The following is a 71,023-nucleotide window of genomic DNA, read 5'->3' as shown; positions in this document are numbered from 1 at the left end:
ACCTGGCTCATCCTGCTTTTCCACTGAGATCACGTGGATGTGAGAAAGTGACCGGGAGGTGGAGTAGTTAAGTGTGTAACTTCAGCGCCTGTGCCTGTGGACCATTCATCACCACCTTTCAGGCCTCCTGGTTCTTTGACTTTGACATCTTTGAAGATCTTGTCAGTTCCACTCAGCCTCCTCTTCCAGCAGGCACAGCCTGTATCCTGTCACCTCTGGAAGCTTCCACTTTCTGACCCCTACCTCCTCTCTTTCTAACAGGCTTGTTCATAGACTTTTGAGGAAAGATAGTGACTATCTTTCCAGATCACAGGGAACTTCCCACCTGTTTGCTCCTCTACTTTTCCCCCATCCATTACCTTTTCCTTTGCTTGCTTCTCTCCCTATACAGCTTAGAGACAATGGCCCATCACTTTGACAACTCTCTTGTCAACATCTGAATATCCTTTATTGTACTGTCCCTCAGTCACTTCTACTTGACATGGCATCAAATCTGGACAAATGCCTTCCCCAAGGCAATCATAGTGCTGGCAAGGTCACACAACTATGCCAAATAGTATCGTTATAAGTTTCTGGATCTTTCCCATCTCACATTCACAAGGACAGCCCTCTTTGTAATTATCCCTTATCTCTTTTGTGTCATTTGGAGCATTCCCATCCACACTAAAAAATAAAAGAATCTTCCTTAAACCTACTCCCATCTCCAGTCCGTGTCCCTTTTCTCTGCTTCTTTGCTGAGCAAAACTCGGTGAAAGAGGTGTCTAGGCTCACTATCTCTACTTCTCCCACTGCCTCATAAACCCATTTCCATTTAAGATTTCAACCCTAACACTCTCTTAAAATGTTGTCAAGGCTACAAATGATCTCCATGTTTCCAAACCCAGTGCTCACATCTCTGCCCTTGATTATTAACCTTTTAATCATGGTTGATCGCGCCTTCATTCTGGAAAAAAACATGCTGCCTTTGGCCTCCCTGACACTCTACTTATCTGGAGGTATTGAAGGTTAGGAGCACAGCCTCTGGATCTAGACTATCTAGGAACAAATCCTGGCTGTGCCAATGAATAGCAGTGTGACCTGGGCAAATTATTTGCCCTCTCTGGTTTCTATTTCTAACCTGTACAATACAGGTGAGAAAGCCAGCACCTGCCTCCTGGGGTTGTAAAGGTTACATGGAAAGTACTAAAAATAGAGCTTCTTACATGGGAAGATGCTCAATGAAATCACCATATGGCTGTGGGTGGGGCTTAGGACATGTTACCCCAAAGCATGGCACCCTGGTATATTGAATATTTTAAGATGAAAGAGTTTGAGAAGACGGCATAAGCAGAAAGCTTTCCGACCTTCCCCTTCTCCCTCTTGCCACCCTTACTCCCTGAAGCAGATCGTAAGACCCTCATGTGACAGTGCCCTCCCCATGTGCCCTCCCTATATGCCCTGAGGAAAACAACGTCCAAAGGGTAGGGGATGTCAAGAGGTATCTGAAAAAACAGGTCCTGCTAAATTCCCTTGCAGTTTACTGCACTTAGCTCCAAGTCTTTATCCTATCCTATCTTTTCACAACTTTCCACTCTTCACCAAACCTACTATGAAAACAGGTTTAACCATTTCTTCGGGTTTTTGCTTCCTTAGGAAGGCTCCCATGTCACATAAAACTTTTATTAAATAAATGTGTATGGTTCCCTCTTGTTAATCTGTGTCAGTCTAATATTTAGATCCAACCAAAGACCCTAAGAGGAAACCTTTTTCCTCCCTTTCGATGTCTAAAGGTTGACTCAGACTAAACATGTTCAAAGATTTATTTATTTATTTGACACAGAGAGAGCGCATGTATGCTCACGGGCAGGGGGAGGGGCAGAGGCAGAGGGAGAAGCAGGCTCCCTGCTGAGCAGGGAGCCCAATGTGGGGCTTGATCCCAGGACCCTGGGATCATGACCTGAGCCAAAGGCAGATGCTCAACGGACTGAACCAGCCAGGCATCTCCCAAACGGAACGTGTTCAAACAGATCTCCATGCCCTCCAAATCTCTCTTCTCCAAGTCTTCCTCCTCTTCTTCAGTTGCATCTCCCAGATGTGCAGGTCAAAGGACTAGGTGGTTAACTTGATTGTTCTTCCTTCCCTCATCTCCACGTCCAATCAATCAGTAAGTCTTGATTGCAGCTCTACCTTGAAAATATACCCAGACCCTGCGTCTGTCTGCCCACTTTTACCACCACCACCATGTTAAGCTAAGCCAGCGTTCTCACTCACCTCCTCCATGTCTCTCAGCCTCCACCCTTGCCCTGGGGCATCTCTTCGCCACAAGTCGTCCAGAGCCATGTCCCTGTATGCTCTCAATCTGAGTGATAAGGTAACTCCATTCACCCAGCTGTCCCAGCTGGAAACTGGGGTGCCATTTGAGAATTCTCCTTCCTTCTGCCACTCCAAGACCAGTTAAGTGTCTCTTCCCTGACTGCCCTTCTGCCCCAGCACTCACTAGTCTGTAAAGTCACTGTCTGCTGTCTCTTTCCTTTCTTCTTCCTGGTTGTGGTAGGAAACACGTCTCATGCTTGGGCACATAAGAAGTACTTGCTAACTGAATGTGGGAGGGGTGGATTTCATATCAGTGGATTAAAAGTGTATCATTCGAGAGATGATGTTGGAATAACTGGCCATGTGGAAAAACAAGCTGGATTTCCTATCTTGCACGCCACACTGAAATAAACTCCAGATGGCTCAGAAATTTAATGTAAAAAAATTGAAACCATGAAAGTACTAGAAGGAATCCTGGGGTGTGGATGGCCTTTCTAAGTATGTCATGAAAACCAGAAATCATAAAAGAAGAGAGAGAGAAATTGAAAACCTCTGTATGGCAAGACTCACTAGAACTGTCATTAGGCAGATGACAAATGAGGAAGAGTTATTTGCTATTTGCACCACATATGACAGGGAAAGGCTTAAGCTTCCTAAAATAAAACAAAGCAAGCAATAGGAAAACAGGGGGCAAAGGAGGGAGCAGACAATTCACAAAAGAAGTTCATTAACATATGAAGGAAATGCCTTCCTTCCAATCCCTCCCTCAGATATGGAAAAGTGAAAATGCGGAAAATGGAAAATGGTCCCTCTCAGGCCCCAGAGGCCCTAAGGATGAGAGTATTCATTGTTGGAATCTTTTTGGAATGGCCATCTAGAAATATATAACAAAATGAACAATGAAGACTCCCTTTGACTCAGCAATACTACCTTCCAAAATCCCTTTTATTATCTGGTATATATAATAGCATATATACGTACATACATATGTATAATACTGCTCTGAACATATGTACAAATCTGTACATATGTATATGTAAATTATATAAAATGTTGCTGATAAACATCTACCCACTAGCCAGCATCAAATCTATGCCTTCTGGCCTTCTGCTTTCAGTCCTCGTACTCAGGATGACCTGTCCTGGCTTGGGATGAAAGGCCAACTTCTATGCTTGCGCCCTTAATCCCATCTCCTCCCACCTACTCAGGAACATCCCACTAACATTTCACTCTTTCTCTTGAGTCATCAATTATTTCCTCTTGGCTGGATCATTCTGATCAGCGTACAAATATGCTGCAATTTTTCCCACCATAAAAAAGTTTTTTCTTGATCACACTTTTCTCTTTAGCTACTCTCTCTTGATTGCATGTTGTCGGATTCAATGGTTTTCAGTTCTCATTTTACCAGACATGGCAGCAGCATTTGACATAAGAAACACTCCTTCTGGAAACACTTTCTCTTCGATTCTAGGACACCTTACTCTTCTGGTTTCCCTTCAACTTCACTGGCTCCTTTTAAGTTTCCTTTGACCTCTTCTCATCGTCCCTACCTTGTCAAACTTAACTTTGGAGGGACCCAGAGCTCTCATGTCTTTAAATACCATCCGAAGGCTGATAACTCCCATATTTACATCTCCAACTTGGGCTTCTCCTCTGAATTCCAGGTTCCTATATCACAAGACCTAAGCAATATCCCCTCTTAAATTTATCTATTAGGCATGGTGGCTTGGGCCGAACACCTTGGTGTGGTCTTTGACTCCTCCCTTTGTCTCACTCTTCCCATCCAATCCATTAGGGAATCCCTCAGCCCCACCTCCTCAATAGATCCAGAAATCTGGCCACTTCTTCCCATTCCCACCATTTGGTTTCTAGTTGTTTTGCTGATAAGAACAACACTGCTCTGAACATTCTTATGTACATCTGATCACACAGGCAAAACATTTTCTAGATGAGCTGTTCTTGAACTTTGGGGGACATCAGAATCATTCGGATGGCTTGTTAAAACCCAGAGTGCCTGACCTCACCCCCAGAGTTCCTGATTTGGTTTGGAATTCATCTGCATTTTTAAAAAAGATTTTATTTATTTATTTGACAGAGAGAGAGAGAAAGAGAGAGAGATCACAAGTATGCAGAGAGGCAGGCAGAGAGAGAGGAGGAAGCAGGCTCCCCGCGGAGCAGAGAGCCTGATGCAGGGTTCGATCCCAGGACCCTGGGACCATGACCTGAGCCGAAGGCAGAGGTTTTAACCTGCTGAGCCACCCAGGTGCCCCTCCATCTGCATTTTTTTAAAAAAAAAGATTTTATTTAGGAGCACCTGGGTGGCTCAGTGGGTTAAAGCCTCTGCCTTCAGCTCGGGCCATGGTCTCAGGGTCCTGAGATCCAGCCCCGCATCGGGCTCCCTGCTCAGCAGGGAGACTGCTTCCCCTTCTCTCTCTGCCTGCCTCTCTGCCTACTTGTGATCTCTCTCTCTCTCTCTCTCTCTCTGTCAAATAAATAAATAAAATCTTTAAAAAATAGATTTTATTTATTTATTTATTTGTCAGAGAGAAAGAGAGAGAGAGAGAGCACACAAGCAGGCAGAGACAGAGAGAGAAGCAGGCTCCCTGCCAAGCAAGGACCCTGATGCAGGACCTGATCCCAGGACCCTGGGATCATGACCTGAGCCAAGGCAGCAGCTCAACCCACTGAGCCACCCAGGCGTCCCATCCATCTGCATTTCTAACAAGACCTCAGGTGATGCTGATGCTACTCATTGGGGGAAATTACATTTGGAAATCTATGGCTCTAGGGTATATTATACCCAGGAATGGAAATGCTGGGTCATAGGATACACACACCTTCTACCTGACAACAGAACACTGGTTTTTATTCCTATCAGCAGTGTGTGAGAATGCCTAGTGTTCCACAACCTTGTCAACACTTGATGTTGTCAGAGATATCAGTATCACCAAAGTAGTAGACACAAAGTGTTAGTTTTTGTGGTTTTGCATTGTATTACTAGTATTGCATGGGATATTGGGGGGGGGGGTGGACACAGTAGAAGTATACTTGTTATAACATTGTTTATGATATTAAAAAAACCAGTAACAACCTAGGTTTCCATCAATAGGTACTTTCAAAATTTACAACAGGATATTATGTGACTGATCAAGATGATGATTATAGGTGTCTAGTTATGGACATGGAAAATGCCTATAACATACTGTTAAACAAGAGGGGGAAAGCAGTTTACATAAGGTACATGACAGCATGTATAGTGTGATTTCATTTCTGTAAAATTGTTCAAAGGAATTGAGAAACACTTTGGAGAATGTTAATACTTGCTATCTTTAGGAGATGAATTTGGGGTTACCTTTACTTTCTTTCTTTGTTTTCTAAATTTTCTGTAGTGTTGGTTCTTTTTAAGTGTACATATCTTCTTTTTCTTTAAAAGAGTTATTTTGAAAAAATACATTCTTATATTTCTGTTTGTATATGATAGAAAGTATCTGGAGGTTTCACATGAAACTGATCAAAACGGGTACTTCTAGGCAATGGGTTTGTGTGGGCCGAGTGGGAAGGTACTTTTATTCCATTCAGTACTCTTTGATTTTTATGACAGTGTATTACTTTCATAATAAAAAAAACTAATAAAAACAAAAAAGAAAAGAGACCTATTCTTAACACCCAAGCCAGCCCTGCCAGACCCTGCTGCTGCCAGCCCAGCCCAGCCCAGCCCAGCCCACCTAGCTCTGCTGAGCCTCCAGACACTTCACAAGGAACCCACTTAAGTTGTGCCAGACCTCCTCTGGCCAGGGAGCTTTCAAGCTGTGGAGCCAAGGCCAGTCATTGGACTTCCCAAGAAGGAGTTCCTCCTGCTTCTGGATGCTGCCTTGAGCCAAAAGAAATGTGTCACCCCCATAAAGCCTGTGGCTGTGGGCTCCCCCACCCTCTGTGCTGGAAGGAGAGGCCAACCCCCTAGAGGGCCCAGAGAGAAACCATTAACATAGCCAAGGAACTGACTGTCAGAAGTGGGCAAACTCCAATAATGAAAATCTGTGTCTCTAACAAAGCACTTTTAAGTCTGTAAAGATCAGAGGTAGGAAGAAATAAATTCTATAAAATCAGAAAGATGTAGAGATGGTGAACATGAATTCATCTACAGCACACTTGTGTCGCAGAAACAGAAATCATCCTGAACTGAGAAAGAATTAATTTGACCTAAAACAAACAAGACTTCACAAAGGGACTGGATCTGCAATGGGTTTCCTGAAAGCTCCCAGAAGGGAATGCTTCCTCCTCATGTCATCCCCTCTGAGCTCTGGGTGACTACCATGTCAACCCATGTAGTTCAGTCCCTCCCTGGGATGTATCATGTGGCCCTAATGTGGTTTTCCTCTGTCCTTCCCATAGCCCACAAGCTCCAGAAGGCAAAGACCAGCTCCCATTCCTCTCCTGCCTCTTTGTAACAGGCACGAGGCCTACTATACACTCAGTACCTGCTGGGGCACTGGAACGGGAAAACAAAGGGGTGCCTGGGTGGCTCACTTGGTTAGGCGTCCAACTCTTGATCTTAGCTTATATATTGATTTCAGGGGTTGTGGGTTCAAGTCCCATGTTGGGCTCCATGCTGGGAGTGGAGCCTACATTAAAAGAAGTGTAAGGAGAAGGGGAAAGAAAGAAAAAGAAAGAAAGAAAGAAAGAAAGAAAGAAAGAAAGAAAGAAAGAAAGAAAACAAAGATTCCATTCTGCAAACACCCAAGTTCCGAAACTCTTGGTAGAAAGTCATAGCAGGATACCTCCCAACATCACTGCCCAATCTACTATGGCCCACTATGCCCACAAAGTGGGTAACACAGGGGCTTGGCTCAAACTGCTGGGTTCTAGACTGAGATAGCCTCCTTGGAAAAGTGGGTTCCTCTCCAGGGAGTGGCTTGGAGAAGGTGACACTCTTGAATATATATACTTTCTCTTTAATAAAACAGCCATACAGAACAAAAACGGAAATCCAGTGGTGGGACTTCATGGTGCCCCCTCCCCCGACCTCTACCAGCCTTCAGCTGTTTTTCCATGATTACATTTGGCCACTCTTAACATTTGTATGAGGATAATATTGGTTCATAAGTAGAAGCTCAGTAAGCACTTGGTTTATTTTTAAAACAGGTTCGATTGTGCTTTTTAAAGTTCTTTTAAGGGGTCCTGGGTGGCTCAGTGGGTTAAGCCTCTGCCTTTGGCTCAGGGTCCTGGGGTGGAGCCCCGCATCGGGCTCTCTGCTCAACAGGGAGCCTGCTTCCTCCTCCTCTCTCTCTGCCTGTCTCTCTGCCTACTTGTGATCTCTCTCTCTCTCTGTCAAATAAATAAATAAATAAATAAATAAATAAATAAATAAAAAGTTCTCTTTAAACTCATACATATTTACTATAAAATACCAAAATAGTATAGGGTTGTATAAAGTTATCCCAGAAGGGGCTCCCTGAGCTCCATGCCTTGCCCTTCTGTTTGTGAATGAATGAGAAGAAATGAATTCAGGTTTCACACGGCCACACATATTTTCTGACTGCCGGGTTTGGGCCATGCCCTGGTCCCAGGTGGCTCTGTCCCAGGTGGCTCTGTCAGGAAGGGGATACAAAAGTGCTTAGGAGGCTAAAAAAGCCCCTGAGTCCTGGGGCAAGACTAGAGCAAGGATGTGGTGGGAGCCAGTGGGGAGAGGGCAAGTTTGTGGCAGGACCACACCTATTTAGAGCCTCTGGTCTCAAGGAAGGGGGAACCAGAGGTAGAAGGTAAAATCATATCTTCCTGGGGTGGCTGAGATGTCCTGCAGGTCACAGGTCTTCGTTCCTGGCTGTGCCCACAGGGGACACAGGCTGCTCTGTCAGTTTTATTTTTTTTTTTTTATTTTTTTTTTTTTTTAAAGATTTTATTTATTTTATTTGACAGAGAGAGATCACAAGTAGGCAGAGAGGCAGGCAGAGACAGAGGGGGAAGCAGGCTCCCTGCTGAGCAGAGAGCCCGATGCGGGGCTCGATCCCAGGACTCCGAGATCATGACCTGAGCCGAAGGCAGCGGCTTAATCCACTGAGCCACCCAGGCGCCCCTGCTCTGTCAGTTTTAGCAAAAAGAGAGAAAAGCGAGAGGGAGAGGGGGACGTAAGGCGGGAATCTCCTATCAGGGAAATGCCACCATCAGATCAGGTTCTCCACGAGCTTGAGAAGGAGAGGGATCAGGGTGCCTCCCTGTGTGGTCGGGACTCCGCATAAAGCTAAGCAAATGTGGACTCCCATTCATCTGTCTTCTATCAGCTCATCTGTGGCCACTTTGATGCAGATTCCTTGCACCAGCAGAACATTTCCTGTATGGTTGTGATATACTCCCATTTCCCCTTTCCCTGTCTGCCACTCCCAGGTTTGACAAGGGAGTCCCCCACTAGCCCTCTTCTTTCTTGGTTTAGAGGGGTTAAACTGTTAGGCCTATGCACAAAGAGGATGTTTGTTGGTTGTTAGAATAAGGAATGGGCTGGGACACCTGGGTGGCTCAGTGGGTTAAAGCCTCTGCCTTCAGCTCAGGTCATGATCCCAGGGTCCTGGAATCGAGCCCCGCATAGGGCTCTCTGCTCAGTGGGGAGCCTCTGCCTTCAGCCCGGGTCATGATCCCAGGATCCTGGGATCCAGCCCTGAGTTGGGCTCTCTGTTCAGCAGGAAGCCTGCCTCCCCATCTCTCTCTGCCTGCCTGCTTGTGATCTCTGTCTGTCAAATAAATGAATAAAATCACGAACAAAAAAAAAAAGAATAAGGAATAGGCTTAACCTGGAGGAAGTTTGGGCTACAAAGGAGAAAGAGAGAGGGTGTCGACTTGCTTCAGTTATTTGGACTAATCTTTTACCTGGGAATTAGATATGTTCATGTGAAATAATTGAGGAAGGGAATGGGGTAGGAATTTAGTCTTCAGGACTGTTGTTCTGAAGGGCACATACATAATGAAAATGGCTTGGGAGATAGTGAGATTGAAGGGCCCATGTGACAGCCAAGGGGAGAAGGTGGGCTGTTACTAGAGGTCCTGGGAAAATCCTCTCGAGGGCCTTTTTTTCAGCCATTTTGTAAGGAGACTTTCTTCCTTTGGTCAAAAGTAAATCATTGGAATTGTGCAGGCCTTAACTAGAAGAGAGGCCAATGCAACTTAAGCTTATGCTGGAGTGTGGAAAGCCACAATGGAAAGAAACCATGTAATTGGCTTTTAGCAGGATATTTCTAGAAAGATCAGATAACTTGCATTTGGGCATCCCAGCCTTGACCACGTGGCTGCTTGCAAGGAGAGAGAGAACTATACATGGTCCAGATGATGACACTGACGCTCAGAGCGATGAGGTCATTTGTCCAAGGCCTCTCCGCTCAGGAGTGAGTGAGCCTGGAGAGCAATCCAAGGTAGCCAGAGCCCTTCAGAAAAACACCTCTGCTGGGTCTCACTAACTTTCTCCAGGAGACTCAACTGTCCGGCTCTGAAAGCCATACAAGGGCCGAGCCTTCACCCACTAAGCCACCCAGGCGCACCTAAGAGACTTTATATTCGACAGATTCTACTTCCTCCGTCAGACTGAAGGTCAAAGGTTATCTTGAGAGGCACCTTTCTGAAGGTGCAGGGCAGGAGTGGCAGGGAAAACCTTTGGAACCTGCTCATGTCCAGGCTCTGTTCCCAGAGTCCCAAATTCTTTGAGATGAGGTTTGACTATTCACATTTTTAGCAAATGTCCCCAGAGGTTCACGTGTACTCCAGAGATTAAGGACTGTGGCTCCTGAGTAAGGCACCAGGGTGGGGTAGGTAGTTTCAGGAGAGTAATGCAGGGGTGGGGCTGGAGCAGTTGTAGGGCTGGGAAACTTCCTCAACCAGGTTTGTCAGCCTTGGGTCCTGGGGCATGAAGGTGTCAAGAATACCAAAGATCGGAAGGTAATTGAGGTATGCTATTTGAAATACATTTCATTAGAAAGTTTGACTGTTGGTGTGGTATTACTCTCGAACCGAGTATCATCATTTACATTAATATGAGTTGACCCTGCAAGACTTGATTTGCAAAATTGCAGGATAATCTAGAAGTCTGAAACAAAATACAAATTCATAGAAAAAAATGCAACTTAGAAAGGTCCAAGTAGTCTTATAAACTTTAAAAAATTGAATCAGCAATTGAAAGTCCTCTGTCCCAGAATTGGTTGATTTTACACGCCATCTTGACTAGGCTACTTTCCCAAGTTACTCAATCACTCTTCTAGGTGTTGTGGAGGCATTTTATTGATGTGATTAAAGCCATAATCAATTGACTTTAAGGGAGATTACACTGGATAATCTTGGTGGGCCTGATTTAATAACACTGAAAGGCCTTAAAAGCAGACCTGGAACTATCTAGCAGGAGCTGAAGCTGCCATTCCTAGTAAACCCCCACCATGATGTAAACCAATCCTGGTACTAAATCTCTTTATATAGCTATTACTGATTCTGTTTCTTTGGTTGAACCCTGACTAATACACCTCCCCACAAAACAATTTTTATATGTAGTATTTTCTGTATTAAAATATTTAAAATATTCCAACTTTCCATTATGATTTTTCAACCTATACTTATTTAGAAGTATTTTGTTTAATTTCCAAACATGCCAAGGTTTTCCAGCTATGTTTTTATTTTCACTGTGTACCTCATTCACATTGTTGTCAGAGGGTCACAGGTAAGCCTGTAGATATCTTTTGAGTTTTTCATTCATTTTCTGAAACATAGTAAATGTAGTTCTTTTATAGTATGTGTCTGATGAGGAGCAGTGTCACAGATTAGCCTGGGAAAGTGACTGACAGCTGAACTGTGGAGCTAATGTCTCTCTGTGGAACTAGGGCATGTTCCTAGGGGGTAAGTGTTCCCCACCCATTAATTACTTGCATGCTCTCTTCACCAATTTTTGCCATATCTGAGTACCATATATATAATTATTTACTTAAAATGTGTTATTTAAATTTACTCTCTTTAAAACTCATATTTTACATAAAAGGCAAAGCTTATGTTGCTATTGCAAATAGAAAATTAATCATTTGTCATAAATTGAAGGTAGCCATACAAAGAGACATTACACTAAAAAGAGAATAACACAACACATTATCTAAAATATTGTAGTTTTATGACTGCTTTAAGGCTGAGACCTGCTCTTTTATTGTGAAAATAGAAGACTTACCAAGTGTTGGAGGACCTAATGAAATGCTAGCACCACAGGGAAAGGATGGGCTTTCCAATAAACATTATGTATAACATGATATTAAAAACACTTTTCTTGTCATTTTGTAATCATCACTGCAAAAATCACCAATGAAAGGGGCAAGGTCTGTGAAAATTATTTGCATGGGGGGAATGTAACTATGCAGGGGAGAACTTGGCTATCCTTTTGACTGGGTAATCAAAATTAACATCATCTAGATGACACCCTTACAAGGACACGACATCACTTCACTGGGTACTCATATGGAAAAAAATGTCCATGGATCCTGCCATATATCACACAAAAACTTCGTTACAGGCAGATTGCAGATCTAAATGTGAAAGGTGAAACCACAAAGCTTTTATTTTATTTGAATTTTTAAAGTAGGCTCCATGCCCAGTGTGGCGCCCAGTGTGGGACTTGAACCTGAGCTGAGATCAAGAGTCAGATGCTCAACCTCAATCAACTGAGGCACCCAGGCATCCAAAACAACAAAGCTTTTAAAAGAAAAACAGGAGGTTGGTAGGGAGATGCGGTAATTGGGTGATGGGCATTAAGGAGGGCACGTGATGTGATGAGCACTGGGTGTTGTATGCAACTGATGAATCACTAAATTCTACCCTGCAACTAATAATACGCTATACGGTAACCAAATTGAAATTAGAAAATGAGACATTCAGCAGAGCAGACTGAGGAAACAGTATGATAGGATGAATATTTCAAAAAATATTATATATGTTAGTAGAAAGATGCTTCTAAAGAAAGAAAGAAAAACAGGAAACTATCTCTGTGAACTTAGAGTGGTCAAAGCTTTCTTTGACATGACACAGAAAGTGATAAGTATAAAATAAAAATTTGATAAACTGAACTACAGGAAAACAAAGAACTTCTGTTCTTGAAAACATACTGTTGAAATGCAAGGCCACCCCAAATATTAAAGGAAATCTTCACAATACAGAAATCCAACACAATACTCATCCGGCATACAACAAACAAACAGATAAACAACTACTATAAATCAACACTAAGGGTAGGCAAGCTGAAAGGAAAGCAGGCACAAGATCTGAATGGGTGCTCGGTTTTAGTAGTTCTTAGGAAAATGCGCATTAAAGGCACAAGAGCTAACATTTAAAAGACAGAGAATACCAAGTATTTGTGTAGTGAAGTCTTCTCCCTTGCTCTGTGTCTCTCAGTGTGACTATAGTTGGAGCTAGGGTCTTTACAAAGGAGAGGAGATTAGGACACAGACATGCATGGAGGGAAGACCATGTGAGTCCACAGAAGAAATTGGAAGTGCTGACATCTTCATCTTGGCCTTGTAGTCTCCAGAACCGTGAGAAACTAAATTTCCGTTGTTTAAGCCACACAGTCGACGGTAGCACTTTGTCATGGTAGCCTGAGCAAAGTACTTCACACAATTTCATAAACACGTCCGACAAAAGGCACACACAAGGAATATCCATAGCAGCACTACTTATAATAGCAAGTCATGGGGTCTCCAGTGTGGAGGGACAGAAGCCAGACACGGAAGTTTCTTGACCCGGGTGCTTTTCCATGGACATGCTCTCTGTGTGAGCTGTGTTCAAGCGGGCACTTATGTATGGCACGCATATTCTTTGTAGTGTCTATTTTGCTTTACTACGAAGTTTAAAAACATAAAAGCACCAGACTTGGGGGGTTCCCCCCACCCGCCCTAATCTGAAGGAATCGAAGAGAATTAGCCAGGAATGGCCCGTCTTTATTTGTTATAAGTACCACTGATAGCAAGTCCCTGGTGGGACACCAACACGGGGAGGGCAATGAGCAGCCTTTGCCTGGCGTTCAGTGAGAGATGGCGAGAGCAGACTGCCTGGCTCATGGAGCCCCTGGCTGCTGGGCAGAGGACAAAGGGGAGCCCAAATAGAGGCAGGGAGACCTGGGATGAAGCTGTTGATATCATCCAGGTTAATCAGTGGCGTAGCTGAAGGCAGGACTCCAACCTGTGTCCCCGGTACTGTACACCACAGCGCACCCACTATTCATGGCGGACCCTGGTGTGGTGTGGACAGCCCAGCCCTGCCCCTTCCCACCATGCCTTGCAGGCCTTGGTCTGAAACTCTCCCCACTCTGACCTGGAATGGGTTCTTGTCTCCAGGCCTTGCAAGCAGCTACTTGCCCAGCTCAAGTACCGCTCATCTGCTGGGGTCCTGAATATAAAGGGTAAGGGGATTATTCTCCTTGGTTCTAGAAGGAAGGGGATACAGAGGCCCCGGGGGTCAAAGAAAGAGCCCCACAGGGTTATTTTGTGGAAAATCTGAAGATATATCCAAATTTTTGCAGGCTTTTGTTTAGAACTCCCATTAAGAGCATTTCAGTTCTGTGGGACAGTACCGGGGTGTGCAGTTCAGATATAGACACGGACACACACACACACACGCACACACACACACACACACAAAGCTGCAGAGCCCCTTTGTGTCACACAGTCCTTTTCTGAAGCCCATGGAGCTGAGGAGGGTAGAGGGCCCTCCCTAATCAGTGTTCTGTGGGACAGGCATAACATGTTAACACAAGACGAGGCTCACAGCCCAGCAGTCACCAGACTGCCTGTGGCCAGATCTGGGCACAGAATGGAAATGATGTCACTAGAGCTTCACCTTATTTCATCCAATTAACTGAGAGTTAATTAGCATGTCCAAAGTGCTTTGAAGCTGAGGAGCTCTGTTTATCCACGATTGGGGTGAGCGCGGCAAGCTCAGAGAAGCAGCTCAAGGAGCGCCGCCACTAGAACGGGAAGACGGACAAGGCTTCTGCTCCTGCTTCTGTCTTGCTCTGAGGAGCTCGAGGACGTTTGTGCCTTTAGCACAAATGTGTCTGTCGGAGTGTTCTGGGGCTGCCACAATCAAATGCCACACACTGGTGCTGGTTGAGGGACTAAGACAAGAAACATTTATCCTCTCACAGCTCTGGAGGCCAGAAGTCTGAAATCAAGGCGCCGGCAGGGCTGTGCTTCGTCCAGGGGGAGATCCTTCCTACCTCTTCCAGATTTCAGCCTTCAGTGTTGCCCCGGCTCGTGGTCACATCACTGCAGTCTCTCTCTCTCTCTCTCTCTCTCTCTCTCTCTCTCTCTCTCTCTCTTCCCTGTGTCTGCGTGCCTATTTCCTCTTCTCAGAAGGGCGCCATCATATCGCCTTAGGGCCCACCTGAACGACTCCATATTAATGTAAATGATAAAATTCAATTGGAAAACAATAGTAGCACCACTAGAGTCTTCTGTCCAGCTCTTTACAGAAGACTTTGATTCACTCCGTCACTGAAAAAGATCAGAGGGAAACTCAAAGGCACGAAGCACTCCTTGGCCACTAGAGATCAGATGGGCACTGTTATGGGTTGCATTATGTCCCCCCAAAAGATGTGTCGATGTCCTAATTCCCAGGGCCTGTGAATGTGACCCAATTTGAAAATGGGTCATTACTGTTTTCTCATTGTTGCTGGGTTCCCTCTGGCTCTGTGGAGACTCCTGCTGGGGTGGGGACAGGTAGGGTCCAGGATGCCAGGCCTGTGCTGGCACTGCAGGGGTCCCAGGCAGGTCCCAAGCAGGCACTGCCTTGGAGGACTCCTTAGTGTGGAGGGAGTCAGGTATAAGAGCCAGGAATCTTGCACGAGTACCATCGGTGGAAGAAGCCCTAGGCAAGCAAGCCCCAGTGGGAGCCTGGGAGAGAGCAGAGCAGGAGCGTCACCTGGTCTGGCCGCCCACCCAGTAGAGTGTTGTAGGACTCAGCCAGGAAAAGACGGCAGGAGGCATTCCAAGGAGAGACCCTCACACGCTGCCATTAGCAATGGCCGTCTTAGTCCATGGGAGTCCCTTTAAAGCTCCTGAACAGACTACCCGTGAAGCCCCCGGCCCAGAGGGGCTGTGAATGTTAAAGGTTATCTTGGGCCCCTCCACACTGAAAGCGGCTTCCTAGCATTCAGTGGTCTGGCCAGAACTGACTTCAGAGAAGACAGCAATCAATCAACTGTTAACAGGATAAGGACCTCAGGACACTCGGTTCTGCAGTAGCATGGTGTGCCCCCTCCTGCACAGCCTACAGGGACTTGAGGCCTTGCATCTAGTCTCTGCCTCTCTCCCAGAGTCTAATCTCCCAGGCTTGGTCTCCGCACCACCTGGGCCCACATTGGGAGCCCGTTTGATTGACCGACTATGGTTAGACGATCTTTGGGTGGCCTTACCTTAGTTTCTGAGCTCCACTTCCCTAAACACTAATCCCAGCCCCAAATACAGCATAAAGAGGCATGTCTAAATCCTACTTCCTCTCCTACCAGGAAATGAGACCTAACATTTGCTCGCCTGGGCCACTGGATTCTCAGACCTTTCTAAATCCGCCCTACACATCCACCCACATTTCTCAGCCCCTTCTAAGCCGGCACCTCCTATTAGTGACCTCTGTACAGGTTTTGTAATCATCAGCTGGTGCCAAACTAGCCCAGTGAATTATCTGAATAGTATTTGGCAGGCAGGGCTGTAGGGATGCAGCAGTTTGCTTGAAGCCCTGGGCCTGTCAGAGATAGGCTGGAGCATTGGCACTTTACCCGGGGGCCTGCCTCTCCCTGCCGGCTTGGTGAGGGGATGCTCCTCCCTAGATTCATGATTGTTGAGCCTGTTGGGACTTGCCTGTCCTCTGGCCCCTTTCCAGCTGGAGGCCTGCCTTGTAACCAGGCCCCAATACCTTCCACAAAGACTTCAGACAGAATTCTATCTGGCCAATGCCTTAGCTAGTCATCTCACTATCTTGCCCTTGGGTTTGCATAGAGCCTCATACTTGACAGGTTCTGCTAGGCAGGAAAGAGGACCAGGAAACTCCTGCTCTGCTGAAAAGCCCAGAGCCGTGCTTTTCTACATCTCGTGTACCTTATTAGCCACTGTGGCAGACTAAATAATTGCTTCCCAAAATGTCCACCTCTTGAGGAGGAGATGTCCTGATGGAAGTGGGGATTGGGGTGATGCGCTCTGAAGATGGAGGAAGGGGCCACGAGCCTTGAACTCTTTCCACCACCCAAACACAAATGCCACCATGTCACTCTTCAGAGGGCAATGAAATCCAAGCTCCTTGACCCCTGCAACCTCATCTCCCACCATTTCCTGTCACAGACCATGGTGGTTCCCTTGGCCTGGAAGCCGGAATGCCATTCCTTATCTTCTCAAGCTGGCCAAATTGGATTCACCCTGTTTTATTTATTCATTTATTTTTTGAAAGTAGCCATCCTCATGGGGGTGGGGTGGTATATTATTATGGTTTTGATGTCCATTTCTCTGATGATGAGTGATGTTGAGCGTCTTTTCATGTACCTGTTGGCCTATCAGTCACTCTTAAGCAGAGTTGGCAAGCTTTTTCTGTAAGGGGGAAGGTAGTAACTATTTTCGGCTTTGTGGGTTACACGATCTCCATTTGCAACTGGTCATCTCTGCCGTTGCACCATGGATGTGGCCATAGACAGGATGTAAACCAGTGGGTGGGCTTGTGCCAGTAACATTTTATTGACCAAAGCACAGGCAAATAGGATTTGACCCCAAGTTCAGTTTGTGGACATTTGCTCCCAAGGCAAAGAACACTTGGGTTATTACTTTTCTCTGTGGGTCACTTCTGGATCGCTTTGGACTTAGCAGGTGCTCAGTTAATATTTTCTGAATTGATGGTCTCCACAGAGAATTAAAGGCAGTGGCGTGTGTGTGTGTGTGTCTCCCAGCACTTCCAGAGAAGACATCTCATAAGCGTTGCAGGACAGGGAAAGCCTTTTCTCTCCTACCCAGCTCACTCAAGAAAGTTTTCTGGGCTGAAGGATCTAATGTGAACACACGTCCTGGGGGCTGAGTGGGTGAAAGACCTGACCGAGGGAAGGCTCTAATTTGGGCCCACTACCATTCGGGGTCTTCCGTAATTGGCAACTAGGCGGTGCTGGGGAAAGAGGGGCGCGCTGCTGATGGAAGGCTTCTGGTGTCTCTGAACGCGCCTCGGTTTTGTCCATTCCCAACTCTTCTTTGTGCCCGTTCAGCCCTTCGTGTTGCAAAGTGTCTATTTAGAGCCTGTGGCCCTTCCTCCCCAGATGAGCCCCTTTGCTCTGTCAGCTTCATAAATCTAGATGTGTCATGTGGGGTGCACTGGCCTGAGGGATAATTCTCTCTCGACTTCCCCCAGCTGGTCATTGTGTTAGTAGTTTTCTTCTCTTAATGCCCTTTCAGTCTGGTCCCTCTTACTGGGCAGAGAAACACATCAAAAGCCCCTGGTCCTTGAGGAATGCAGTGGCTTGTTGGAGACCCGGACAGCTAAGCCAGGGACTGGTGGCAACGCAGGGCGGGCTCTGAGGGAAGCCAGAAGAGGGAGACTATGGGGATGAAGCCGTGAGGAGTAAACGATGTTGGAGATGTGACATGTGAAAGACAAGGAGGCTTCAGGCCCAGCAGTCGATACCCTGAGGTGAGCTGTGCAGAGGAGAATGGAGCTGAGAAGCCATGAGGAGCTTCGAGGCTGGCCTGCTGGCGTCAGGTGGACCCCCAGACAGAACAGCTGGCCACAGCCACCCCTTGGTCCATGACCACATGCTCCAGAAGATGCTAACGAAGCCTGGGATCCCAACTCTGGCCACGTCCCCCTCAGCCTGTCTCTCTTGTACCCTTCCTCAAAAGCAGGCTTCTCTACAGCTGTTGGCACTCACCCCACTGACTTGAACTTATGAGGCCACAGTCATCTTTGAAAAGCTAATTCGAGCTCCGTGCCTCTTCCGACAGAAGACACACACACACAGATGCCCCAAGGCTGTGTCCAGTTCCTGGGGTTCACAGGCCTCCTAATTCTACATATGAACGCCAGGCCTGGAACCTTCGCTCTAACCAGTCCCACTGGCTCTTCCCTTCTGTTGCTGCTGTTATGCTGGGATTTCAGTAGAGGCAGGTGGTTACCCACATTTCTTGAGCACCCACTCTGTGGGGACACTGGCTGACTCTGCCCTCAAGGAGCTCCGGGCCTGGCGGGGGCGGGAGTCAGTACACGGAGGGAACACTCTAAACAAAGCAAACACTGAGAGCAATAGCCTGGGAGCCCAGAACAAGTAGATGATTTCCAATCGGGAGGACTGGGGTAGATTTTTGTGGGGAAAGGGATCTGGCCACTCTGTGTTTGGGGACGTGACAAGGAGAGGACATGGCAGGCAGCCAGGGCAACCCGAGTAAGGGGATGTCCGACAAGTCATGAGCAGCTTGGCTGGCGCAGAAGGTGTGAAACCAGTGGAAGCAGCTGGAAAGGCGGGCTTAGAACAGGCTGTGACAAAATGGCTGCAGAAGGTGTTCGAAACAGTTGGAACGCACTGAAGCGTTTTTGACAGAGGAGGGACAGAGGAGGGTCTCTTTTGGGAAGGACAACCTGGAGATCCACAAAGGCTGGATCAGGGGAGGCAGACAGATCAGCTTGGCTGTTCCAGTACACCTGACCCCGGTGCAGATAGGGCCAGGAGCCGAACTAGGTCAGTATCAATGGGGAGGGAAGGGACTGAAATGAGAGACCTCCCCAATGAACACGCCGAGCTGGACGTGGACTTTCAGCTGTCCTCAAGCCGGCGGACAACTGGCTTCCCTCCAGCCTGATTCTACAGGTGGATGTGACGCGGAGGCGGTTGGCGGCGGGGGAGGGAGGTGCAGGCCTAGGTCACTTCTCCAGGATGTCATTTTAGGGAAGTGTGCAGCAAAGTCATCAGCCATTAGACAAGGGACAGGTCGGAGTGGCCTGGGGACTCAGGCTGGTGAGTGGGATGAGTTCAGACTTGCAGTGGCTGCGGCAAGGTTCTAGTTGGACTTGGTGACCTGGAGGGAGTCGGCTTCGGTGGTTTGGAACCATGGGTGGGGCCTGTACACAAAGCGGCCGGCCCACGGAGCCTCCGCCAATAGGTCTGGGCAGTCAGACTTTCTCCCAACAGATGGGGGTGACACAGGTGTGAGTCAGGAACGCAGGGCAGAGCGAGGAGCGGCCATAAAAGCTGTCTGGGGTTGGGAGGGGGTTTCCACTGCAGTCTCGGCTCCAGGCTGTGCCCGTTTCTTCCCCACGGCAGCCCAGGCAGTGCCCTATAGACGTGTAGGACTGGCTGAGGAGCGCCTGGGTGGCTCAGTGGGTTAAGCCTCTGCCTTCGGCTCGGGTCATGATCCCAGAGTCCTGGGATCGAGCCCCCATCGGGCTCTCTGCTCAGCGGGGAGCCTGCTTCCCCTCCTCTCTCTCTGCCTGCCTCTCTACTTGTGATCTCTGTCTGTCAAATAAATAAATAAGTAAAAAAAAAATCTTAAAAAATAAAAAAAAGGACTGGCTGAACGGAACAAGTGAGCAGACAAAAGGTTCCCCGAGGTAGACGTGAATGGACTGGCCCATCCATCTTAAGTAGAGGCAGCTGCTCGCGTTTCCCGAAGGCGCTGGAAGGACAACGCTGAGGGCACTTTGGTCTGCCGACTTCGCTTTTTTAGGCCCGAGCCTGTGCTCCTCGTAGCTCTGAGAGCAGAGTGTAGCGGTCCCATGGCCTGGCCTCCTCGGAGGGAATCAAGCAGTGAGCGCGGAGTCCTTCTACTTCCTGGCCGCACCATCACCCAGACCTTTGTCACTTCCTATCTGATCGCCCAAGCTCCCACACAGGGTGGCCACAATATGTTTCTTGATTTTTGCCCTCTGCTGCGTAAAGCGGCAGTGCTCTCCCATGCCTACCGGAAACAGTTTAGTCCTCTTGGCTTGGCAGCCCTCAGCCCTGAGTATCCGTTCAGCCATGCCAAACTTCCACTGCTCCACGCCCCCCTTCCCCAAGCCCGGCTGGTCACTCCTGTGCTTCTCTGGATCCGAGGAAGAAACTGTAATAAGCCTCTGACTCTGAACCTGACCTTTCAGCCTGAAGTGCCACCTACTGACTCAGTCCGATTCAGTGCTGTCAGCTCCTCGTTGCAAGCATCACTGACGGTTTTGCCTGGAGGCCGTAGCTTAGACCACCTTGTCCCAAGTGTCTCATTTTCTGTCTGGTGTTACAGGGGCCTGTGAACATAGCTTGGGCTCCTCAATTCTAAGTACCTTAAGGGCAAAGACCTTGTCTGACGTTTCTAGTTGTGCGCCCCTGCCCCGTCAGCTTAGCACAGTAGCCCCCAGACGGGTGTGATACTGCTCTCACACACCTCATGGCACGGACAGCATCTTCACTTTCTTCCAGTTTCCCCGGCTGCCTCCCCACCCCTAGGCAATGGCAGAGAAGAGAACATTTCCATCAGTCTGGGAAGAAACCGGGTTCTTTTATTTATTAATTTCTTTTCAGTGTAACAGTATTCATTGTTTTTGCACCACACCCAGTGCTCCATGCAACCCGTGCCCTCTCCAAGACCCACCACCTGGTTCCCCCAACCTCCCACCCCCCGTGAAACCAGGTTCTGTAAGCAGAACGTCACCAGAAAATAGAGACCACCGCATCTTGTGTGCTTTGCCTCTTGGAAACTGGCCGGAAGGGGTCTATGAGCATGAGCTGCAGAGAATTTGTCCTTTCTGCATCATCTCATGGACTTTCTGCCCAAACGCCAGTGGCTCACTGTCACCCAGCCCCATGCCCCATGTTAGAAGAGCTACACAGCAGAAACGGCAAGCCACTAGGGCACACTGCCTTGCAACTAAAAGGGACAACGGGTCTCTGCTGATAAAGAGATGTGTGGGGGCACCTGCGTGACTCAATCGGTTAAACGTCTGCCTTTGGGTCAGGACATGATCCTGAGGTCCCGGGATCGAGCCCCACAACGGGCTCCCTGCTCAGCAGAGAGTCTACTTCCTCCTTTGCCTGCCACTAGCCCTGCGTGAGCTCTCCCTCCCTCTTGCACCTGCTGGCAAATAAGTGGATAAAATCTTTAAAAAAAAAAAAAAAAAAAAGAGACGTGTCCACGAAAGAGTGTTTTATGAAAGAACAATGGAGGCAGGCACACCAGCTCTACTGGGCAGAGAACACGGTCATTTCCCGCTAGGGCCTGATGGGGTGAGGGGTGACAATTATTTAAGCTTTTAAAAAGTGTTTGCTTTACATTCTGCATCTCTCTTAAAGTTTCACCATGTGTTGGAATCTCCTGCTTTCCTTCTGTGGCTTCTACTCTAGTACTGCGTTGCACGGAAGTAAATCTAGTTTCCCAACATCGATTAGCAAATGGATTGTTGTTCCCCTACAGCTTCGATTACGTAGAAGGACGCTGGAATGCTAAGTAACCTGGCGGGTGTGGGGGGGGCGACATGGACAGAACACCAAACAGCAGAATATGAAGCTGCCTGCCTTAAGAAATTCCAGTCCAATCTGACAACGGGGGAAATGCCAGCTGTTTCCTCCACCCTTGAAGGATGTTAGTTTGCGGGTCCACAGAGGAGTTGGCGGCTGGGGAATGCACTGAGACGGGCCCAGTCTCCGGGCTGCATCAGTCGACCTTCCGCAGGTAACGAAAACTCTGCACGGTCCTTTCTATGGCGTCATCCATGCTAACCAGTGGCCGGTAGCCCATGAGCCGTTTGGCTCTCTCACAGCTGTAATAGTGGAATGTGCCGGCCAGTGCGACACGCATGGGTGTGAAAGTGGGCTGGAGCTGGATGACGGGACGCATCACCATTACCAGGAGGGCCAGCAAGAGGGCCAGGTAGTAGGCCACCCAGTAGGGGATGTGGTACTTGGGGGCCTCATAGTTGAGGCCTGTCAGGATGCGGGACAGGAATGTCCAGAAAGGGATGGGTTCGTCATTGGTGATGTGAAATGCCTGGAGAGAGAACCAGAAGTTAGGAAGTGCTCCCTAGCTGGGGAGGTGGGCAGACCACACTTGGAACTCGGAGCGCAGGCGTAAGCTGATGACTCAGCCTGGGACCAGTATTTTGGGAAGCTAGTGGCCTCTCCCCACCGGCCCACCCAGCATCTCTGATGTGCGAACGTCAGCCAGCGGCAGAGAGGTTTTTCTGATTGGGAGCTATGGGCAGACATAGGGTGTAGACAGGAAAGGTGAGTTTTCTCTGTGGGGCAGGATTTTTAGGTGAAGCTTAGATTGCACTCAGGAAGGTATGTTTGTTAATTTAATTTAATAATCATGTTAATTGTGGTGAAACTCCTTTTCTTGAAATGCAACAAGAGGTCACACACCATTTCTCAACTGTGCTGTATTTGGTCTGAAACATAAAGCCATACACTCACCGCCCCCTGCCACCCTAAGTGTCACAGGAGTGGGAAAACAGCAGAGGCCCAGGAGAAAAGTGAGACCTAAAGAGGGGGGTCCAAAGGTAGCAGTGAGAAACAAGGAAGGGGGGGCCCTATGAGTGGGAGAGGGTGAGGGGGCCCTACTGTGCTCTCCCCTCTCCTCATGAGAGCCTCTTCCCGACATGTCTGTCCTGTGCTCCAGGTGCCAGACGCCAGGAGACTGAGATACATCCACCCCCACGGAGGGGCGAGAGGCATGAGCAAGGGTGGGCAGTGGGGGAGAAAACGTGAGATTTCCAGAATGACAAGGAGGGAAGGGGAGTAGCAAGTACCCCGCCAAATGTACATGGGGCCCTGCTGGAGCGGTCACGTCCACAGTGGGCATCCAGGTCACGTGGCCTGGAGAACTAGGCCCCGAACGCTCGGTCAATCCTGGCTCATCAGCTCTGGATGTGGGCTGTCCTGAGGGATGAGGCCCTGGAATTCACCACACTCCCGCCCACGGGGCATCAGCCTGGGACCGAGGGGGTCCTAAAGCAGATCTGCCAGGATGCAGAAGCATGAAGGCAATCAGCCAATGAACCCAATCGCAGGGACACGCAGTCCGAAGACAGGCAGCCGCGCTTGCCTTACCTTCCCACTCCCAGCTGCATCTCGGGAGAGGTGCTCTGCAGCCAGGATGTGTCCATGTACCACGTTCTCCACAAAGGTGAAGTCCACCAAATTCTCCCCGTTTCTGTGGGCAGAAGGGGCATGGTTAAGGGACCAGGATTCCTGGGGCCCTCAGAGGGAGATGTAAGGGCCGAGTGACGAGTCTGAAAGCCCGGTCCCCTGTCTGCCCACCCTGGCACTGCCTGCTCTAGACTTCTATCTGAGCTGTAAGTCATCTTCAGCTCCCCCTGGACACCCAGGGCCAAGGGCTTGCTCTGGCCTCACACCATCCTACCATCTTTTTCTAATCCCGCAAAGCAAGAAGACAGGGCAGCAGGGGGGCAAAGCTACAGGCAGGGAGGCAAGGTGGCCAGGCAAACTAGAAAGCTGGGAGGAAGGCCTGGCACAGATTTTCCCCCGTTTCCAGAAGGTACCAAGGCTGCCAACACCTTCATTTCAGACTTCTTACCTCCAGAACTGAGAAAGCATTAATCTCTGTTGTTTTAAGCCCCTCGGTTTGTGGTCATTTGTTCAGGGCAGCCCCAGGAAACCCACACAGAGGGCAGCAGAGAAGGCAGCATTAGAGAAGAGCTAACCAAACAAGACTGATCTTTGTCAGGGGTCGGGGAGAAGACCAACTGCGGGCCAACTTACCCGATCATGAACTTCATCTTGCCCTTCCTGGCTGCCTCGATGAGGATAGGCACCAATTGGGGGTCCCTTGGGCCAAAAATGCCATGAGGGCGAATGGCCATGGTTAAGAAATTCCCCTCGGGATCATTGGCACCCAGGACTTCCTGTAAAGGAGCAGAAGGGACATGTCAGGGGACACAGAGGCTGACTGCTGCTCTGGTATAATTTGGGGCTACTTCTCTATGCCATCCACTGATGGGAGACACAGCAGGGTCGAAACCAGTATGATCAGGGGCCCCTGGCTGGCTCAGCCAGTAGAGCATGTGATTGTCGATCTCAGGGTTTTGAGTTCAAGCCCCACCTCGGTCACAGAGCCTACTTAAAACAACAACAACAACAACAACATCATCAAAGAGAAAGGCCTGGTTTGGGTTCAAAAACTAAAATGCACAAATGCAGTCAGGAGAAGACGAGCCTTGGCCGCAGTCTGTGGAAAAGATTGGAGGCTTCCAGAGCCTCTGCCCTTCTTGCCTTAGGTTCCATGTGCTCGTTCCCACCAGTCCTGAGCTGTTCTGGTCAGTTCTGAGTACCACCCCCTAGGAAGGGACTCTGATGAACCCAAGTGGGCCAGGAAGAAGGGGCTGAGAAGGTAAAAGGTCTGGGAGAAACAGGTCAAGTCTTTAAGATGTGCCCTGTGAGGCTCAGTGGACAAACCAGAACTTAAGGAGTTAAAGTACAAAGAGGTTTTGCCTCAAAAGTAACAAAACATCCTGAATGATTTGTTATGTTATTGGTCAAAATGGTGACCATGACAGTTCCTACCTAGATGGGACTGTGCACTTATGACAAGACGTATGTCACTTGACTCGGGAAGTATGTGCTTGATAAGGACACTTACTGTAAGGCCTCACCTAGGATTTCTACTCTATGGTGGCAAAATTCCTGTGCACATTTTGGTTCCAGTGACGTTAAGCTACTTGACTGAGTTTACCATCAGGCGCCCAAAGTCAATGCAAGTGAGACACCGATGGGCTGAGAGCCATGGCTGTCCCTTGCAGCTCCTGAGCACAGGAGGTGGGAGTCTCGGTGCCTGGATGAGTACACGGGGCCCGGCAACAGCCTCGGTGCTTCCGGGTTAAGTCCTCGCAGGTGGGAGCTCTGGACAGCTCCCTGTGCTCCTAGGAGCAGGCTGGCAGAACCTGGAGACGGGACTCGGACTTACAAAAGGCCAGGCTTCTGCCCCTGGATTGGGGAGGCCCTTGTGCCTGCGCACAGACGAGTTCTCCTGGAACTTCCTGACCTGGAGTGACAGCAAACAGATGGGAAGCAACTGGCTCTCGGGCGGCTCAGAGGAATTCACGCCAACAAGCACTAAGCTCCAGCTCCACGTGGGACATGCTGCAAACACCTGGGAGAGGCACTCGCAGCTTCCCCAGCTAAGGCAAGTTGTCTGTGGCCCACGAGCATCCATGGCCTTCAAGTGAGTCTGTCCTTACAGTAATATTCTCCTTGGACGCTAGTGGTGGGGCTAGCTGCTCTCAGAGGCCCTGCAGCCCTGGTGCCCATTACTCAATGCAGACTGCTGTGAGAATCAGGTGCTCCCCGGCAAAGTGGGCCTGCCGGGTGGGAGCGTGTACTTTCCCCAGTACTTTTCCTTAAAATAAAGCAAGATCCTTTCATGGCTTAATTTAAATAAGGGAGGGGGGCAAGAGTGCCCCTAGGAAGGTGTGTTCAAATGAAAACACTTGCGTGTTAAGCCCAAGTTCTGCCTGTGTGCTTGGGGTCATCATAAATTGCTGCTGATTTCTACGGCAACTGCTGACCTTGCATGGCCTAGAGGCTGTGTGGGTCCGGGTCCCTCCCAGCGACACGGCCTCAAGATGCAACTGAATCCCTGTGCATCAGCTGTCCTCCGGCATAGCCTGCTGCTGCCGACAGTGTCCCCCTTACGGGCTCCTTGTGAAGCTTAAACGAGGTACTTCCTGTACAATACTCAGACCTCTGTCTGGTCACATTAAACTATTGGCATTGTTTTTAAAGTTGAATTTCAGCCCCAAAGTTCACTTCCCAAGTTAGGTATGCAGGCTTGAGAACACTAAGGGCATAAATACTTTTCTTAAAAATCTAAACCATCTCGATGTTCATGGAACTTGCTTGTCACTCAACCAGTTCTCAGGTACATACTCTCTCCTGTAAGATTTTTGTCTCCGTGTAATAGTCAATGGGTCTCACAGCGTAAGGGAGGTCTTCAGTTCCATTCTTGATGTTGACACCCTCAAAAATGACACTGGCACTGCTGGTTAAAATGAGTTTCTGGCAGAAGAGAAAGGAAGATTTTAAAAGTACAAGTAAGAAATGATCACTATTTAAAGAAGCTGATGGTCGTACATGAAAGAAAATTAAATGGCCCAGTTTGTAACCGAAGAAATGATTTATTGCTTTTCGGGCCTTCTTAAAATGATTCAAAGCTCACCTTTTTCTGTAGCTACGTGGATCTGACACACATTCTATTACACTCTAAAACAGTGGATTTCACCTTTTTTGTCTGCTCTCACTACTGAGAGATGGTACAGACTTCCATTATTTGTGGTATCTCAGTATGGGAATGATTCCTCGAGGGAGAAAACTCCGAGGGTCATGTCTGTCTCAAAGAGATGCTTTGTGATTCTAAGGCCAACCCTGCCATGTCAGCACATGAACACATGCCCACTTGAGGGCGCCTGGGTGGCTCAGAGGGTTAAGCCTCTGCCTTTGGCTTCAGGTCATGGTCTCAGGGTCCCGGAATCGAGCCCCGCATCGGGCTCCCTGCTGAGCAGGGAGCCTGCTTCCCCCCTCTCCACCTGCTGCTCTGCCTACTTGTGATCTCTCACTTCGTCAAATAAATAAATAAAATCTTTAAAAAAAACCCCAAAGTTGTTCTCCTCTGCCATTATTATTTTTAGTAGTCTCATTTATACATATTGATTTCTTACAAGGGTCTCAGCTTCTAGTCCTCTGGTTAAGGGCAGCGCCCAATACTGAACACCATTAGCTCGAATCATAGCTTTACCACTTTTACTCGACATTGTACTGAAGTCCTAGCAGGCACAGTGGGTTAAGACAAACAAGGAATAATTTGAAAAGAAGAGACAAAACTATCGCCATTCACAGATGTTGTAAATGTCTACGTAGAAAACATTATGAACATAAAGAAAACTTTACAGTTAGAGTTCAGCGGTACTGGGGAGTACAAAATCAATATACAAAAACCAACTGTGTTTCTGTGCGTTAGCAATTAAAAATGTAATATGAGAGATATTACTTCAATAACCAAAAATTAGGTTCAGAGGGATAAACTTGACAGAGGATGTGTAAAACCCTTCTGAAGTAAAGGGTAAAAGTATTAAAAGGCATTCGCGAGAAAGAGGTGATGTGTCTGTGGATACGGAGACGCAGTATCGGCAAGGTATCCGTGCTCTCCCAAACTGCCTTTAAATTTGATGCAGTTACAGTAATGATTCCAAGAGGAACTTGACAGGTTGATTCTACAATTTAGATGGACAAGCAGAGAGCTAAGAACAGCCGGGCAGATCCTGAAGAACACGGCTGGGGGTGGCTTGTCCTAGCAGTTACTGAGATTCATCCCACGGCTTGCTTGTGAGGGCAGAGCGCGGTGGCCCGACCGGGCGGGAGAGGGTGCTGCCACAGAGCCACGCGAGGCACCGGCGGGAGGAGCGGATGGATCACGGGATAAATGGTGCCGAACAACAAAAATTCAATCGGTACCTCAGACCCTACAGAAACGCAAATTCCTGGTGGATTAAAGATTAAATGTGCAAAGTAACACTTTAAACCTTTGGGGAAAAAAAACCCAAATCAAATAATCTTTTGATTTCAGTCTTATCAAATGTTTCCTAAATACAACATGAAAGCCATTTTTTTCCTTTTTCTTTTCATTCGAGAGAGAGAGAGGGAGCATGAGATGGTTAAGTCTCAAAAACATAACATTGGGGGAAGAAAGCAAGTTGCAGGAAGATAGAGTCAAGATATCATTTCTATAAAGTTTGTAATTTTATAGAAACTGATAACTTATATTGTGGCTGCACCTGGAGCAGAGCAGCAAGGATAAATCCGGATTCAGAACGCTGGTTCCCCAGGGGTGGGCAAGGACAGCAAAGGCCTCGAGAATGGACACACATGGAACTTGAATCCCACTGGTGACATTACTGAAATGCTGTGATGACTATATGGGTGCTATGTCATTCCTGAATCTTTTCTGGATAACAAGGTTATTCCATTTAAAAAACAGCAGCCAGGAAATTCCAAAGCTCTAGTTACACAAGCATGGTGTAGACTAAGGAGGCCCGGATTTGCCATCAGAGGGTCTGAGCCGAGTCCCACCTCTTTCATTTACTAGCAAAGGGCTATTTCCTCACCTCTTAAGTGACATTAGTAGCTCCCGGTTACCTATGAAGGAGCAAATCAGGGGACAACTGCAGGGCAAAGTTTCTTGCCATTTGCAAAGCATAAGGGGTGGTTTTGACCCTGATCCTTCCTTTCCAGGGCACTGAGCCCTGAAGAGCTTCTTCCTCAGATGTTCTTGCTGGGCCAGCTGATGACGCCGGGGGCCCCATCAGGGTGAGCCTGAGAACCCGCATTTGTAACAAAGCACGAGGTAGAAATTTATAGCTCCTCAGGTCTGAGTTATAACAGGTTTCTACTGGTGAAAAGTAAATAGTTTGAAAATAGAGGCAGAGTCTGGGAAGAAGTATGGCAGTTCCTTGAAAGGTTAAACACAGAATGACTGTGTGACCCAGGAACTCCACGTCCGGGTCTCTACGCAAAAGAACTGCAAGCAGAGACGGGAGCAGGTACTGGCACAGCCACGCTCCTGGCAGCACGATGCACGATACTTTCTCAAAAGTGGAAACAACCCAAGCGTCTACTGGTGGATGAATGGCTAAACAAAATGTGGTCTATCCACGCAATGAAATATTCAGAGACACGGTACGACATGGATGAACCTAGAACACATCATACTGAGTGAAATAAGTTAGACAGAAAGGTACAGATACCATGTATGAGTCCACTTCTTTGACATCTCTAGCTTCATGGAAACAGAATGTAGGACGGTAGGTACCAAGGGCTTGGAGAGGAGGGGGTGGGGAGCTGAGGCTTAATGGGGATGGAGATTCAGTGTGAGAAGATGAAAGTTCAGGAGGATGATGGGGATGTTTGCACAGCAATATGAATGCACTTGATGCCACTGAGCTGTAAATTAAAAAATGGTTAAGGGGCGCCTGGGGGGCTCAGTTGGTTCCCTCCCTCTGCCTGCGCTCTCCCACGCCTTCTGTCAAATAAGGAAATAAATAAAATCTTTTAAAAAATGGTTAAAATGGTAAATTGTATGGCATTTATTTAACCACAATAAAAAATAAAAGCAATATCAACACTTTTATGGCTCTTAACCAAAGACTAATAAGCCTTAGGCTCCTCAAATGGTCTATTGACATGCAGCTCACCTTGGCCCAGCAGCAAATAGGACTCAGTTTCTAGAATCTGCATAACAATCTAGGAAGCAAGCCTGGCTAGGCCCAGGGAGAGAATGAGAAGAATCCTGGCTCCCACACTTAGGAAGGGCCATGACATGCTCCTGAGGGCACTCACTCTGCTTTCCCCTTACCTGAACCCCAGCTGCTTTACAAGTTTCAATGACATTCTTGGTGCCAATGTAATTCACTCTGTAAAAGAGTTCCTTGTTGTTACTGGATGGTGGGGGTGATGCACAGTGGAAAACTGTGCTTACACCTTTCAGAGCTGGGTACAGATCCTGGAAAAGCAAACAAAGACAAAAAAAAAATCACTCCCACATTAGACAAGTAAACAGCCTCCTCACATTCCCACTGTCCAATCTGTGGCATGCAGGTGTCTTGCCCTTTTATAATTCTGTAATTAACATGAAAATACATCTCATTGTAAAAGAGTCAAACAAAGTACCTAGGATGGAAACCATGTTGTCCCTTCAATGGCCTCTCTGCATTGACTGGTCCCCAGTAAAAACTGGGTTAGGGCTTTAGAAACCTGTGGGATCCAGAAGAAGGTAATATCTGTACCTCTGTGCACCATGGGGGTGGGGGTGTGTGACAATACAGGACACCTGGGGGTAAAAGTCTTGGGAAAATAGATACAAATTATGAATCACGTGAAAAAGTTCCATACCATGAAAGACAGTGCAAATAGCCAATACAGGGAGTATCCCTTTCTGTGAAAATAGATACAGAACAGCAAGCTGAAAGGGAATGAAAACACGTCCATTTGATTTACTGCTAAAAGGAACCAAAACTCCTGGGAGCAATGGCTGATTGCAGATCTGGGTCAGGAAATAGACAAGAAAAGCCAGGAACACCTTGTCAAATCAGAAAGTAAGAAAACTAGCCAAGACTCCTAGGGTCCTGTCGAACTCAAGAGTCAACTTGAAGAGGCTCTCACTGTCCCAAGAAGGGACAATTTGATCACCAGTAAGAATAAGAATTCGTTCTATAAACTAATGAGTAAAGGGAAGGCCAAGCAAAGAACTGAATCAATAAAGAAAGATAGTATGTCACCATATTCTGAAACGTTCATTTGGTAATAAGATCTAAGAATGACCATCAATAGATTAACATTACTAAAAGAAAGACAATCATGAATTATGTGCCTAGATTCAATGATTATTAATATTTTCCATAATTGTCTTTGTGTAGATAATGGACATATGATTTTTTTTGAAACCATTAGAGAGTGAGTTGCAGGCAATGTACCACTTTGCCTCTAAGCTCTTCACTATGTATCTTCTAACAACAAAGACATTTTCCTAAATACTGCTAAATAAGGATCACATACAAGAAAGGTTACAGGATAGGACACTCTTTTCCAATAATCAGTCTATATACAAATTTCCCCCATTGTCCCAATAATGTCCTTTAAAGGCATTTTTATATTTCGATCCAGGATCCAGTCACAGATCATATTACATTTAGTCCTCCTATCTCTTCTGTCTCTTTGAATCTGGAACATTCAGTGATGATTCTTGCCTGGAACGATTATTAACATACTGGTTGTAAAATGGTAAAATCCCAATTTTTACTTTTATTAGTTGACATTCCTCTGTAATGTAGATGCTCCCCTTTCTCTATATAACTTTTCTTTTTAGCATTTCCATGGACACATGGATTCTTCTTTTATTCAATGCATTACAATCCACTACTATTGTCTTTTGCGAGGTTTAAAACATCCCAAATTTGGCCAGTAGGGGTTCTTGAAGTTGGTTCTTACATTCTTTTGATATGTTCCCATTAGTTTTTGAACACATTTAAAAAAAAGTAGGCTCCATGTTCAGAATGGAGCTCAATGTAGGGCTTGAAATCACAGCCCTGAGATCAAGACCTGAGCTGAGATCAAGAGTCAGACACTTAATAGACTGGGCCACCCAGGTGTCCCTGAGCACTTTCTAATTCTGTCTTAAGAAAACGTTTCAGGCTCACTTGGACCACCCCCCCGCTCAGAGTCCTGAATGGGAGCCCTGTTTTCTTTTATGGGCAATTTTGTCTAGCAATGAAAATCTGAGCATTAGATATGCTGATTGCTATTGGTGCTCCAGAAGAAAAAATGGAACCAGAGTCATATCCAGCTTTTAGTCCACTAGAAATATAGTAATACAAGGCACAGCTGTGACTTTAAATTTAGTAGGACCCACATCAAAAGTAAAAAGAAACAGATGAAAATAATTATAACATATTTTAATATAAGATTATCCAAAATATTATCCCTTCGACATGTAATCAATAGAAAAATCATTTATGAGTTATCTGTATTCCCTTTTTCTATTCGAAGTCTGCTTTACTGAACAGTGCAGTCCTAGGTATTCCAGTTTGGAGGGAACACTAGGGGACAGAGGGACATAGCAAACAAAACCATGGGGATGCAATCTGCGAAATCTAGTCCCTGGGAAATGTTGTGGGACAATAAGCACAGTTTTAACTAAACATCGGTTATTCGACAAACAAAATGGGAAGGGGAACTTATAGAAGAGACTTAACTAGGTCAATCAACTTCAATGTTTTCACCTTTTTGGCTCCTTATTTGGAAAAAAATCTACATAAAAATTCTTATTAGACATTCAGGGATATTTGAACACAGGCTGGAGATAAAGGAATTGTCAGAGTGTTTTAGGTGTAGTCATGGAATTGTGTTTTTAAAAAGGCTCCTTTAAGGAGCACTTGGGTGGCTTAGTCGGTTAAGCAACTGCCTTCAGCTCAGGTCACGATCCCGGGGTCCTGGGATCGAGTCCCGCATTGGGGTCCCTGTTCTATGGGGAGTCTGCTTCTCCCTCTGCCTCTGCCTCCCGTCTCTCATGAATAAATAAATATTTTAAAAATGCAAAAAAAGGGTTCCTTTAAGTCTTGCAAAAGTGGGGGGGCACATGGGTACAGTCAGGTAAGCGTCAGACTCTTGGTTTTGGCTCAGGTCTCATCTTGGGGTCGGAAGATCAAGCTCCCTGGGCTCCACGCTCAGTGTGGAGTCTGCCTGAGATTCTCTCCCTCTCCCTCTGCCTCTCCCCCACTCATGCTCTTTCCTCCTCAAATTAATAAGTAAATCTTTAAAAAGGCTCCTTATCTTTTAGAGACAAATACTGAAATATTTATAGAAAAAATGATAATGGTGCCTGGGGTTGGCTTCAAAATAATCTGAGGGAGGCGTGGGGATATAGGTGAAGCAAGACTGTCCATGAGTGGACACGAAACAGGAAACCTATAAAATATTACAAAGACAGAAAGTGAAAGAACATATGAGGGAGAAACTAACAGACATGGAGCTTATAATGAAGACTCTACTGTATGTCCGGTAAGGCTTCCAGAAAGAAACAACAGAGAGAATGGAGGTAGAGTCAATATTTGAAGAATTTTCCAGAAATGAGGAAAGGCGTGAGTCCTCAGATTTTTAAGGCCCACTAGCTGTTGAGTGGGTTTTAAATATAAAACTAAAACGTAGACCCAGACATATTCTCTACAAAACACATGGGGTCAAAAAGAAAACCCTAAAAGGCACGAGAGCTAAACCCGGCTGAACCTCAGAGGAATGATGAGCAGATTGAGCACCGGGAGGAATAGTTATGAATCTAAAATTCCGCCCCCCTCCCAGCAAATCAGCATTTATGAGAGAGGGTGGAATAAAGACATTCTCAGGCACACGAGGATTCAGCTCAGTGCCCAGATATTCAGTGAGAGATGCTAAAGGAAATGCTTCAGGAAGAAGAAGGAACCTGGGAGAAAGAAATGGGGAGTAAGAAGTACTGATGAATGAACTCAAGAATATGGCACAAAACCCAAGTGGTAACTTTCACACCCATTTCTGAATGTCCTTCACCCTCTTCATGGCCTCCTGAGTTTGGACTTCACAATCCATCATTGCGGTCTCGGCCTTGCCCATGTCTGTCTTCACCAAGCTGGTCGGGCAAACTCCGGCCCTGGTTAAGAGCGACTCTCTCCTTGTCTCTGCAGGTGCCTGAGAGCAACACACCATGGTAGCGGGTGTCACTTTGAGTTTGTGTTTACAACAAATCTGTAAACAAATACTAGCAACACCATCACAGGAGCAGTTCGGAGGGAAGCTGAAGTTTGCCATGGAGCTTCATGTCCTTTGAGGGGACCCAGCAGTGATCCGAAGAGACAATATCCCTGCCTTCATGGAGCTTATCTTCTGTGGGGGCGGTGGGCAGAGAAACCAGGGTACATCAGACACAGGGTACATCAGGTAGTACCAAGTGTCATACAGAAAGCTAAGGTAGAATAAAGGCGATCTGGAGAGACTTAAACAAATTTAGGGAGCAAGCTCTGTGGTTCACAAAGAGCACTCCTGGCGGAAAGAGCAGTGAGTCCGAAGGTCCTGAGGCAGAAACGCAGTTGGTGAGTTTGAGGAGTAGGAAAGATGCCAGTGTGCCTGGAGCACTGAGTGAGTATAGGACAGGGTGAGGCCAGAGAGGGAGTGAGGCAGATCATGCAGGGCCTCGAAGGTGATGATAAGGGCCTATACGTTTGCACTAAACAGAACCGGACCACTGGAGGCTTCTGAACAGAGGGGCATCACGATTGGACTCGTGCATTAACAAGGTGGTGGCTGGGGCCAGCACGGTAACAAAGGAAGGAGTGAGAAGTCACTGGACTGGGGATCTATTCTGAGAGTTCAGTGGACACAATCTGCTGATGAATGGGATGGAGGGTACAAGGGTAAATCTAATGTTTTTGGCCAAAGCAACTGGAAGGGCAGAGTGGGCCATTTACTGAGACGCACAGGACTCTAGTAGGTTCGCTGTAGTGGGGGCGGGGGCTCATAGCAGGGAACCAGGAGCTGAACTGTGAACTGTGAACACGGCAAGTACAAATGTCTCTTATGTATCCACACAGAGATGTGCAGCAGGCAGCCGGAAGGACACGAGTCCAGCAGAGCTCCAGGCTGCAGATCTCAAGCTGGAGCTTGTCAGCCCCGACACTGTCCTTTGTCTGTGAGCAGGGGACGGAGGGCTTCGCTTGGACACCGAGTGTGCTCAGAGAAGGAAAGAGGTGTAAGCAGTGAGCTCTGGAGCCTGCTACATTCAGATATTACAGAGCTAATGAGGCAGAACGGCAGGAGGAGAAATGGGCAAGTGGGGTGTCCTAGGCTTGGCCACTGGATTTGGTTGCCTCCAGGTCCTTGGCGGCTGTGACAGGGGTTGCTGGTGACAACCTCACGGGAGTGCGTGCAACAGACAGTGGAGGGAAGCAGTCACAGGCGGCAAACGGCGCTTTGAGCTCTCCCGAGACGGCGGAGAGAAGTGGGCGCACACACCAGGGTATTTTGCTTTCTTAAGACGGGTGATCCTGCAACGTGTCTGTGTGTTGTTGGCTACGACTGGGTGGAGAAGGACCCATTGCTGATGCGGGAGAAGAAGAAGACCAGAGTCCCCAGGGGGGCTGGCTAAAGGCCGTGGTCAGTAGAAAGAGGCAGAAACCTTGTATTTTGTTTTTAAAGAGTTTATTTATTTATTTGACAGACAGAGATCACCAGTAGACAGAGAGGCAGGCAGAGAGAGACAGAGGAGCGGATGGAGAGGGGGTGCAAGGCGCCAGCTTTTGCTTGGTCTTCAGCCAGCCTCGTGCTCCCTCATCCCCCTGAGACACCCAGGTGCCCCAGAAACCTTGTATTCTCTTCTCCATCCCTGTTCAGCTGCCCAGAGGCTCCCAGGGAGGAGGGAGAATCGGATTTAAACACGGCTGGGGTTACGCCGAGGAAGTTCTCCCATCCAACACTGGTCTAGGTCCTGCTGCAAAGGTATCTCACAGCTGGGGCTGACACCCGTCATCAGCTGACTCCAAGGACCGGAGAGTATCCTCCGTGCTCTGGGTGGGCTTCACCTACTCACTCAAAGGCCTTAAGAGCAAACCCTGAGGTTTCTGTAAGAAGAAAGTCTGCCTCAGGACTGGAGCAGCACGTCTCGCCCGAGTCTCCTGCCTGCCGGCTTGCCCTGCAAATCTGTCTTGCCAGCCCCACAATCACACGAGCCAATTTCTTTCACTAAATCTCATTCACTCCCACCCCCACCCCAGCCACTTCCTCTCTGTCCACATACACACGCACCGTACGGCTGTTTCTCTGGAGCGCCCTGACTGACGAGAGAGACAAGAAAGAGGCAAGGCGGCTAAGTGTTACGCAAGACAGCGAGTCAGTCGCGGACTTCAAGGCAGTGAGGACACAGACTGGGGTGAAGGGGGCGGGGCAGCGGCAAGGAGCCCGATGCCTGGGTGTGCTTCCCGACCTGGTCCAGGTATCGAGGGCCCGAACAAGAAAGACAGTAGCTGCTGCTCAGAGTGGGGGGCCTGCCAGTGAGATCGTGGAGAGGACACACTTACTGGTGACAACAGGCTCTGGGGTGGCCTGGAGGCCAAGAGTGAATGAGAGGAGGCCAAGGCGAGGTGGGTCATGTGTGTGAACACTGAGCTCATCTCACTAAGAAATGAGAAGGAGCCACCTGGGAAAGTTGGGCAAGGGAGCAGGTGCCCGCCGAGGACCGTCACAGGGAAGGACACTGGGGTATGTACAGTCTGCCGGCATCCCCCACACAGCCAGAGGGACCTCAGGGCAGTGAGGAAGTGGCAGTGGCAGACAAGGAAGACTTCTATCCCATCTCCAGGCTCAGAGGCGTGGGCGGTGTGGGAGGGAAAACAGCCTGGAGGGGAAGCCCTATCTTAAAATTCAAAGCAACAAAACCATAGCAAAGGATGCCAAAGCCAAGGAAAAAAGATCACTGATGGGCTAAGGGAAGCTATCTGTGACACAGCATTCCAGATAGAAAGGAATTACAGAGCCATAAGAAAAACAAAGTAAGCCAAACACAAATGGACAAAGGTCACTGACAGGCAACCTCACAGACCATCAACAAAGAGCCAGAGCCTGGCATCCTGAACAGGGAGGGCACATGCCTGTAAGCCTCACCTAGGTACGATGCCACACCTTTCAGAATGGTGACACCAGAAAGTCTAACTACATCAAATGTTGGCAAAGACGTACAATAATGGCGATCCGACCTACCACGCTGCTGGTGTGAATGGAAAATTGGCATAGCAGCTTTGCTGAGCAATAGGGCAACATCTAATAAAATTCAAAATGTTAATACCCTTATGACACAGATAAAGCTTGCAAACGTGATGCTCCGTGAAAGAAGTCAGTCACAAAAGCACAGATATTGCATCACTCCACTTAGATAGGCACCTCCAGAGAGACGGGAGATGAGCGCTTGCCAGCGGCTGGGAGCGTAGTAGAGGAGAAGGGGAACGACTGCTAATGGGCCTGGGATTTTCTTCTCGGTGGACGAAAGTGCTCGGGAATGAGACAGAAGCGACTGTCATACAACTCTGTGAATACACTAACAACCACTGAGTTGTATATTTTAAAAATGTTAAATTTACAGAATGTGAAGCAAATCTCAATTAAAAAAACTCCTGAAAACCAGCAATTGCACTTCTGGGCATTACAGGGGACCTTTGAACAGTATGGGTCTGAACTGCACAGGTCGCCTTATATGTAGTTTTTACATAAATACAGTACAGTACCATGAATGTATTTTCTCTTCCTTATGGTTTTCTTTTTCCAATTTTTGTTTCGATTCCCTTCCTCATGTTTTTCTTCATAACATTTTCATTTCTGTAGTTTACCTTATTGTAAGAATACAGTATATAACACATACAACACACAAAATGTGTGCTAATTGACTGTTTATGTTATCAGCAAGGCTTCTGGCCAAGAGATTACTGGGGACTCCCCAAGCTTTTGGGGAGTCAAAAGTTGTACACAGATTTACAACTGCATGGGGGTCCATGCCCTGACCCATGTTGTCCCAAGGCCAACAGAATACTCTGGAACAGCAGGAGGCACGCTATAGCTGGTGGACAACTTTGTTTGCAAATAAAGGTGTCCTGGCCCACGGCCACACCCACTCATTTATGTGCGGAGCTTGGCTGCTTTTCCAGTACCACGGCAGAGTAGAGTTGTAATGACCCAATGCGGGTTAGGTTCTTTCCTGTAACTTCAAAATTTTTCAAAAACATGTTTGTTTGTTTTTTTAAACAATGTGGCTGCCTGTGAGTCGGGCAAGCCTGTAGTTTCCTTCTGGGGGCCTGTGGAACCCTGACAAGGCTGGGGGGTGCATTACCTGTTGGCTGCAGAGGTCTCCCAGGAAGAACTGCACCCGGGGATTGTCGAACCCCTGCCGCATATCAAACACATTGACAGTGTAGCCTCTTGCCAGCAACTGCTCCACCATATGCTGCCCCAGGAATCCAGAACCTCCGATAACTGTGCACTTAGCAGCCTGCAGAAAGAAAGGGGTGGTCGGTGGTACAGGAGCACTGGAAGCTACAAAGCGCGTCCCGCTGTTTGCACTTCTGGAGCTCCATTGCCAGTGGGACCCTCATCTCCTGGGGTCAGTTAAGAAGGAAAGAAAGAGAGCAAATGAGAGCAAGATAGATGTGGCTGGACTGGATGATCTCATACACGCACGCCGCACATTTAACGAAAGGAGCAGGAGGCATCTCTGGAAAGAATGAAACTACCAATGATCAAAATTGGACAATACAAAAACCCTCAAAGCGATAGCTTCTTGCTCCTAATAACTGATCCCTGGGCACTTCTAAGGCATAAGAAACAGAACCAAAACAGAACAACATGCCACCCACTCAACGGACAATGTCCACTTAAACCATCAGAGAGAAGAAAGCAAGGTCTCTATGCTCACGGGACAAAGCCCCTTACCCTCCCTAACCAGTCCAGGGCTGGGCTGCGTGACTTCAGGCTTGATGCCTACCCACTCCCTGCCTTAGTATATCCAAGACTGTTGCTGTCTGGTAGGACCTCCTGAGGGGTTGCAGGGAGGATCGGCAAACTGTTAATCAGCCAGGCCCAGGACTTTGTTTTTCCTTCTCTGAGCCCTGAGCAAGTTGAGGTATCAGGAAGAGCCGTGGGGTTTACATTTCAGCTTTTGCAACTTGTGCCCGTTCTTAGTTACATTCCAATTCTGCTAACTGGGGATAATGGAAGGACAGAGCCCCAGATGCGGGCACTTTCCACCGGGGAGGCGGTGGAAAACAACTGCGTCTGCTGCATGCTGATTGAGCCGGCTCCAAGTGTCTCTGAAGGCACACCTTGGGGGTCTTTTGGAAACCATATCTGGGCTTCCTGAAGATGACAAATCCCCAATCTCTCCCCCTAAGCTCATCAGAGCTGGGAGTGTGGAAACGGAAGACATTAAAGATGTGGTCCATATATACAATGGAATATTACTCAGCCATCAGAAAGGATGAATCCCCAACATTTGCATCAACATGGACGGGACTGGAAGAGATGATGCTGAGTGAAATCAGTCAAGCAGAGAGAGTCAATTATCATAGGGTTTCCCTTATTTGTGGAGCATAACAAATAGCATGGAGGACATGGGGAGATGGAGAGAAGGGAGTTGGGGGAAATTGGAGGGGGGGAGGAACCATGACAGACTGTGGACTCTGAGAAACAAATTCCGGGTTTTCGAGGGGAGGGGTGGGGGATGGGTGAGCCTGGTGGAGGGTATGAGGGAGCACTGGGTGTGGTGCATAAACAAGGAATCTTGGAACATGAAAAAAATAAAATTAAGGTGTTTAAAAAAATCCTGATTAGAAAACAATCAACCAACCCCTCTATTTATTTCTTTACTGGAGTCCCTTGGGCCACCTGGAGGTGGCTCTGGAGCTTTGGCATCATTGGTTCAGGCCTGCATAATCTACTGACATAACCAGCCTTGCCATTCCCACCCCCCCAACCAAATGATCTCCTGAACCCATTTCTGTCTAGGTTTTGTTTTGATTACTCCCATATACATGTCATCATACCATGGTAAATAATTTGCACTCTGACTCAAATTTTAATTTTCTGCAGGACACAAACCAACTATGCAATTCCATTTGATCCTCATGTGGGCTACCCCTTCTCCTTTCCTCAAGTCATCTGTACAGGAAAATGCAGTTTTTTTAGATAAGTCCAAGCCTCCCTGCTCCCCAAACTGATTTTTCACGGCTTACTAAAAGTTTGCCTGAATCCAAAGGTGTTCACTCTAGACATGTTTTGATAGTATCCCAAAGGATTTCAGATTATTTTGGTTATATTATCTGGCATCTCTAGTTACAGTTGTTTCAAAGTTTGATGGTCTAATTTTTAAAAAATCAAATAATCTTTCTATTATGTCCAGTGTAATTTCATTTCATGATTTTAAATGTGGACAATCCTTTTTTAAAAAAAGATTTATTTATCTGAGAGAGAAGGAGAGAGCATGTGCATGTGGAGGGAGGGGAGAGACTTTTGTAATGATGGGGACTTAACTGGCATTTATCTCAGAGAAGTCAGGTATGCAATGGGGCAATGTCTCCAATCACACCTGTAATACTACATGGTTAGAGATCGCGTGAGATAACTCCTTGCTTTTTACCGCCACGAACGATGATGCAGAGGAAGTGGGCACAGAGGACAAGAAGGAATGTGTTCTAACCACTCCAAACTGAAATCTGCTAGTGAGACACAAGAATGGGTTACTCAGAGAAATTACAAACTCAACGTCTTGCAAAGAGTTTTAAGAATAGAAAAGAAAGCCATCTGAATGATTTCAATTGCACTACGATCTTGAGCTAAGAGAATGGTTTAGGCCCCTGGGTTTCTTTAACCTGTTCTGTTTTTCCTTTGTCGCTAGCAGTGGGCCTCTTTTCAGAAGTCTTACATAGAATATATTGTAAGGTAAGATGAAAGTATTCTTTTTATTTTAATAGTTCAAATTTATAACGTCTACTTCTTATCAAGTCAGCCAGTGACAAAGAACGCCATTGATACAACCACTGAAATCTACATTTCTTTGGCAACTAGACTCTCACATTAACCTTCAACTAACAGAGGCATGTTAGAGGCTTTATTCTGAGCTACGTGCGAAGACCAGCATGACCTGGTGGTCCAGGGCACCTTCTGGGCGTCTATAATTTATTAACATTTGATACAAACACATTTTACCTCAGTGTGATTTCATTTCTGAAGTGTTAGCATTCATTAAAAGTGAGTCAAAGAGTCAAAGCCAACATCTGCAGATCTAGACAAAGAACCTCCATGGGGGCCCAACAATTCCTTCAAGTCTTTTCTGACACTTGCTCAAATCACAGCATCACGAACAAAGAAATGGATGTTGAAACCACTACGTTCTGACATTGTTACACAGCAGTAAGTAACTGGTACCTTAAATAAATATATATGTATTTTATATAAAAAGTCAACACTGATTGATTAAATAAACGTACCAAATACAATTTTTGACCCACAGCTAGTATCAATGGTTTGCTGGTAGTGTATGTGTGCTTGACCTTCCCCTTACGTGGTTTTGGCTAGCCTTTATCATGTCGTACTTACATTGGGAATGTCTTCTGTCCAATGTGTCCGTGTGATGTGGTCTCTCATTGGCTCATCAAATGCTTGGTCCATTTCAGCTCCGAATATGGTTATGCTTGTGATGGAAGTTTTCTATTCAGAAAGACACATTTAGAGACATTCATGTTACAAGACTGAAATATCTTTTAGGTGTTCGTGTTTTTGTGTATGCCATTCCCGTCGAGTTTTCACCAAGAGCTGAACCACTGCTGTTGCTGTTAAAGGAAGCCCTCTGCTTCCCACTCCTGGATGGGCTTCCCTCTGACGCAAGGGTGTAACTGGGCCCATAACTCACCATACACCTGGATTAGAGGCAGAGTGAAAAGTGAGTTAAATGACTTCCTTCATCATTTACAACAAAAGGAACACCTGTGGCACTGTAACTTTTCCCACGGCACTCACGTGCTCCAATCGTCCTGTTCGTCTGTACTGACCATTACGCCGTGGTAGTACGGTGGCAAAATGCACAGACCTTAGGAGTCCCGGGTTCTGGTGCCAGCCCTGCTACAAACTAGACACAACCTGTCTCCTTGTTGCTGCTGAGTTTCCCCTAAATGGACGACGTGCTCATCCCCATGACGCTAGGGCAGGGGCTGCTGGGAGGGCTAGAGTGTAACAGGAGACAGAGCTCTTCCTCTTGGTGAGATGAAAGCCACCCTGATAAGATGTGGAAGGACCCAGTGTCTGTGACCATCAAAAACCCGCAGGAAGTGGCCCCAGCATGGTGAGCACCGAGCACCTCACAACCGGGAGACAGTGAAGTCTACCTGCTGACAAAGACACACACCGCCAAACAGAGGAGTGGTTTCTAGGAGAAGCTTTTGTGATAGCCCTTAGGATATGCTCCTCTCTCCATTCACTCGCAATACTGACGTGCAAACCAAGAGCAGTGTTCAGTCTGGGTTAGATGTATTCGGTCTTACACCTGTTTTCTTTATAGTGGTCAATGTACTTAAGTCATGGAGTTCCTAACATCTGGAGATGGTGAAATCTGTCACAAAGAAAACAATCGAACTGCCTGCAAAAAGCCATATTCAGAGAACACTCACTGGTGAGAAGATGGCTGCCAGGCGGCAGCCACCGCTAGTTACACACATACACACACACACGCGCGCGCGTCCTTGTAGGAAATGATTTTGTGGGTGGATGAAATGGCCTTTAAATGGATATTATGAACCTCTATGTCCCATGGGAACCATTTTAGGCAAACATATCTCTGAAATCATAATGGAAGTTATCAGGAAAATGTATTTCAAAACTTCACTTTTCATGACCTTTCCAGATGCACAGCAGACCCCCTCTGTTCCCTACCAGGCAGACACCCCTCTAAAATGCAGGAGCTTCCCTGAGGGCCGGTGGGTTGCTACAGTGCTCTGCTCACAATACCCACTATTTCCCAGATACCTGAAGAAAGCGTGAGGAAACAAGAGGGCAGCTGGTGTTTGCAGTAACATGGCCGAGAGCCAAAGAGCGCCTGGAGCCATCAGAAGCTAGAAGAGGCAAGGAAGTTTCCTTCCTTAGTGCCTTCAGAGGGAGCATGGCTCCGTAGACACCTTCATTTCAGACTTCTGGCCTCCAGAACTGGGAGAGAAGAAATTCCTGCTGTTTTAAACTACTGGGTTTGTGGCTGTTTGTCACAGCAGCCATAGGAAATGAAAACAAGTATTCTTTCAGTTCTGAAATCCAAACAGCACAGCTGCCAATCCCATAATCCTCTGTACTGTTAGAAAAGCAAGAAGCCTTTAAGCCTGTTTCCCACTTGATCCTAGGGAAAAATCTGGGAGATAAAAGAAAGCATTTTGCTGCCATGATCCATACCATTCAAACAGTGCTCACTCAATCCTCAGCAAACCAACACCCTGTAGAAGCAAAAACAAAATCAAATCTACTTTGTCTCAAATTATATACAAATGACTTTAAAGTCTGTAAACACTATGAGCCAGTTCAGAATGTTGGTGATACTTTAGTTGTCTCTAGGGACTAGGGTACCAAAGACTAGCTCAGAAAATGAGTCAGATTCCACTGGTGATCCCCCACCAACCTAAACCCCCATTTGATATACACTCAGATTAAAATGAACACCAAGAACAGCTCTGATCGAATAGACATTTCTTCAAAAGAGATATACTTTACAGATGGCCACTGGGCAGACAAGACGATGTTCCATATCACTAATGATTAGGGAAATGCAAATCAAAGCCACAATGATACCCCCTCACACCCATTAGGATGGCAATTATAAAAAAAAAAAAAAAACAAAACGAGAAAACAGAAATTGATAAGTGTTGGTGAAGCTGTGGAGAAACTCGAACTCTTGTGCACTGCTGTTGGGAATGTGAGAGACAGCATATGGCTCCTCAAAAAATGAAACATAGAATCACCATAGGATCAAGGAATTCAATGTCTGGGAATACAGCCCCAAAAACTGAAAGCAGGAATTTGAACAGATAATTGTACACCCCTGTTCACTGGCACCACTGCTCACAATAGCCAAAAGGTAGAAGTGACCCAAGGGTCCATCAGTGGATAAATAGATAAACAAAATGCGGTATTATTCTGCCTTAAAAAGGAGGCAAATTCCAGCAAGTACGTAATGGGAGGAAACATCTACAAACCATGTATCTAATAAGGGTTTTCAAAAAAAAACGCTAAGGACTTGAATAGTCAAAGAAGACATACAAATGGCCAACAGGTACATGAAAAAATGCTCAGTGTCACTAATCATTAGGGAAATGCAAATCAAAACCATAATGAGGTATTACTTCACTCCTGTTCACTCACAATGGCTGTTATCAAAAAGTCAAAAGAGATGGGGCACCTGAGTGGCTCAGTGGGTTAAAGCCTCTGCCTTTGGCTCAGGTCATGATCTCAGGGTCCTGGGATGGAGCCCTGCATTGGGCTCTCTGCTCAGTGGGGAGCCTGCTTCCTCCCCTCTCTCTCGGCCTGCCTCTCTGCCTGCTTGTGATCTCTGTCTGTCAAATAAATAAATAAATAGAAGTTTTTAAAAAAAAAGTCAAAAGAGAAGTGTGGGTGAGGATGTGGAGAAATTGGAAGCCTTGCACAGTGCTGGTTGGAATGCAAAATGGTACAGCTCCTATGGAAAATGTTATAAAAGAGCCTCACAAAATGAAAAATAGAACTACCATATGATACAGTGATTCTACTCCTGGGTATATATATATATCCAAAAGAACTGAAACCAGGATCTGAAGAGATAAACACTAGCCTTCCTTTGCTTGTTACAGCACTATTCACAATGGGCAAGATGGAAACAACCTAAATATTCCTCGACAGATGAAGAGATAAAGGAAATCTGGCCCAACCACACAATGGAATACTACTCAGCCTTAAAAAGGAAGGACATTCTATAATATGCAATGACATGGATGAACTTTGAAGACATTATGCTGAGTGAAATAAGCCAGTCACAAAAGGATAAGTACTACACGATTCTACTTATATGAGGTATTTATAGGAGTTAAATTTAAATACATAGAAAGTACAATGGTGGGTGCCCGGAGCTGAGAAGAGAGGGGAATTGGGGAGTAAGTGTTTGGCAGGTACAGTTTCAGTTCTACAAGATGAAGAATTCTGGACACGGATGGTGATAAAATGTACTTGGTGCCACCCACTGTCCTCTAGAAATGGGCTCAGAACAGCTCTGATGGGGAAACATAAGACCCCAAAGAGCAACATGGATTGTTAAGATTCACATATCAGAAGCCTCAAGTCTGTCTCCTTTACAAAGTTATGTCTTTGAACCCATTAAAAACCAGTATGTATGCCCGCCATACACATTGGGACAAAGCCTTGAACTAAAAAAAAAATATCAAGGAAGAGACCAAGTGAGCCCAGTCTCCTCCCTCCTGCTGAGGCAAGGTCCTAGCAACTGTTCTGGAGGCAAATGGAAGGGAGAGCCTGTCTCCTTCGAACCAGACAGAAAGACAAGTGTTTTCTCCTTTGAAAACATGGGAGAGCAGCTTCTTTGTAAAGATGAAATACAGAGCAATTCAGAAGAACCCTGCCTGCTGTCCTCCATGGAGTCAGAGCTGGAAGCTAAGATGTGGTGAGCCGCAAGTTAACCACTCTAGTCTGTGGACAGAAAATGCCCGTGTGCACAAGAAAACTGCAAACAGGAATCAAGGCAAAATGTTCTTGCACAATCTTGTCCTTTCATAGATCTGAGGTATCTGGTTGTTTCTGTCAGTCATTCGTCTCCCTGCTTGTCTATTTTTTAGGACACAGAAAGGCCTTGGCTTTGAATTTGAGGTGGCTCCTGAGAAAACCATCAGCACGCTTGCAAGCTTTCTCTTATGTTGATCCCTCCACCTGGTGTATCTTCTCTCCTTGGTGAGTTCCTTAAATAAGTCTGGCTCACTCACTGAATGCTAGCCACTGCCAAGCAGGGCCTGCACAGGACACAGCACCAGGAAGCCCACGATGTGGTATGGGAGACAGACTCAGCGGAACACCATGGAAGCGCTTCTGAGCTCTGATGAAGGTACCCCCGGAGCAAGGAGGCTGGTAACCTAACCCACAGCTGGCCCACGGTGATCCCTAGGCCACGTTCTCAAGGCCCCGGACGAGTGAGTCAAACAGGGCTTGGGTGTCCTGAAAGACATTCCATGGCCAGGGATGGAAGGGACAAGATGATGACACAGAGCCAGCATATTCTGGCAACTGTGACAAGTTGTGTCACAGCGAGTGTGAAGCAAGACTGGGAACAAGGTTGAAAATAGGAAGGGGCTGTGTGTCAGGTTAAGGGGTTACACCAAGAGGATATGGGGGAGCTCCAGGAAGTTGCAAGCAGGGTGAGTGTTAAGATCAGAAGCATTACTCTGGCTGGAGTGTGGAGAAGGGATTTGACCCAAGTCTAAGGCTTTGGGCATGCCCGGAAGGGGAAAGAGCCGATCAAAAAGCTGCCAGATGTCAAGTCCTTTCACATCTAAATATATTAGGCCATTAAGATCCCAAAAGCAAGGAGAAACCCAGGCTTAGAGAGGTCGGCAGACTTGGCGAAAGTCATGCTGATGTTACACAGCCAAGGCAGCACTTGTGATGGTTTTCTCTGCTCTGCCAGGCTACCACCCCGCACGCTGACTGGGAAGCAGGGTATGGAGAGACGCCATGTCCAAGGACTAGCAGAGGCAAAACTGGGCACGAGGCTCAGATGCCAGGCTGAGTGTGGACTTTACTCAGTAGTCCTGGGAAAGTAGGGCAAAGGGTCAGCAAACACTTTCACTTAATGGATGCTAATATATTGCATGCCTTTCTCAGCCTGAGAAACTTATGCTGTCCCCTGCCTCCCTAAATAATGCCCCAATGCCCAGAAGGGAAGCACATAAGGGCTGGGAACCCTCTTACATTGGGCTAGCTGCAGAGGGCAGATCCTGGATCTCCAGCTCCCCTGCTTCGGCCCATACCCTTGCACACCCCCCTTGTAATTCGCCAAGCATGCATGCAACCAGGAGCTGGTTCTTTGACAAGATCAACAAAATTAATAAACTTCCGGCAAGACTCATGGATAACAGAGAGGACCCAAGTAAGCAGAATCACTAATGAAAGAGGAGACATGACAACCGACATCAGAGAAATACAAAAAATTATAATAGAATATTATGAAAACCTGTATACCAACAAACTGGACAACTCAGAAGAAACGGGTAAATTCCTAGAAACATATAACCTACCAAAACGAAGCAGAAAAAATTAGAAAATTGGAACAGACCAATTACCAGCAATGAAATTCAATCAGCAATCAAAAAACTCTGAACAAGCAAAAATCCAAGACCAGAGAGCTTCGTAAGGTAGATTCTACCTACTCTTTTCAAGTTATTCCAAAAGATACAAGGAGAAGGAAAACTGCTAAATTCATTCTATGAGGTCAGTGTCCCCCTGATGCCAAAACCAGATAAAGACAGCACAGAAAAAGAGAACAGGCTAGTATCTCTCACAAATGTAGAAGCAATAAATCCTAAACAAAACCTTAGCAAACCAAATTGAACAATACATTAAAAGGGCGCCTAGGTGGCTCAGTGGGTTAAGCTGCTGCCTTTGGCTCAGGTCATGATCTCAGGGTCCTGGGATCGAGTCCCGCATCGGGCTCTCTGCTCAGCGGGGAGCCTGCTTCCTCCTCTCTCTCTCTGCCTGCCTCTCTGTCTACTTGTGATCTCTGTCTGTCAAATAAATAAATAAATAAAAATCTTAAAAAAAAATCATACACCACAATCAAGTGGGATTTATTCCTGGGACGCAAGGGTGGTTCCATATTTGCAAATCAATTGACATGACAGATCACATGACTAAGAGAAAGGATAAAAACCATATGATGATTTCAACAGATGTAGAAAAAGCATCTGACAAAGTACAACACCCATTCATGATTAAAGAAAAAAAAAATCCTCAACAAAGTAGGTCTAGAGGAAACATGCCTCAATATATTAAGGGCCTTATATGGAAAACACACAGCTAACATCATAGTCAATGGGGAAAAACTGATAGCTTTTATCCTAAGGTCAGGAACAAGAAGACAAGGATGTCCAGTCTTGTCACTTTATTCAACATACTACTAGAAGTCCTAGCCACAGCAATTAGACAACAGAAAGAAATAAGAGGCATCCAAATTGGCAAGGAAGAGCTAAAACTTTCACTGTTTACAGATGACATTCTACATATAGAAAACCCTATAAAGAGTCCACTCCAAAACTATGAGAACTGATAAATGAATTCAATAATATCACAGGATACAATATTAATGTACAGAAATCTGTCGCATTTCTACGTACCAATAATGAAGCAACAGAAAGAGAAATTAATGAAACAATCCCATTTACAATTGCACCAAAACAATCCACTATCTAGGAATATACTTACACAAAAAGGTGAAAGATCGGGGCGCCTGGGTGGCTCAGTAGGTTAAAGCCTCTGCCTTCGGCTCAGGTCATGATCCCAGGGTCCTGGGATGGAGCCCCGTGTCGGGCCTGCTTCCTCCTCTCTCTCTGCCTGCCTCTCTGCCTACTTGTGATCTCTGTCTGTCCAATAAATAATAAATAAAATTTAAAAAAAAAAAAGAAAAGAAATATGTAGATGGTTATATGCATATACTGTGCCAAAAGGTGAAAGATCCGTACTCTGAAAAGTGTAGAAATTCAAGATGATGCAAAGAATGGACAGACATTCCATTCTGATGGGTGGAAAAAACAAATATTATTAAAATGTACATACCACCCAAAAGCAATCTATACATTTAATGCAATCGCGATCAAACAACCAATAGCATTTCTCACAGAATTAGAACGAACAATTCTAAAATTTGTGTGGAACGACAAAAGACTTCGAGTAGCCAAAACAATCTTGAAAATAAACAAACAAAACCGGAGGTATCGTAATCCCTGATTTTGTTACATTACAAAATGGTAGTAATTAAAACAGTATGGTACTGGTATTAAAATAGGCCACACAGATCCATAAAACATAATGGAATACCCAGAAATAAACTCACAACTATGTGGTCGATTGCTCTATGACAAAGCAGGAAAGAATGTCCAGTGGGAAAAAGATCGTCTCTTCAACAAATGGTGTTGGGAAAACTGGACAGCCACACGCAGCAGAATGAAACTGGAGCACTTTCTCATAATATGCACAACAATAAACTTGAACTTTGGATTAAAGATGTAAATGTGAGACCTGAAACCCTAAAAATCCTTGAAGAGAGCACAGGCAGTAATCTTTTTGCCACGGCCTACAGCCAATTTTTCTGGTAGGTCTCTTGAGGCAAGGGCAATAAAAGTGAAAATGAACTCAGGACCACATCACAATAAAAAGCTTCTGACTGGCAAAGGAAATAATCAACAAAACTAAAAGGCAATCTACTGAATGGAGAAGATATCTGCAAATGACACATCTGATAAAGGGTTCATATTCAAATATATAAAGAACTGATCCAACCCAACCTCCAAAAATCCGCAAATAATCTAATTAAAATGTGGGCTGAAGACAAGAACAGACATTTCTGTAAAGAAGACATCCAAATGTGCAACGGACACACGAAAATATCCTGAACATCACCCGTCATCAGGGAAATGGAAAAATCAAAACTACAATAAGGGATCACCTCAGCTTCCAGAATGGCTAAACTCAACAGCACAAGAAACGGGTGTTGGCGAGGATGTGGAGGAAGGGGAACACTCTTGCTCTAGTCGTGGGAATGCAAGCTGGTGCAGTCACTGTGGAAAACCGTATGGACATTCCTCAAAAGATTAAAACTACAAGGGTGCCTGGGTGGCTCAGTCGTTAGGCATCTTCCTTTGGCTCAGGTTATGATTTGAGAGTCCTGGGATCAAGCCCTGCATCGGGCTCCCTGTTCAGGAGGGAGTCTGCTTCCCTTCCTCTTTCTCTCCTCTGCTTGTGTTCCCTTTCTCCTCTTGTGTGTCTGTCAAATAAATAAAATGTTTAAAGAAAAATTAAAACTAGAACTACCCTATGACCCAATAATTGTACTACTGGGTATTTACCCAAAGAACAAAAATAAAAATTCAAAGGGATACATGCACACTGATGTTTATAGCATTATTTATGATAGCCAAGATATGGAAATAGTCCAAGTGTGCAATAACTGATGAATGGATAAAAAGATATGGTCTATATACACACTGGAATATTACTCAACCATCAAAAGGAATGAAATCTTGCTATTTCCAAGGACATGGGTGTAGCCAGAGAATATTATGCTAAGTGAAATATAGGAGAGAAAGAAAAATATCATATGATTTCAGTCATATGTGGGATTTAAGAAACAAAAGTAATGAACATGGGAGGGGGGCAAAAAGAGAGGTAAACCAACAAACAGGCTCTTAACTAGAGAGAAAACAGAGATGGTCACCAGAGGGGAAGCAGGCGAGTGGATGAGTTACACTGGTGATAGGGAGTAAAGAGTGCCGTTATCATGATGGAAAAAAAAAAAAAAAAACATAATAAAATAAATTAAACAAATAAAAACAGAAAACCTTACAGTTCCAAAAGTCTTGTGTGACTTTGCTCACAACATTGTCTCGGCCGAGTGTTTAGGTGTCAAAAAGAGTAAATTTTGATAACCTCTCCGTCATGGTCGCTCATATCTCTTTCGCTCCCTTCAGAGTCCGTTCCCAAGTCCCCACCTTACCTTCCTGGGCTGGCCTTACACTGGGGAGAGAAGTGATCCTCTCTCAAAAATCTGTTCGGGGGATAAGGCGGTGCTCTTGAACGGACACTCTCAAAGGAAGAGCCTCGGCTGGATTCGGTTTCTAAGTCTCGGTCGTCTAAAACTCTGTGACATGCCCGTTCCCTTCTGTGGGTCTCGGTTGCCCCTTGAGCACAGTCTCACGCTAGGTCACGGTCTTCTCCCGCCCCTCCGGCCCTAATTCAGAAAGTCTCGACCGATAGGCCCCACCCAGTCCCCTACTCTCCCGCCCAGCAGCCGTTAGAAAGGCAGCCTCCCAGGAGGAGGTCGCGATCCTTACCCGTCCGTGGGTGATCCCCTGCGCGACTCCGGCGTTTATACAGAAAGACCTCCGGCCTCGGCGGCCACCTTTTTCTCCCCGCCCGCATGAGCAGAGGATCTGCCGAGATGCCTCCGCCGAGAGGATTGGCTCAGCTCAGTGCCAGCTCAACCAATCGGTGCTCAGAACATGATCCTGCCCAATGAAGCCAGGTCTCTGCAGGCAGCGCGCAGCCCCCGAGCCCCGCGCCTGGCGTTTGTCTGGTTAGACCCGCCCACCACAGCTCTACGCCAATGGGGAGCGGCGCCCCGCGCGCGGGACGGTGGGAACAGCGCCGAATCAGTGTGTACGTCGGTTGCCGTAACAACGGCCCGCGGAGTCCATCGGCAATGGTGAGTGGGGGCCGCCCTTTGGTGCCCCGCGCCCAGAGGCTGAGCTCTTCCCAGGCCTCATCTGGCCCTGGCAGCTCTCCGGCGCCGTTCTCGGCTTTGGACTGACCCTCCTTCCTCTGAGCTCTTTCCCGGAAGGGTAGGGTAGAGACGCTGGCCGTCCACCTGGGCCTGTGATTGTCCGCTGCCTCCCCTTCATCCACTATGCGCCCACCCATCCCTCGGGCTCCCCTGGCCTTCCCTTGCCAGCCCCCTCGGTGACCGCCCTTGGTCAAAGAAAACTCGGGTTACCCGCATGCTCAGACCCTTCAGACCCTGACCTGCTGGCCGCCGTGCGCTACCGAAGTTTACCCACAGAACCGGGAGAGGTTTATTATGTTTGTTAACGTGCACTCTAAATAAGTACAGGGACAATTGGGAGACGTTTAAGCTTCTTGAAGGAGGCAAAGATGTGTCGAGAGGATGGAGTTTTATTATTCGGTATTGGCAGAATATATACCTTAGCTACGTAGTAATATTTGACGAAATGTAGAAGTAATCACAAAGTCGGAGTACATAGAAGGAAGTGGAATACTGCGAGCGGGTGTTATAAGGACATATCCAAAATTAGGGTCCCCCAACTCAAGGGTAGCTGATTATCTGTACAATTATCCACAGCTCCTTGGCTGAATCTCTTTGGAGATGATTTTCAATAAAAGATGTCCAAAGGAACAAAGGGTCTCCTTGCTTCTAGAAACAACAGGAAAGAAGAAGGAAAGATAGACGTGCATGGAAAGAGTCATTGTTCTTTCCAGTAAAGCATTGCACTTTCTGTTAAGCAAGGCTTTGGAATTGCTTGGTGTAAATATTGTTAAAACACTTTGTAATTATTGTATGTAAAATATGGATTGTATCACATAATATTGTGCTTCTATGTTTGTAAAATATCTAAAGGCCTCTAACTTTAAGAAGGCAAGCATGGCATCGTCTGCCCAGCGAAAAAGGATGAGTCCTAAGCCAGAGCTCACTGAAGAGCAGAAGCAGGAAATCCGGGAAGCTTTTGACCTCTTTGATGCGGATGGGACTGGGACCATAGATGTTAAGGAACTTAAGGCAAGCCCTTTACATTCCCATTGTGCTGCCTTGTCTTTCCTCTACTTCTTCATCTTCTTTCTCTGTCACCGTTCTCCCCCTTTTGCCCTCTTCTGCCAGCAGAAAGGATCAGCAGACGATGTACTATGCTGTTTTCGGTCTTTACTTACCTCAAGTGTTATAAAATAAAATTGAGCACAAATATCAATCTGCATCATGTTGTAGTATTTCCCAATCATTTCAACTTGATTGTCTCAGATGCTGGCTTGATACTCTCCGTGCTCTCATTTTTGCTCCTGCAAGGGTTAGCTGTGTCTATTGAGATGGTCCTGTTTTCATTGTAGGTGGCGATGAGGGCTCTGGGCTTTGAACCCAAGAAAGAAGAGATCAAGAAAATGATAAGTGAAATTGATAAGGAAGGGACGGGAAAAATGAACTTCAGTGACTTTTTGACTGTGATGACTCAGAAAATGGTAAGTTAGCTGGGATAGCTAGCATATTTTCCAAGCACACTAGTGAACAAATTTGAATCTAGGTATAAAAATATCTTCACTGAAGAAAACGTGATACAGACTGGAGGGTTCAGCTGAGAAAGTATAGTACTGATGACTGACAGGAAGCTTACATTCTACTTGGTTTTCTTCAAGGCCGCAGAATCACAGGAAAAGTCAGCTTACCCTCTGTAAACTCATACGAGTACGAGTGCTGTCACTCTTGTGATTATTTTTCTCCAACTGATATGTCACTGTGACACGCACAAGCAGGAAATGCTGTAAGCGCCAGCAATATCGCACCGCCTGACAAGATGAAATGCCTATACTTTAAAGGTCAAAATTCTGTTCTCTCTCGTTTATTCTGCGAAGCTTTAGCCTGAGGACAGGTTACCTCGACAGCTTTGTTTTTTCCTGCACCGGGAATTGGCCATTCAGCACTTTCACCCATTGTCTAGTCCCTCAGATGTCACCATTTTACAGGATCCAATGGGTCAAGAAAGACAGCGTGACCTGAAAAAGCCACTTCACTCCCCCGCATGTCACCGCCCTGTCCAGGCTGTGTGTTTATGCGCCCCGTGGGCCATTGCTCCTTCATTGCCTTTCTGACTCCTGTCTTGTGTGGCTCAGCTGCTTGACTGGCCTGCGGAAAAGTAGCTCCATGTGTGTCTCAGGTCACGGGACTGTTCCCGTGATAATTCTGTTGCTTTGAAAACATCTAATCCTACCTGTATTTTTTGTGTGTGTACTAATTTAAGAGATCAGAAAGCTTAACATTCTGTAACTACCTAGTTCCCACATTGAAGGTGGGTTCCCCGATTGCTCTTATTAGACGGGTTCTCTCTATCTTCAGCTACTTTTCAGGAATTTCTGGAGTTTGAGTTCTTGGAGATTTTTCTGTCTTCCTCTTAGAGTACTTGGGATCCCAGGAACTCTCTGCAGTCCCACAACAAGTTAAATGGCCCTCTCTGTCCTCCCTGCATCTCCCTACCCCTGTCAAGAGGGTCCCCTCCACCAGCTTAAGCGGTATATTTTCCCCTAGCTTTAACTCTACCCTCCTACTCCTATTTCTCTTTGGTTTGTACAGAAGGAATGTTTTAAGTCAATCCTTTATATTTCTTTTTTTTTTTTTTTATAATAACATCACTGACTTTGTGCTCTTCTATCTGGGATGATGTTGATCTCTGGTGAGCTAAGACTTCTGTGGCGAAGGCTATCATCAAGACCATGTGAAGGGGTGAGGTGGTAGTGGGGCGGTCGCATGACTAATTGCCCCTGTGTTTTCTGATTTACTTGTTAAGTCTGAAAAAGATACCAAAGAAGAAATTCTGAAAGCCTTCAAGCTCTTCGATGATGATGAAACTGGGAAGATATCATTCAAAAATCTAAAGCGCGTGGCCAAGGAGTTGGGTGAGAACCTCACTGATGAGGAGTTGCAGGTTTGTAAGGCATCAGACTGGACTTCAATTCCTGCTTGGAGCCCCTGAGTTTTATTTTCTCTGATGTGTGCCCTAGTGTGAAGGGAAAGTGGTGTTCCCTCACCCCTCTGTTGGCCACTTAATTTCTCCTTTGATAGTGTGACAAACCTATGGGCCCCACTCCCAGAAAAATGCACACAGATACATTCTTACTTACTATTTTAGGTTTTAGGAATTCCCCTGGTCAGGATGATCTTCAGGTTCTCTTCTAGATGACATGTGTGACAAAGTATTGCTTGATTTTTAAATAACTGTTTGGTAGCCAAGCTGTTACAAAAAGTGCATTATTTGCATTGGGTGGACCACAACCATCTATTCAAGTAACATTATAAAGACCTACTGCTCAGTCATAATTTAGTTACATTAATGAATTAATCTAAGCTGATTCTTCATTATCCTGCAGGAAATGATCGATGAGGCTGATCGAGACGGAGATGGAGAAGTCAACGAGCAGGAGTTCCTGCGCATCATGAAAAAGACCAGCCTTTACTGAGATCGGTCTCTTCTTTTCATATTGTGTGAAACCTGCGTTTTGAGAACATAAACTATTTTCTCCTACTCACCTCCCTGTATGACTTCAGTAACAATCTTGGATCTCTTTTAGGTACCTGAAAGTGTTCTTTGACATTTAAGTTCTTTGTAAGGTGATCTGCTGATTGCTTCAATTCCTCAGAGCAGAACAAGAGCACATTAGGGTGGTGAAAAGGGTCTTAAAGCTTTCACCCACCTGCACTCCTGCCTTTTAATCACCTCACTCGTTCATGCATTTCCACACTGATGCCACCACAGAATGACTTCTTAGACAAGCACATGTTGTACCCATGCCACCAGAAGCAAGGGGCATCTCCTTGATGTTTCTAGTTATAACTGACAGCTGAGTGCAGCTTTCTCTTTTATAAAACCCAGTGAACCTACTCACGTGCATTTGGATGTGTATTTGTGCTATTTGTTTTGTCTTAAAAATAAAGCCTTTCTTAATTTAAGCTTCTGTTCTCTAGGGATGAGTTCTTTGGCCTTGACTGTGAGTTCATTTTCTAAACCACTGTGTCGAAGGCAGCCCGTTAGTTCCCCAAGTCCTTCACAGCCCACAGGCAGGAAATGAAACCAACCTTTACTATTAAATTGTTTCTTGCCTTGGGAATTTGTCAGGGTTAAAAGTAGCAGAATTTCCATTTATCTACAGCTAAATGCTGCCTTAACAAGAGTTTGGGCAAAGTATAAGGCTGAGAGTCCTATTGGTCATTTGTACTTGGACAAATTGGGGAAAGGCAAGTCACTATGCCAGTAGGTTGAATTCAGCCAGCCTGTGGTCAGTGTCTCAGACCTCAGTGTTAGGTTGGGCTGAGTGACCTTGTCCAGCCTCCTCTGGGCCCTGCATGGCATGGCCTATAAGAGAAGCCCTGGCAGGGAAAATTAAAGTCTTTGCCCCAGGCTGGGTGAGGAACAGGAAGGGTCAAGGGGAAATGGAAAGCCTGTAGAGGGAGAGAATAGGTTTTAAACTCTGAGGACATCCTAATCCCAGCGTGGGGTTGTCTGATACAGATAGCAAAGAGAACACCTAAGTCCATTTGAATTTCAGATCGGGTTTTTTTTTTTTTAGTATAAGTATATCCCATTTGGACTTTTTGTTATTTATCCACTGTTGATCTGAAATTTAACTTGACTTGGGTTTTCTGTATTTCACGTGGTACCCTTATATGGGGAGCAGGTAAAGAGGTATGGCTCTGGGCCTCATCCCTGGGCACTGGCACCCTGAAGGACTTGGGAACCCTCCAGACATGTCTGCAGAGGGATCATTCCCTGAGAAACACTGGGGTGCGGTGCGGGGGAGCCCAGAGTAGTAGCCTCAGACCTGGGTTCTCTCATGGGCTCCACCACTCTCTGGCTGGGTAATCGGGGACAGACTCCCTCAAGTGCAGGTTCCTTGTCTGCGTAGTGGGGAGAAGAGTTGTGCTTAAGTCAGAGTCACTGAGGACCCAAGGCAGACTCACACAAAGGGCCAAGAAGGCATTTCAAAAGTGTTTGTTTTCAGTCTCATTTCCTTGGTGTCATTGTCACATGGCTTTGTTGGGTGTGGGTTAGGGTTAGGTCTGTGAGGCTTTATGTTTATTGTTCCCCAGAGCTGAGTTGACAGCATTTACCGGGAGGGTTTGACCTTTTTCATATTGCTGTTTTCTAGTAAGAGGCACATGATCTGATAAAAGACATACAATATTGGAAAGGAGTGAGAAGACTGGGCCCTACTTCCCATTTTACTGTTAACTGTCACCCTGGAAACATTCTTATCTCCTGCTCCTTAATGTTCTCATAAATGAAATAGAGTGAGGGATATTGGGGGAAGGGAGAGTGATAAGTAATCTGTTATCCTTAAGGTTAAAAACAAGCATAAGGTACTCATACTGGTGCCTGGCAGCCATTTTAAAACAGGTTTGCCATTGCTCAGTGGACGGGTTTGGGACAGAGGGAGCAGCACAGATCAGTGGCTGTGGGACTGGAACAGAGAGTCACATGGGGGTCAAGAATATGGGGAGAGGGTCGGCTGGGACTGCTTCATGTGGAGGCAGAGGAGAGAGCCGCAAGGGGGCAGGGGAATGTGGCTTGAGAGAGGGCTGGGGTCAGCTTATGAAGGGACTGGAGGGGACAGGGAAGAAATGGTAGGGGAGGTCGGTGCAGGTGCAGAGGATGTAGAGCAGGTGTAGGATGATGGGGAGGGAGGGGGCGGAGTCAGCTCAGGTGGGGTTGGACCAAGAAGTGTAAGGGAGGTGGCAGGGGGTGGGGACAGAGAAGTCAGAAGAAGTTTCTGTGAGGCCAGAGCAGGGAAAGGTCGGAGTACTTGGGTGAGATGTGGAGGGTGGACAGGGAGGGAGAGGGAGAGTCTGCCTACTCTGCCTGCGCAGTTCACAGGGAGGGTCTCCAGAGCCGGGGTGGAATGGGGGACGTTGGGAACGGAGAAAGGGAGCAAGAGTCTACTAGAGAGATGTATGGAGAGTAGGACGGTGGGAGAGATCAGTTCAGCTGGGGAAGAATTAGAAAGATCGCGGAGAGTGAGAAGGGGTTGGGGAGTGGAGGGACCACAGCCAGGCCATGAGGTCAGGAAAGAGTGATTCCGGTTGGGGGGAGAGAGAGAGGGAGCAAGGGCTAGCCCAGCCCTTCAGAGGCTTGGAGGGGGGTGATGGGGAGGTGGGGGGCGCAGAGGTCCATACGCGTGCGGCTGGAGGAGGAAGCCGCAGGGGAGTGCGGGCGGGAAAGGACAGAGCACGGAGATTGGCTCCTGAGGGGGGGGGGCGGGGCAAGAAATCCCCCCCCCCCCGTGGAGTTCAGGAGGCGGAGAGCAGAGGTCAGTTCGCGTGAGGGCGGAGTGGCGAAGTGTAGGAGTGCGGCGGGATGGAGAGCAAGAGACAGCATTGCCTGTGGAGCTGGATCTCAGGTTGATGGACGACTGACCGGGGAGAGGCTTCGGGAGGTGGCAGGGCTGTGGCTCTGCCTTCACATGGAGCTGGGACCGAGAGGTGTCGGGGTGTAGGGGTGAGGATGGCGAGGGAGCCGGGTTACTTCCTATGACGGTGCGGCAGAGAGGTCCGGGGAGATGGTGGGAATGGGGGCTGGCGGGGAGGGCTGGAAAAGGAGCAGGCAGCTCCTGACGGGCCTCGTGGGCCTCCCTCGTAACTCAGGGATAAAGTGAACTTTCTTGAAAGGACCCTCTGCTGGAATAGTCTTTTCTTTGCTCCGACGTGTTCCAACTGCTAGGAACAGCTGCTTTAACGGACAGCCGTAGTCAGGCTCGATGTAAGTAAAAGCTGTCTCAGCAAGTTGTTTAAGGAAAGGAGGTAGCTCAGTCCGTCTTTCGGACATGGAACTGATGCTGGAGCCAGGAGGCTGACAGGGCATTAAAGGGCAGAGACCTACATTAGCTGCCCTGGGGGCACCTCTTGGGGTCTGTTCATCTTTTATCAGATTTTATTTTATTGTTTAATTTATTAAAGATTTTATATGTTTATTTGACAGAGAGAGAGAGTGCGAGAGCGGGAACACAAGCAAGGGGAAAAGCAGAGGGAGAAGCGGACTCTCCGATGAGCAGAGAGCCCCGATGCAGGGCTCCATCCCAGGATCCTGGGGTCATGACCTGAACTGAAGGCAGAGGCTTAACTGACCAAGCCACTCGGGTGCCCCTTCTGTCAGATTTTAAATGCTTGTTTTTGTCACACTTTCAAATACTAAGAGTTTTGGCAGTCCGCTCAGAGGAAAAACACACTCAGAGCAGCACTTTACCAAGGATTACAGCTCTGCCACACCTGCACAGTCATCTCACTACACACTGAAGTGTCCCTTTGACTAGAACTGCTCACTCTCTCACAAAGCCACTTCCTCCACTGGTACTACCTTTTTTTTTTTGAGGCCTCCATGGCCGCTGTGATAAGTCTCTTGTAGCAAGTGGCTCCCTTCTTCGCTCCATGTCTCAGGACCCACTCAGCTCAACGTCTAGAGGTCACTGGACCGTTGCACATCTTCATCTGCAGCAGAAGTAGTCAGTCTGCATTGATCACAGCTGTGAAGTAGTAACACTACTGACCACTCCTTCCTTCTTCAGTTCTGAAGCTACCACCTCAGCCCAAATCTAGATTGGTGTAGTGTCCTTCTTTCCTTGCTGTCATGGGACCTAGGATCTCTGCAATGCTGCGTCTGCCACTGTCTAGACTTCCTCACAACTATTCATTCCTTGGAGTCCCTGGGATACAATAACCTCACCACTTGCCTGGATTTCCTGTCATCTCGCCTCTCTTCCCTCCAGCCTTTTTGAGCTTGAAAAATCAATCATCTTGAAGGAATATGCCAAGAAAAGAGGATTTATTTTCTTTCAGAAAGTTGCTCTTTTCCTTCCTTGCACTGACTAAAAGGCTTTTTACTTAACTGTTTTCAGCAGTTTTTGAAAGCTTCAATACATTTTCGGCTTTAGCCTCCCTGAGATTTTTCTTTGGGATCCACATCATTGGTTTTTTTTTTTTTTTTTTTTTTTTTTTGAGTGCATTATTAGATGTGTTCTCTCCTTCTATCTTTTACATTTATTTATTTATTCATTCATTTAGCCAATACTTAAGAAGCACCCAGCCCTTGACCCAGGTCCTGAAGTGAAACAAATACAGTTGCTAGCTTCATAGGATTTATATTCTAGTGAATGATTGAGGGGGTGCTCTTTTAGACAGGGTGGTGAGGGAAGATCTCTCTGTGGAGATTACTTTCTAGCAAAGAACTGAAACCATGTGGAAATCTGGATAAAGACTACCAGGCAGAGAAAATACCAAGTGCAAAGTCCCTGAGGTAGCAGCAAGCTTAGTGTGAGTAAGAAACGAATGAGGAGGCTCATGCAGCTGCAGCAAAATAATTGCAAATTGCAGAAGGAGGCAGGGGTTGGGTAAGTCAAGGCTTTGTAAACCCCAAAAGTAAGGGTTATGTTGTGTGGGTGATGGGGAGTATATATCTTTTCACAGTATGAACCCATTTAGAGGTCTCCCTGCATAGCTATATGGCTGACTGCACCTTTTTATTTTTAGATTTTTTCTTTATTTGACAGACAGAGATCACAAGTAGGCAGAGAGGCAAGCAGAACACCTGATGCGGGGCTCCATCCCAGGACCCTGAGATCATGACCTGAGCCGAAGGCAGAGGCTTTAACCCACTGAGACACCCAGGTGCTCTGACTTAAAACTTTAAAAAATAATTTTATTGATTTATTTGTCAAAGAGAGAGAAAGAGAGCACAGACAGGGGGAGGAGCAGAGGCAGGAAAAGCAGGCTCCCTTCTAAGTAAGGAGCCCAATTCAGGACTTGATCCCAAGACCCTGGGATCCTGACATGAGCCGAAGGCAGATGCTTCACTGAGTCACCCAGACATCCCATGACTTAGTATTTTTTAAAAATTTGGATTATTTGAGATTGAGAAATTTCTGGGACAAATTTTGCTCTGAAATGTGAAGCGATGAAGTCAGATTTTTCCTTTTTAGAATTCCCAACTTGCAGCAGCCACATTCCCTTCTAGAGTCTCTAACAGTGGGATCACAAATTATGCTCTGTGCTATTTTGCTTCCTGTCTTTTTGCCAGGTCCTCAAAATGTCATCATTATTTTCTCCCATGTTCTGGTTATTTTCTCGCCCCACAGCCAATCCTTTCTAGCTGGTCAGGTTTAATAGATCATTCTAGGGACTGTGGCTTATTAACTCCCAGACCTAGGAGTTCTCAAGCTCCTTGATCCTTGATGGGCATGGATAATTATTACCCCATTTTACATATAAAGCAACTGAGATTCAGGAAGGTCAAACGTGAAAGCCAAGACTCAAACTCAGAGTTTCTGACTCTAAAACTCATGTTCTTTCTACTCTAGCACTCTTCTCTCTAAGAAAACTTGCTTCTTATTTCAATGAGTTTAAACACTTTCAAGCAGAAACTGGTTGGTTTATTCTATTCTCTTTCTCTCTGGATTGGCTTACATCACTTCTATCTTAATTTCTCCCTTGGTATTTTGATTGTCTAACCCTAAGCCATAGGATAATTACTTAAATGCGCCACAGCTTCCTGGTATAGATTTAGACCCCCAAAGAGGTTCACATGACCAGTGCAATGATTAAGTTTCTGTATCAACCTGACTGGGTTATGGGGTATCAAACATTAGGCGTTTCTCTGAGGTGTTTTGGCTGAGAGTAACATTTAAATCTATAGACTGAGGAAAGAAGATTGCTTTCTAATTGCTTTCTAATGTGGGTAGGCCTCATCTAATTCATAGAAGGTATGAATTTAACAAAAAGGTTGACCCTTCCCCCAGTAACAGAGAAAGACTTCCTCCTTCGAACTGCAACATTGGCTTTTTCTTGCCTTGGAACTCAAACTGAAACTTCAGCTCTTCTTGGCTCTTGAGCCTGCCAACCTTCAGACTGGAACTGCACCATTGTTTCTTCTGGTTCTTAGACCTTTACACTCAGATTGAAACTTACATCATTGTCTTTCTTGGGCCTCCAACTTGATGATTTATCCTGAAAATCTCTATAATCGTGTGAGCCAATTCTTTATAATCTATCCATCCATGAAACTATCTATCCATCCATCCATCCATCCATCCATCTATGTCTCTAGATAGACAGATAGATAGATGTATAGAAAAATAGATAGATAGAATTATATGTATATGTACAAGTATAATATATTGATTCTGTTTCTCTGGAGAACCCCAATTAATATAACCAGCAGAGGGCAATCTCCTATCAAACACTGCCTGTTTCCCGTTTGAAACTCAGACATTTGTTCTCTTCCAAGGGGAGAAAATCTTTATAATTCTTTTTTCTCCCCCTCCAGACAAAAGAAGGTAACTTCAGAGAGCGAAAGGAGCATAAAGAACCATTGGTGTATGTCATAGGAAAAGGTCATTCCCAGAACAGGTCTGAGGCCTCCTGGGAAATGCATTCTGCATGAAATAGACACCAAAGTTCTGCTGGAAATTATAATTATAATTATAATTATAATCAGGGGGATAAGCTATAGAGCAAGATTTCACAGGTAGAAGTTCTCTAACAGAAAGAACAATGGAATGAGTAGGAAGAAGGACGGAGACTGACCTTGCTGACATAGTTTATGTGTATACAATATGTATACTCTTACTTTTGTACCTACGTAAGAATGTAAATTCAGAAAACAAGGTCTGGAAGGAGGCACACCAGACTTTTAATACTGGTTTTCTCTGGAAAGAGGAAGGTGCTTGGAAGGGGCTAGAGTGAAGTGGATTTCTTCCTTTTATTTTCTGCTGGGTTTGAATCTCTTCAAGATTGTATTGATGTATAAATTATATTTTTAAGATGTTATTAAATAACACTTCACGCATATTAGGGTGGCCATACTAAAAAAAAAAAAAAAAAAAAAAGCCATAGAATAAGTGTTGGTGAGGATGTAGAGGCATGGGAACCCTGACACATTGTTGGTGGGAATGTAACGTGGTGCAACACTTTGAGAATCAGTTTGGTGGTTTCTCAGGATCAACACTGAACTATCATATAACCCAACAATTTCACTCTTAGATATATTACCAAAATAATTAAAAGAAGGGACTTGGAAAGATATTTGCACACCCATGTTCATAATAACACTATTCATGGTCAAAAGGTGGAAACTCAAGAGTCCATGTGCAGATGAGTTGATAAACACAATGTGGTATATACACAATGGAATATTATTCAGTTATAAAGAAAAGGTAAGTTTTTATATGTGCTGGGGCTCCTGGGTGGCTAGGTTGGTTATATTTAATGTCACTGAATTGTACACTTATGAGTGGCTTCTAGGGAGTGCAGAGGGGTGGCCTCAGTTTTATGGATGATGTATTTGAGTGAAGCAGCAAGTGCCGAAGAAGTTTCTCACCATTGGAATATAATAAGGAGATGTGAGAATTCACTATCACCTAATCATCTATTAAGATTTAATGCGATCTTAGAACCTAGCACAGGGCTGATGTACCATAGATACTCAATAAATATGTGTTGAATAAATGAATGAATTTCTGTGTCTTGCTAATAATGTACTTTAAAAAACAGTTTCTATACTATAATTTTGGGTACCATAGCCAATTATTTGATCCACAATGAGAAGGACAAGCCTGGAATTCACATGCTTGATTGTCATTAGCATAGAAATAGTATCTTAGTTGGGGGAGGTTAACTGCTATATCAGACAATCTCTGTATCTCAATGGGCTGACTCAAGAAAGGATTATTTTTCACTAGGCTTATACTACAAAATCAGTAAGGGTGAGTTAGAGTGGGGGTTGGGCTCAACTCCACACAGACTATTAGGGACCCAGTTTCCTTCTGTGTAGTAGCTCCACAGACCCTAGGCACTACAAGACCTCCACTGGCTTCTTTGCACCTGGTTGGCAGATGAGTGAAGATGGAGATCTCAGAGGACCATGTGTGAGGTTTGAGTGGCCAGATCAGAAAATGTCATATATCTCTTTTTCCTATACCCTTTGGTCAGAACTCAGTCACATGACTGCACTGAACACAAGGGATTCTGGAAAATGTGCTCTAGCTCCAAGTAAAGGAGGAAAATGAAATGGTGTTTGATGAACATGTAGCATCACCTATGTCATAAATAATATAAATGTGGAAAGCACTCCTGTGGTAACTGCATATCAAGCATGCTGAGGGAAATTTGCCCAGGACCAGAGACCCAGGAGCTTCAGTGTTTAGAAAATGGGAAGAGGAGGGGAGGCAAAGCAAAAAGACTGAAAATAAGGAAAGTGACTACAAGAATGTCGCCAAGCAAGGGGAAGGTATGTCAAGAGACAGATCTTAGAAGGAGCAATGTCTGTGGAAATCAGACTGTGGTGGCTTAAGGGTGCAACGTGGGTGAGAAAGTAGACTACTGTAGAAGAGTAAGAGAGAAGGGTAGTGGCTGGTGGTCATGCAGAAGTGGCATGGGGGGGTTTGTTTTGCTTCGTTTTGTTTTTTAGTGGGAGAGACTTGAAAATGTTTGAATGTTAAAGGCAAGGAACCACAGTAAATAAAGACAGAGTGGTATGGGGCAAAGAACAAATACATGACTACTAGAACAGAAGAAATGGTTTCAAATCAGACTTGAGTGTACATGGTGATTTGGTTTATGTCAGGAAAGGTGTAAAGTGACAGGCTGTCTCTGATGCACCTGTGAATGTGGTCATCCGTGTGTATACTTTTATTTTTTCAAGAAAGGACTAAGGCAGCTTGAAGAGATACATTCTGGTGGCAAAATAAATTTTTAAGGAGGGAAGAAAATGACGTGGTGGGACGATGACCTGAAACATGCATTTAGGTTTTATAAGTGAACATCTTTTTAACACTGACTGCTTTAAATATCAGTGCTGAACTGATTTGAGATGACTTGATCAATTTGTGCTGTGAACCATTAGATAATTCCATTTATGTAACTTGCTCTGCAATGTCACTTTTCAGGCAGAGACTTAAATTTATTCTGGATGTTGCTAGGAGAATCACGCAGTCCCTGCTCTTTGCCCCGTGTATTGTGCAACAGTCTTTGACCACAAGCAATAAAACCTGACATGAACGTTAGATAGGCACTGACTGTTCTGGCCTCAGAAACAGCTTCAAAGTCAGACAAGAAGCTCATTTTCATTTCTCTATGATCATATCTTGTTCCTGATCCCAGTGGCACCCTATAAGCCATCCCATTTACTCTGAACTCTTTCTCCCAAGCTGTTTGGATACTGCTAAGGCTTCACACATCCCTTTGTCTACAATGTCCTCTTATTTCTCCTCTCCCCATAGCAGACTCATTCTGAGCCTACAAGATCTAGTTTACTTGTCACATGCTTTAGGAGATTTTTTTCCTGACTGGCCTGGGCTGGATCTGTGCTCCCCCAACCCCTGTCCTCTCCATCATAGCTCGGGTCTTGCTAGATTAACGAGATCACCACTCCACTGACTTTGTGCTTCAACTCTGCATCCTTTGGGCCCCATACCTAGCATGGTCAGAGCTGGCATACCATATGTGGAAAGACATTGTAACAGAGAGGTAAGGATTTCTATTAAAATCACAACTACCATTTTGACCTTGGTGATACTTACATGGGTGTGTACCCTTGTCATATTTCTCATCAAGATTTACACTTACAATCTGCGCAGTTTACTAGATGTAAATTATACCTTGACAAAACGCTGTTAACCTAGAACAAAAATTAAACACTGTATTTTTTTATTTGTCAGAGGGAGATAGTGTAAGCACAAGCAGGGGGAGCTACAGGCAGAGGCAGAAGGAGAAGCAGACTCCCCACTGAGCTAGGAGCCTGATGCAGGACTCAAGCTTTATACTTACCATCTGTGCAGTTTACCGAATATAAAGTATACCTTGATAAAGCACTGTTAACCTAGAAAAAATGTTTAAAGATTGTATTTATTTATTTGACAGAGAGAGAGAGAGGGAGAGAGAGAGAGAGCACATGTGAGCACAAGCAGCGGGAGCAACAGGCAGAGGCAGAGGGGGAAGCAGACTCCCCGCTGAGCAGGGAGCCCAATGTGGGGCTCCATCCCAGGACCCTGGGATCATGACCTGAGCTGAAAGCAGATGCTTTACCGACTGAGCCACCCAGGTACCCCCAGAATTTGTTTTAATAAAAAAGAAGAAAAATTTCCTTAACTACTTGCAGTTGTTTTTCCTTTCCAGCGGAATGACACACTTTTCTCTGAGTAGATAGTTCTTTGCTTAGGGAGATACTTGACTGCCTTGGGGATGAAAGGAGAAAGTCAAAGAGAGAACTCAATTGCTCTCCACATGAAGGCAGCAGAATCTGGGATTTCCTAGTGCAGCCACTTTAACACTAAAGAAAGTTGTCCCCCTAGTGCTGAAGGGCTTAGGGACTGTTTCTTGACATCTATGAAAGGCCTTGTGTATCTACTCTTTTGTTTGGTCCTCAGGACCAATGTCAATATGTCTTCAGAGTCTTTCCGTGAAATAAACCAACCAGGTTGATCATCTCAGACTGGGGCATGGGTGCCAATCATCGAGAAGCTTTGAGATATTGGAACCCTAGGCAGAAATATGCTGGTCATGGGTCCCAGGGCAGGAGAACTGTGCCAGAAGTTCTTGAGCCCACAGATATAACAGAGGGACAGGTATGCCCTGGAAAATGCTCTAGATGTTCAGAATTGGGTGCGCTGGGGTGCAGTTCATCCAGGCTGGCTGAGTTGTAAATCCAGGCTTGTGAGTGGGTGGGTGGGGGTACTAAACTAAACTGGAGTCCTGGCATAGCTGCCAGGTAGCTTGTATGACCCAGAGAAAGATACTTACACTTCGAGTTTTGAGTCTCTTCTCTATAAAATATTCACAGTCTTTACCTCACAGGACTGGAAGCATTGAAGGATGTTGTATTAGTCTGCTTGGGCTGTCATAACCACATACCACAGATTGGGTGCTTAAACAACAGAAACATATTGTCTCCCAGTTTTGGAGGTTGGAAATCTGAGGTCCAAATGTCAGCAGGGTTGGTTCCTTCTGAAGGCTTTCTCCATGGCTTGTAGATGGTCCTCTTCTCTCTGTGTCCTCACATGCTCTTCTTTCTGTGTTTGTGTCTTAATCTCCTTTTCTTATAAGGACACCAGATTTGATTAGAGTGTACCTATAGGACCTCATTTAACTTTAATTACCCCTTTAAAATCCCTGTATCTAAATATAGTCACATTTGAGGTGCTGTTGTTGAGAGTTCAACATAGAAATTTTAGGAGGATACAACTCAGCAGAGAACAGGTATCACCCCAGAGTCCGGTGTGCAGGAAGTCTCACTAAATATGTGTATAATTTTGCGTGGGGATTTTCTGTTTGCTGTACGATTAGTGCCTAAGGGACAAAGAGAAGGGACAAGTCCACTCTCCAAAGAATCCAGGGCAATAGGAAGCAGACATATTCTTCAGGGCTTTCTAAGACATGGACAGAATCAGTACTGCTACCACCTCTCCCCGAACCCTGCCAGACTTGCCACCACATCAACCCTTATTCCAATTGTGTCTTTTTAATGCTGGCAGTCTTCTCTAATAGACTGGAGCTCCCCAAAGCTCCGGTTTCTCCAGTTCTCTATTCAACCCCCAGAACAAATGAGGGGACCATGACTCTGGCCATTACTATTTTCCTGCCAAGTGGATATCAGAAATGCCTTCCCATACTGAAGGCATTTTTGGGTTAAGTCCCTCCAGCTGCTGGTGTCTGAAAACAGCTAAGGGCAAATACAGTGGCCCCTAAGGGGTGCTTTCTGACACATGAACTTAGGCTCATTATATCTGCTCCCTATTGGTCAATTTTCTGCCTTGTAAATTATAACTATGACTGGCTACATAATTTGTGGACCCCAGTACAAGATAAAAATCCAGGGTTTCTTGTTCAACAGTTGAATTTCAAGGTTACAACAGAGCATTATATCAACCATTCAGTGCTCTTCTAAGCATGGGCTATGTGGGATTGCGAAGGTTACAGACCCATGAGGGAGGCTGGTGTTAGTTCTAACCTTGGGCTTTCTCTTGAAACCAGACAGGTGTGTGCTGCATGATAATCTTAAGGAAAGTGCTTTACAAACAGCCAAGTGCTGGGCTTGAAGACTGTAAATCTTCCCAAAGCCCAGCGTCTTCCACTTCCTGAACTCTGCTGGGCTCATTTGGACTTTGCTAATTGGTTTGCTTACTGCACAGCACTCTCTCTTTATTCTCCTCTTAAGACCTCTCACCCAGTGTGCATCCCTCATTCACTTGGCTGTGGGCCAGGATGACCTAAAATGATTAGAATCAAGGGAGAGCATCCATTCCTTAGGACTAAGATCCACAGATGTTCTCACATCTCTGCCCTCAGTCTAGAGAAGTCTTCCTTATGGGGCAGCCTAGGAAATCCCAGCGTTCCCTAGCAACAAGACCGAACCAGAGCTGTTGCTAGGGAAACCCTGGGATTTCCATAGCTACCAAGAGCACAGTGAGCATCTCTGCTTCCACAGCTGAATATATCCGGTGTCAGCAGAAGAGGGGGAAGGGGAGTTAATGTTTTGCTGCCAGGGAAGGCAGGACTCGTTCCTCTGAATTTCATTATCTGCACGAAGGGGGGCAAACAGGTCACAGTGTGCAGGACCTCCTCAAGGCTGACAAGTGGATGATCTCTCCCACTACAAATAGACTTCTGAGAAATGGCTGGGGAACTTTTCTGTGTAGAGTTGTGCAGTCTCCTGGGCTTCCACAACGTCTGGTGCCCCTGGCACAGAAATAACCATACTATTTTGCATCTATACATTTGTGTGCTCTCCTAATCCCAACATCTGAGATCTTTCCAAGGCTGTGTCATGGGTTGCTCTGTCCCCAGTGGCCAACACAGGGCAGGGTTTTCTAACCTCCTTGCTCATCTGGGGAAGTCTGTGGGGGCTCTTCTCAGAATGTTTTTGAATGCATGAAACAAAATAGGTAGGATTACAAAGGAAAGAAGTTTTATTGAAATGCGGTTATAAACACATCTTTTAAATCATAGTCTTGATATTATAAAAAATATATTCATCTTTATTGATGCATTGAATGATAAGATTGAATGGCAGGTCTAATAATTCCTGTAATTTAAAAATAGTAACAAGTGTAAAGGATATTTGAAGAGACCTGCTTCCACAGTAACATGATATGAAAATATCACGGATTTCTCTTGGTGACAAAGTTAGAAGTACTGCTTATCTTCCTGTCATTGGTTGCTTACATTCATTATCCATAATGCTAAATTTTAATGAAAAGTTAGTGAAAATTATGATGTGAAGTGTGTAAACCTGGTGATTCACAGACCTGTACCCCTGGGGCTAATAATACACTATATGTTAATAAAAAAAAGAAGTTAGTGAAAATAAAGAACTTTCTTCCTCCTTCTAAGTTCTTTGTAGGTTCATTGACTCTATGAATGAATGGGCAATGAATGAATGAATGAATGATGAAAGAATACTAGCTGAATAATTTGCCATGTTCTTTGAGAAAGTTAGTATCTCAAGAGGAAGGGCCTTGTTCAGTCACCCTATCCCTTGTTGCTTCTTTGTTTAAGAGCTGAGGAATTTCAATAAGTGATCTTGTAACAAGTGGGTATCTATATGAAGAAGAATGAAATTGGACCATCATCTGATACCATATGCAAAAATTAACTCAAAATGGATCAAAGACCTAAACATATATGCTTAGAGCATAAAACTTTTTGAAGAAAACAGTGGAGAAACTTCATGATACTGTATGTGAGAATGATTTCTTGGATATGACACTAAAAGCATAGGCAACAAAAGAACAAGTAGACAAATTGGACCACATCAAAATTAAAAACTTCTGTGCATCAAAAGACACAACGAACAGACTGAAAAAGCAACACATTCAATGGGGAGAACGTATTTGCAAATCATATGTCTGATTGGGGGTTAATGTTCAGAATACATAAAGAATTTTTACAACCAAACAACAACAAAACAAACAGCCTGGTTAAAAATGGGCAAAGGGGGGCCGCCTGGGTGGCTCAGTGGGTTAAGCCGCTGCCTTCGGCTCAGGTCATGATCTCAGGGTCCTGGGATCGAGTCCCACATCGGGTCTCTGCTCAGCAGGGAGCCTGCTTCCTCCTCTCTCTCTCTCTCTGCCTGCCTCTCTGCCTACTTGTGATCTCTCTCTGTCAAATAAATAAAATCTTTAAAAAAAAATAAAAATGGGCAAAAGACTTGAATAGACATTTCTCCAAGGCAGATATGGAAATGACAATAGACACATGAAAAGGTGCTCAAAATCACTAATGATTAGGGAATTGCAAATTAAAACCACAATGAATATCACTTCATACCTATTAGGATGGCTTCTATAAAAACCACCACCAACAACAACAAATAACAAGTGTCAGCAATAATGTGGAGAGCTATCACATTCATCCAGCAATTACACTTCAAGTATATACCCCAAAGAACTGAAAGTAGGTTTTTGTTTTAAAGATGTTATTTATTTATTTGACACAGAGAGAGAGAGAGAGATCACAAGTAGGCAGAGAGACAGTCACAGAGAGAGAGGGAAGGAGGCTCCCTGCCAAGCAAAGAGCCCAATGCGGGGCTCAATCCCAGGACCCTGAGATCATGACCTGAGCTGAAGGCGAACGCTTAACCCACCACGCCACCCAGGCGCCCCTGAAAGTAGGGTTTTGAAGAGATATTTGTTCACTCATGTTCTTAACATTATTCACAATAGCCAAGAGGTGAAAACAAAGCAAATGTTCATTGATGGATGAATGTATAAACAGAATGTGATATATACATATGCAATGGAATATTATTCAGTCTCAAAAAAGAAGGAAATTTTGAGACATACTACAACGTCAGGACATTATGGTAAGTGAAATAAATCAGTCATAGGAAGACAAATACTGTATGATTCCACTTACATGAGAAGTCAAATTTATTCATTTATTTATTTTTAAATAATTCTTTTAAAAAAGATTTTCTTTATTTATTTGTCAGAGAGAGAGAGAGACTTAGAGAGAGAGAGGGTGAGAGAGCACATGCTGGGGGGAGAAGCTGGCTCCCCGCTGGGCAGGAAGACCGATGCAGGACAGGAGTCAAATTTATTGAGACACAAAATAGACTGGTAGTTTCCAGGGGCTGGAGGAGGAGAGGGAGATGGGGAATTAGTGTTTAATGGAATAAAATTTTAGTTTTGAAGATGAATGGTGGTGATGGCTGCACAGCAATGCAAATGCACTTAATGCCACTCAACTGCACACTCAAAGATGATTAAGATGGGAAATTTTATGTTATGTGTATTTTACCATGATGATTAAAAAGATCTGAGGGAAAAGAGGAGGCAGCCTCTTGGTTTCAAAATGCTTTGTGTGGGAAAAAGCTGCCCATGGATCCTGGCAGGGGACTAGCAGGCAATCAACAACCTTCATGCATGGTTCTGCAACCAGAGAATGATTGAGCTAGTGTTTGGGATAAATGAATGGCCCAATCCAACTGCTTTGCAGGATGTTGGAGAAGGATGCCTGTTTCAAGGAATTCGTAACAAGAACTCTCCGGGGGGCCCTGAGGGAGGTACTAATAGCTCTCACTCTCAGGCCTCCCAGCCCTCTCACTTTCCATCTCCTGGAAACCCAAGCAGCTATAGTGGCTTCTTAGCCAAACACCTGGGGAAGCAAAGCCAAAGGAGGTGTTGCTCCACAATCCCATTATTGTGTCATCAGTGGGGTGGGTACCTGGTAAGTCTGAATCCTGCACAGGGTGGCCCTCATCGGCCATAGAGGCTCAAGGGCACAAAGGCAGTGTCCATTGGGGGCCCCAGCATAGCAGATAAGATCTCCATTTGAGGACTGTGGAGACACAAGGCCGGAGATTGCAGCCAAGTGGAGAGAGTGGCAGGAGGCAAGACTGGATAAGGGGCTAGCATCCTTGTTGTGCAGGACGCTGTGGGCCATGGAAAGGAGTTGAGACTTTATTCTGAGGAAAGTAGGGAGACACTGGAGGATTTAAGCAGGGGAGAAATATGATCTAATTTACTTTTTAGTTAAGATCTTTTTGACAACTGTGTTGGCCAGCACATAGTGATGCAGTCTGCAAGTACTGGGCTCTGAGAGCCCTCCCCACTAGTGGCACTTCAAAGAGCCAAGGCTCCAGCCCAGTG

The 71,023-nt window shown here is 45.9% G+C and overlaps 2 protein-coding genes across 6 annotated transcripts; one reads left to right on the top strand and one right to left on the bottom strand.

Annotated features, from left to right (window-relative positions):
- Positions 1–21,408: 21,408 nt before the first annotated feature.
- On the bottom strand, positions 21,409–50,603 carry NSDHL (NAD(P) dependent steroid dehydrogenase-like). 4 transcript variants are annotated; one of them, XM_059157516.1, is made up of 9 exons: positions 50,455–50,576; positions 47,831–47,988; positions 40,940–41,050; positions 37,680–37,838; positions 29,640–29,786; positions 26,162–26,290; positions 23,999–24,141; positions 23,327–23,429; positions 21,409–22,265 (listed from the first exon to the last, which is right to left on the bottom strand). In XM_059157516.1, exons 3-9 carry the CDS (start codon positions 41,009–41,011, stop codon positions 21,933–21,935), a joined length of 1,086 nt encoding a protein of 361 aa, XP_059013499.1. In that variant the 5' UTR covers positions 41,012–41,050; positions 47,831–47,988; positions 50,455–50,576; the 3' UTR covers positions 21,409–21,932. The 4 variants fall into 4 exon arrangements, with proteins under 4 accessions (XP_059013499.1, XP_059013498.1, XP_059013500.1 ...); XM_059157515.1 differs by lacking the exon at positions 47,831–47,988 and having other exon boundaries at positions 50,455–50,603; XM_059157517.1 differs by lacking the exon at positions 47,831–47,988 and having other exon boundaries at positions 26,210–26,290; positions 50,455–50,603.
- A 70-nt stretch (positions 50,604–50,673) lies between these two features.
- CETN2 (centrin 2) lies at positions 50,674–54,845 on the top strand. Of its 2 annotated transcripts, none has more exons than XM_059157519.1 (5): positions 50,674–50,825; positions 51,756–51,914; positions 52,238–52,366; positions 53,686–53,823; positions 54,266–54,845. In XM_059157519.1, the coding sequence occupies exons 1-5, from the start codon at positions 50,727–50,729 to the stop codon at positions 54,353–54,355; spliced, it is 615 nt and encodes a 204-aa protein (XP_059013502.1). In that variant the 5' UTR covers positions 50,674–50,726; the 3' UTR covers positions 54,356–54,845. The 2 variants fall into 2 exon arrangements, with proteins under 2 accessions (XP_059013502.1, XP_059013503.1); XM_059157520.1 differs by lacking the exon at positions 50,674–50,825 and adding an exon at positions 50,839–50,961.
- Positions 54,846–71,023: the final 16,178 nt, after the last annotated feature.

The sequence above is a fragment of the Mustela lutreola genome, chromosome X (assembly GCF_030435805.1).
Source record: "Mustela lutreola isolate mMusLut2 chromosome X, mMusLut2.pri, whole genome shotgun sequence".
Lineage (NCBI taxonomy): Eukaryota > Metazoa > Chordata > Mammalia > Carnivora > Mustelidae > Mustela > Mustela lutreola.
Note: the sequence above shows the minus strand (reverse complement) of the source record. Positions and strands in the feature narration are given on the sequence as shown.

Coding starts and splice junctions, on each gene's coding strand:
- NSDHL (XM_059157515.1), bottom strand. CDS start 41,011: ATGGACCAAGCATTTGATGAGCCAATGAGAGACCACATCACACGGACA. Junction 26,291..29,639: donor GTAAAGCAGCTGGGGTTCAG/GTAAGGGGAAAG, acceptor CTCTTCTGCCAG/AAACTCATTTTAACCAGCAG. Junction 24,142..26,161: donor CAAAAATCTTACAGGAGAGA/GTATGTACCTGA, acceptor GCTCCTTTACAG/GAAGTCCTGGGTGCCAATGA.
- CETN2 (XM_059157519.1), top strand. CDS start 50,727: ATGGGGAGCGGCGCCCCGCGCGCGGGACGGTGGGAACAGCGCCGAATC. Junction 51,915..52,237: donor TAGATGTTAAGGAACTTAAG/GCAAGCCCTTTA, acceptor TTTTCATTGTAG/GTGGCGATGAGGGCTCTGGG. Junction 52,367..53,685: donor CTGTGATGACTCAGAAAATG/GTAAGTTAGCTG, acceptor TTACTTGTTAAG/TCTGAAAAAGATACCAAAGA.